General features: G+C 36.3%; 1 protein-coding gene and 1 pseudogene across 1 annotated transcript in view; one reads left to right on the plus strand and one right to left on the minus strand.

Moving 5' to 3' along the window:
• The window catches only part of MARCHF1 (membrane associated ring-CH-type finger 1), a 369,429-nt gene extending 368,377 nt beyond the window's left edge, over nucleotides 1-1,052 (minus strand). Inside the window, 1 exon segment of the mRNA XM_059697760.1 lies at nucleotides 850-1,052. The gene's annotated coding sequence lies outside the window, so the exon portion shown is untranslated.
• Nucleotides 1,053-26,301: 25,249 nt separating this feature from the next.
• On the plus strand, nucleotides 26,302-56,477 carry LOC132236121 (tubulin alpha-8 chain-like; annotated as a pseudogene).
• Nucleotides 56,478-72,089: the final 15,612 nt, after the last annotated feature.

Consider the following 72,089-nt stretch of genomic DNA (forward strand, 5'->3'; position numbering starts at 1 on the left):
AAGACAAGAGGATTACAGGCTCTGGCATTCTATCTCAAATTCCCTTTTAACACAACAACATTTTTATTTTCACCCAATATCCTTGTGTCTGCTTAATCATTTTCTTAAAATACTTTGAAGTAAGGTCCCAGCATCTGATCTTTCAGGCAATTTAACTTAGAACAGCAGCTGCTATATTTAACTGTAAAATAAAGCCTGAATAAGCTGTTAATTATTATATTTCTCTTGCCCATGTAAGTTTCCAATAGTGCTGCTTTTTCATGAAGAAAAAGATGAAACAGGTCAAACAAAACTAATACACAGACATGTGCTGGGAGTGTATATGGAGAGCAATAGATCCTGTGAGGCAGTGAAATGTCATCTTAATTCATGTTATGTATTCAGTTAAACAGCTGTCATATCTCTGGTGTTTCTGTCACTTCGTTAAGAGAGTCATTTTCAAACATTCCAGCTTAGTGGGCAGTGAGCAACATTAGCAAGTATCAACAGCCCCGCTGTCTGAAAGTGGACAATAGCAATGTCCACAGGACAGCTGGGTTGTCCCCCATGAGCCATAAAAGTGCACCAAAGTGACCCTGTACCCTGTTTAGAAAAAGAGGCAAAAGTTTTTATCCGTCAAGCAGCAAGTATCCTTATGGGTTTGAGTCCTTTCCTCATTCAGAAACTAGAGGTTACGTTTCGTAGGTCCCTGTTAGTTCCAAATGATCTCCTTCCAATCAATCCACAGTTACATACTGAGAGCAAGACCCCAGCGGCTCTTAAGCCTTAGCCACATCCTGTGGTGCAAAGAGCAGCGTTGGCTACAGTTGGCTTGGCTGTCTCATTTTATTCAATCAAACCTCCTCTTACCTCGACTTCCTTGTTCTTCTCTTTGTTTCTGCCCATGGAACTTCTCCCATTGCTGGCAGTCTCCCGTGCTGGGATTATGGAAATCTGGTGGAGGGGCATATTGGCAGGGCTGCAGGTTGCCAGTCCCTGATTGGATGCCTTATCTCTTCACTCGCCCTGAGTAGCCCACCTGCACAATTGTTCATATCCTTGCTTTGCCAAGCTCAGCTCTAAACAAAAAGGGGAAAAATAGTGTTTGAGACACTAGTGCAGCAGAAGCCAGGGTCTCTGGCTAAAACATCAAACACACTGTTAGGGACTCTACTGGTAAGGGAAATGCAAGGGCAAGTAATCCAGGGGAGGTTGTCTCTCAGAAGGATGATTTACTGCAAGTCATAACTGCACTGCTTTGTCACTGGAGCACCTCCTCTCCCCTAAGAGCATTGTGGGAGACAACTCAATTTCGATGGTACCTAATAACTGTCATGGAAACCAAGGAAACCTAGGTCTCACAGGCCCTTATTAGCAACTGCTTCCTCTAATGGCACAGGCTCCCACATTTGCAGAGGCTACCACTTCTGCTTTTGTTTCTCCAGATTCCTCGGGGGTCCACTAAGCACCCAGAGACACTGCATCCCTCTGACTAAGTAAATAAGCAGAAGGCTGAAAAGCTTAGTGTCCTATTTGGAGCCAAATCTCTTCCTTGAAAAGCATGAGAAGCTGGCTGTGTCCTTCAAGCTTCTGTGATCATTTGTTTAGGTCAAAGAGCCTGCCTTGAAGTGAAGAGCATCCAAATAAGTGCCATAAAATGAGTAGGGGTGTGCGTGTGTGTGTGTGTGTGTGTGTGTGTGTGGGAGAGAGAGAGAGAGAGAGAGAGAGAGAGAGAGAGAGAGAGAGAGAGAGAGAGAGAGAGAGAGAGAGAATGAATTGGGAGCAAGTGCAAAGGTCTTTTTGGATGATGGTGAAAAAGAGTTAACATTCCCTTCACCTCCCTTAATAAGCCACCAGGAGTCAAAAGGCATCATTCTGAGAACAGAGCACCACACTACACATTTCTGCTTTATTGCAATTCCTGTGCTCCCGGAAATATATTTATTAGAATCAGTAGTAGCCTCTCCTTGCTTTTCCAAGAAGGAAACAGACTGCTAAGGACTTGATTGTCCTCTTAATAAGTATACAATTTGAAAAAAAAAAGATTGATCCAAATGTCTGCCCTTTATATTTAAACAATCTAATCTCTCAGTACAGTGAGTTCTAAAAGTACATTTTTTTAAAAAATCACTTTTGCTCTGTGATCTTTTCTTCTTTGTTAGGGTATTTGGTATTCTGCTTTTAAAAGAACTGAATTTTCTTTCTCATTTTGTATACATGCACTTTATATTTTCTGGACATTGTAAACAGATCAGATCTCACTATCTTTTGTGTTTCTTTACTCCAAAAGAAGCAAAATTTAGAAAATCTGTTGTTTTATATACCTTCAGGCACTGGTGGTAATTCTAATTTGTCCCTAAACTTCCAAGTAGTTTCCAGCTGTACTTCGTCTTTAACCACCTTTGCATTCCACAGCAAAGAGGGTCATTTTCTATAAGACACTCCAATTTTTTTTAAAACTCAAGATAGTAATAAATGAAAAGGATAGGTACTCCCATTGGTCATTAAGACAAAAATAATCATGTAAAGGTTCAAAAAAATCCTTACGTTAAATATTTGGTGAAATAAATACTTCTATGTACTTTCAAGTTTGGTTTGCCGCCCTACCATCCATTAGGCCCACCTGCAGAGATTTTATAACACAGATAGGTACCTGCGACTCACTTTACCATAGATTCAGATTCAGTAGGCTGCAGTGGGAAGCTGAGCTGGACATTTCTTTAAAATATCATTAATTCTGATACAAACCAATTTGGGGAATCACTGCAGTATGTCAATAAAATAACCTTAGAGCAGCAATAAGCAAATTAAAGTTTGTCTAGTAACAATTTTCTTGCTTAGAAATAAAAAAACAACAACAATAAAACAGAGTTAAGTAGCCCTAAACCTGGCATTTGCTCATCATTGTTAGGTCTGGTCTGATCAAATAATTGAATTGATATCCATTCTCCTGACCTTTATAGATTATTTCTCAACCAACATTCCCTTTCGCTTAAACCACATCCATTTGCTAACTTTCTCCTCCTTACCTACCCAGGATCCTGATCTGCCCAGAGAAGTCCCTGCAGAAAAAGTCCACCTACCTCTGACTCCATGGTCACTGGGTGCTGGCACCATTTTGGGGCTCAGCCCATCTGGTTTCCAGATGACCTAATAAATTTATAATTCTTTACCACTTTCGGCCTCTTGCATACCTCCTTTGGTGACCCTAACAATCATCACCCCTAGTTTACAAAATGTGTGAAACACAGAAGCTTTAATGAAGTGACTAAAAGCCAAACTCTTCCAAAAATGTCATATCCAAAGTTAAGTTGATAATGCCTAAAAATCACTTCTGTGATGTATAATTGTGAGGTGGTCATTTCCTTACTTTAAAAATAATCCTTAATCCCTGTATCTAGAAGGACTGTCTTAATTAAGGAAAGGTTGAACATAGAAGTCTGTAAATTCAATAGTGTGTGACAACTATTAAAATGTAAATTATGAATCTGTTTAGAAAAGTACTATCCTCAGTGTTTACATCCATGAAAAGTTCCATGAATGGCTAAGGCAGCTTTCCAGATAATTTAGACTTACTACTTTTGCTTAAAATATTCATTGAAGTTACAGGAAAGGAGATTTCTAGCTTGAATTAACTAAATGGCATTCTTCTTAATCCTTGACCTCATTATACATGCAAGGTTTATCCTTTGTTTACTATGAGATTTTTCAAAAATCAGATTTAAATGTCAAATTAATTTGATTTATGTGGTTGAGTTATTTAATTAGCTTTCTTTTACCTTAAAATTTAGAAAATAAATTGAATTTTTAAAAAAGATATTTACTTCCCAGAGCAATTTACACATTAAACAAGAGAAAGTTTATTATGTCTTTTCAAATAAATACTTCAGAAATAACAAGGAACATTAATAACCAGAATGTTTAATGAACATTCACCTACTATTCTATTAGGTACTGCCACAAATTGAGCTTTTAAAACTTTCAAACTGTATCAGAGAGAGAAAGAAAAAGAAAGCGCATACTTTTAACACTTTGTGTGTCCGAATACTCTTTTTTTTTAAGTATTTTTATTGATTTCAGAGAGACAGGAAAGGAGAGGGAGAGAGAGATAGAGACATCAAAGATGAGAGAATCACTTATCAACTGTCTCCTGCAGGCCCCAAAATGGGGATCAAGCCTACAACCCGGGCATATGCTCTGACTGGGAATCAAACCATGACCTTAGGTCGATGCTTCTTAGATTGATGCTCAACCACTGAGCCATGCCAGCTGGGCAGAATACTCTCTTGCCTTGGAACACATATTAGCTAGCCTCAATGACTTGCATCTAACACCTTTTCTTAAGCAGCTCCCAACATACTCTGCCAACTTCAAGCTTGAAGGAAGACTCCCTGGGATGACTCATTTTGTTACAATCCAAAACTCAAAACAAAACTACGGTACTGTGGAATGCATTTCTCCTAGGAGAACACAGTCCACCTTGTGAGTAATTAAACCCCATGGAATAAACAGGATGCAATGCATTCAGCAACTGAGCACTTACAGGAATAGCCTTGCTACCAGAGAAAAGCCATGGATTCTGGAATCATTCAGCTAATTTGTGTCTACATACACAATTACAACACAGAGGCATGATTGAGATTTCCCAACATTGCTGTGGAAATTATTTACTATAATTAGTGTTGAAACCATCCTGGAAGATTCACTCTCCACCTGATACCAGGCCATATAGCCTGAATTGCATTTGGTTTGCTTTCTCCTTTTGGTTTCCAACCCTCTGGTTCTGGGAACAGTACTTACAGACTCTGGCTCCTAAATTTGGCAGTTGCAGTTTGTAATTTTAATGCTAGGATCTCAGCTTTTCCTAAGCAATTCTGATTTGGTGTTCTCCTTGCACTTGATGACCTAGGTTGTCTCTAGTTTAAAAGGAAAACAAAACAAGATTTGCATCTGATCCTATACTGTAAGTCCTCCTTCAACTTTGCCACTTCAAGAAAAAAGGAAGGAAGGAAGGAAGGAAGGAAGGAAGGAAGGAAGGAAGGAAGGAAGGAAGGAAGGAAGGAAGGAAAGAAGGAAGGAACTCAGGTGGTTTATTTAGATTGTAATTAAGCAAGAAAAGAAATACAGTATTAGGCAAAGGAAAGGAAGCAAGGTAACACTTACTAATACATTAACTGGACAGACTGATAATTAAGTTCAACAAATATTTCATGAACATCTGTGCTTTCTGAACAATGCTAAGAATTAAGGGGAAGGAGGTAATGTATGACATTATGTGGGATAATCTTTCTAGTCAAGGAGTTTGCTATGTCATTAGGGAGATATGACTTACATAGGTAAATTAGTTTGAAAAACATATGATGCAATATATCAATATTTGAAACATAATATAGAAGACTGACTGTAAGTAAAAACCAAAACCAAAAAGGTTTGAGCACCAAGAAATCATCCTAAGTCTAAATAGTTCATCTTGAGGAATTGGGGGTTGCTAGGCATAGGGTGATAAAGTCATTGCAAGGCATAGAGAGGAGTGTGAGATTGGCTTGTGGGGATGCAGGTTACTATTTTAAATAACAGAGAAAATTTGTTTAAGATTATCAATTGATTTAGGCCATGTATGCCCATTAGAATATGTCATTGATTGAACCTTGGGAAGGGAGAGGGGAGAAATCAGGCCAAGAGCCTGAAGAAAGGTAAAGTCTATGCCAAGCTTTGATAGAGAATATAAAGATAATAAAGTTAAGAACTTCAAGTGAATTCTGAAAATGGAAACAAGCATTCTGAGTTGGGGAAGATATTTCATAGCATATCCCTGGTGAAAGAGGAGAAACCTTGATTAAATGGATTTTGAACGTGCCATCACATATGGCCACTGTGAGAGGTTATTGGGAAGAATATAGGAGCAAGATACCACTGCACAAAAACTTTATGATGTACTGTAAATGAGAAGGAAAAGGAACCTGGATTTAAAAGCTATTTTTACTGGGGAACTGCTGAAGCATAAGCATATACTTACATAGAAGAGTTAGGAAATAACACAAACAAAACAAGATCAATGGGAATAATGAGAGGGAAAGATGAAACAGAAAAATAATTAAAATCCCTAGTTCTGTTTATAAAAAATCTGCAATATAATGAAGCATTTCTAACATGGTGTGTTTTTCCTGGATTCGGTCTGATTTTTGGAATCCAATCTGATTTTCGGGGATTATTTTGGTATGTGCAACTATCTTTTGTAATTAGAACAACATCTTTTTAACGTAGGAATTCAGTCTCTGGAGACCTTTCAGAAGCAATTGGATGATCAACCTTGAAACATGAACATGAAATAAACTCTCAAGATCTTTGATTTTATTCTCTGAAAAGTATTGGTCCTAATTTTGGACACGTCTATTTTCTGAGGTTGAAGCAGAATACAATGGAGCGAAGGACATCATTTCAGTCTTTTGTAGAATCAATAGCAATCCGCACAGACTAAGATATGTGATAATTACAGCAGGCCCAGAAATGGTCAGTTGAACCAGTTTTTATTTTTTTATATTGTGCTCAGACAAAAGAATGTCATCAGAAACAGAATCTCTTTATTAACTTCATAGGATTAATCATTGCTCCTTTCTAATTTGCAGTATTAGAGAGAAAAACATCACTTCATTCTATTCTCTAAAAATATGTTAGAAATAATTTAAAAACTAAGAAATATTGTACACATAATTTAGGATTTATGGACATAGTTTAAGATTAATCAAAATCAAATTTTATGTTTTATAGTATTTTATTTTCAAAACAAATACAATTAAAATCTTATTTAAGAAACAAAATTAGTTTGGCAGATACAGTTTAACTTTCCAAGTATATAAATGCACAAGTTAATCTTTGTTAAAGTTCTCTGTAACTTTCAAAATGTTGGTGTATCTACTATACAAGAAGCAAATGGGGGAGAGGGGTATCTCTTAGGGCAGGTATCAACTTATTCGCATATTTTCAGAAAGTGTAAAGTAGTCATCCCAAAAGGATGGGCTGGCCTATGGGGGCACGAAGTCCTGGCAGAAGTTCTTCAAATCGCTGGCTGCTTCAGAACCTTTCCACCCTTCTCTCAGAGGAATAAGGGTAAGGGGGAAGGGGGACCGGGTATTTTCACAGAGGGGAGTTTTTGTAGCTTATAAATTTTTTTAAATCCAAAAAAAATAGAATTTGATAACTAACTGGGTATAAACCCAATTGAACAATGTGTTTCAAGAGACCACTGAGTATACAAAACTATCTTGATCCTTCTGAGAACAAAATTGTTTATCCCATTTTTTGGAAAAAGTATTTATTGAACACTCACTATGTTGCAAGCAGTATGCTAACTATTGGGACAGTAATGAATAGAATAGTTTTACTCTCATGGAACTTACAGCCTAATAGGAAAGATATGACAGACAAGTAAATATGTACTTATAAATTGAAAACATACTATGAAGGAAACAAATAGGACAATGTAATAGTTTAACAAGGGGAACCATTTCCCTGTAGACTTTTAGAAATAAGACATGAAATTCCATCAGAATTTAATAATACTTCTTATTAGTAGCCATACTACTTTATGGATTAAACTACCTGTTCCCCCAAAATATATGTTGGAGTCCTAGCCCTAAGTACCTCAGAATATGATTTTATTTGGAGAAAGGGCCTTTGTAGATATAATCAATTTAAAATGAGGTCATGAGTGCAGGCCTCAATCCAGGAGAAGTGGTGCCCTCAAAAAAGGGAAAATTTTGGACACAGAGACAGAGATGTTCACATAGGGAGAACGCCACGTGGAATTCGAAGGTACACTGCCACACAACAAGGAACTACAAAAGCTAGGGCCTGGCACAGATGCTTTCTTAGTGCCTTCAGAAGGAACAGGGCACCAACAACACCTTGATCTCAGATATCTAGCCTCCAGAACTGTGAGACATGTATTGCCTCAATTTTTGGCACTCCCTTACAGTAGCCCTAGGAGAGGAATTCAATTCAATAGACGGAAGCTTGGAATTATTTTTACTATTAACTCTCCCCTAAAAGTGTATGCGTGATACATATACAGTAAGCTACTAAAAAATAACTGGATATAACCCCAATCAAACAATGTGTTTTAAGAACATTAAGAATACAAAACTATCTTTTAATCCTTTTACGAACAAGATTGCTTATTCCTATTTTTTTTAACCAGCATGTATACTTCTCACAGAATTTTTTAGAAATAAGCAAAATAAGAACTGAGATACTCATTAACTTTGAGTAGCTAATATAATGGTCCCAGAGAAAACGTTTACTAAATTCACTAAATAGTCTCTTTGTATGGATTGTTATCTTAAAAGTAATGTTATACTCTAATTAATTTTCTGACATGGATGAAAATATTATACCAACATTTTACTGTTATAAAAGGTAATATCCTAATGGAAAGTAAGGAACAACTAAAATCTTAACACCTAATTTGTTGCTTATATTTTTAATTTTTTGATTGATTAAAACAATTTTGGTTAATCATTACATATCCCGTATTCAGACAGCTAAGATAGGTCTGATCTCTTTCTAGAAAAGAGAAAAGTGATGTGCAGAAGGATAAATTTACATTTCTACATTTCAAAAACTGAGTAAGAGAATTAGTAAAAGCACTCAGGTGTTAGCTCTATACCAGTGGTTCTCAATCTTGGCTGCACATTAGAATCACCTGGAAATCTTTTTAAAATCCTGATTTCTGTGCCTCATCCTCCGGAAATTCTGTTTCTTTGTCACTAATATTGTGGCCCCACCCCATAACAAAGAAACAGAATTTCTGGAGGATGAGGCACAGAAATCAGGATTTTAAAAAGATTCCCAGGTGATTCTAATGTGCAACCAAGGTTGAGAACCACTACTCTATACAATAGTCTCTATTCCTCACTAAAGCCAGTGAAGTTTTTCTCCAGATTAGTAGCACTTCCTGGGGAGAAGCAAATAACAGGTGTATAAAAGTTAGAATGCACTTTACTGAAACCTGCACATTTTGAAATACATGGTACTTGGATAGCCAGCAAAGTGAAAATAATATTCCTATGGAGATCCAGGCTCCATAAGCAGGCAGGTATGCTCAACAGAAAAATGACCCACAGGAGAGGCATAAAACAGGAGAGCCTGTGAGGAGTGATACATAAGATGTGAGCGCTGACAAAGGACCAGGTGAAGGCAGAGGGTTCTGGGGCTAGAGGCTTCGGAGAAGAGCAGTATCGAATGGGTCCAGAGAAGCCATATTGTTTTAGGAAAAGCGAATGAGCATCGATCAGAACCAGGGCATTAGTCAGATGATAACAGTGGGCATCAAGTCCAAGGGAAAGAGCCTAGAATAGAAAGAGAAGACCAAGGACGATGTTGTGAGAGCCAAGAGCAGAGAAAAGCAGTTTCAAAAGCAGTCTGAGAATGAAGAGTACCAAGCAGTGTCTGCATTTTCTGTTTCCCTGTGTGTGGTTATAGGGGCTTGGAGGAGCCAGAAAAAGAGAAAGGGAGGGGGTGGTAAATGGTTGAATTCAAGGGGTAAGCCGGGTATATTTTGAAATAATGTCTTGAATATAGTCCAACATTTGAGTCAGTACAAGCAAGGAAATTATGACGATTAGACCTCTGTGAAAATAAAAACAGGCTACTGTGTTAGTCTACAGTTTACAAACAAACTTTAATGTTCAAATAGTGAATACATAATCACTTATTGGGACAATTAAGGAAATAATTTTAAAATATTTTTAAAGGCTGGATTCAATAGTTTCTGAAGTACCTTTTATTTGGGGGATTCTGTGACATAAGATGTTGTGTTTATCCTTTGCAAGTAAGATTATTCCTTTTATGAGTCAATATAGTTTAGTTAAAGTAGGATTTAATATAAACAGGCTGAGCCTGCTACTATTAATGACTTACCATAAAGCATAGCATAGAAAATAAAAGAGAAAAATCACAGGGGATAAAAGGTACCAGGTCTTATGGCAAAAGAAGACTTAAGCCATCAAGTTGTGACAATAAATGTAAAGAACTTAACTATCTAGTTACCGACTTTATTGTTTGTCAATTACATATTCTTTATCCACAACTTAAAGGGTCTTAAACACACACAAATACAAATTCTACACATAAAAGGTCTTCAAATATTTGAAAATGGACTTTTGAATATTTAAGAGTATCACAATACTTTCAAAGGAAAATACGTAAATAAAAAGATTTATCAGCTATAATTATGTCATTTTTATAAGATGTTCTCTATATTCATGATTAGGTCTCTAAAATCTAATAAATTAGAGTACTATATTAATTATTTAAATATTTTCTTTATTTTTATTATTAATAAACATTTATATATTTTTAAATTTTCTAAGGCAGCAAGATTCTATTTTTTTCATTTTTTATGTAAATGTATTTAATTATTTACACAGTAGTACTATGTTGACACTTAAAATAAGATAATGCATGTAAACTTCTTGGCATGTGCCTGCCATGGAGTAAGCACTAAGTGTTCACCACTCATATTTAAAGTTTAAAATGACAGAAAATGCTTTAATCATTAAACATATACATACATTTAAAGGAATAGTGAAAATTAAATATAGTTTTTAAAAAGTAATTGGCTATGTTCCTTCAGACTCTACCTAAGAAAGTATTCTAACTACATAGTAAAACCCAATCTCTTATTTATAAAGGGAATAACTTCCACTTGTCAATTAAATATAAATGCCTATACTATTTTGAATAGCACTTTTTAAAAATTAAGTGTAGTATACATTAAAATTACATGTAGTATACAAGCTGTAGTTTATACAGTGTTGCTTTTCAGAGTTGTAGTAGCATGGTATCATTATAAATTTGAGTTAATATAACGCATTATAGAAAATAATAATGATGACAATAGTAATTACTATTTGAGCCATCTACTATCTGCCAAGTAATGCATCAGACACCCTACACATATATTACCTCACTTGGCTCCCACCAGAATATTTCTAGGTAGAATTATGACCTCTATTTATCAGAGAAGGGAACTGAGGCTCTGAGGGATATATGACTTGACCAAGTTCCAAAATATATAACCAATGACTGATTTTAGATTGAATTTAACTCTGCCTGACACTAAGCACCTTTAAAACAACATGTTAATACAGGTTACTGATTGATGGACTGCAGAACAAATACAATATGGATTGTGTGAGTTGCTGATCATCATCATACCCTGATTATGCTGTCCTTGCAGATCATGCCACAAAGCCAAACAGTCAATGAATGTTCTTAGAGCTTTAGTGACAGTGATACCCAGCTCAATGCACTCTATAATACAGTAATGTCTTTGCTTCCATAGTAGTGGGCAGAAGAATATATCTGTCATAATTTCTTATAGTGTTTGGCTATTTTCCCAAGAATATGGAGTCAACAGAGTACTAACAGGTCAAAAATCTAGAAAATTAACTTTTAAATTGTAGGGAAAAATAACTGAACCATAGAAGTCCTAAACTATTTTTTATGCCATATTATGAATCATTGAACTGAAAGAATGTGTTCAACAAGACATTGTTTCCTAAAATTTTTCACAGATGGCAGTCACCATAGATGTCAAATAATCATAAGAAGCACCTAAATTTTAGAACACAAACTTAATTTACTACCATAAGAGCTCTGCAGGCACTGGCTGATAAATTAAATAAAACATTAACTAAACATAAATGTGTGAATAAAAATAAGGAGACAGGCACACACAGAGAAACTGAACTTTATTTAAAACTAGGGGCCCGGTGTACGAAATTCGTGCACTGGGTGTGGGGGGGGGGAGTGTCCCTCAGCCCAGCCTGCCCCCTCTCACATACTGGGAGCCCTCAGGCGTTGACCCCCATCACCCTCCAATCGCAGGATCGGCCCCTTGCCCAGGCCTGACGCCTCTGGCTGAGGGGTCCGGCCCGGGCAGGGGGGACCCGCAGCTGCAGCGGCCCCACGATCGTGGGCTTCGCTTAGGCCCAGGCAAGGGACCCCTAGCTCCCGGGACTGCCAGCTTCGACCGTGCCCAGCTCCCATCGCTGGCTCCACCCCTACTTCCTGCTATCACTGGCCAGGGCGGAAAAGGCACCTGATTCTCTGATCATGGCTGGGGGGCAGGGCAAAGGCGGCCCCAGGGCCGCCTTTGCCCTGCCCCCCAGCTCCTAGCTCCCCCCTGGGTTTCCAATCACTGTCAGTGGCAGGGGGCTTCTTCCTGCTTTCCCTTTCGCCTCCCTGCATTGTGCCTCCATATGCAAATTAATCGCCATCTTTTTGGCAGTTAACTGCCAATCTTAGTTGGCAGTTAATTTGCATATAGCCCTGATTAGCCAATGAAAAGGGTAGCTCGTACGCCAATTACCATTTTTCTCTTTTATTAGTGTTGATACTTAAAAAGCATAAATTTGATTTGGGGGGGGGCGGAATATTTGCTGATACAATTACTAAGTTGGATAAAATTTAATAATTACTTTTAGTCTCTGTGGAGGTTTCACTGAAAAAGAAGGAACAATTGAGTAGAATATTAAGGGGTATTTATTCCCAGACCACACAATAGACAAATATCTATAATTGGTTTGAAAATAAAGTACCATCTGAATTGATTCTATTATGAACATTATACATAATTTTAAATTTGATATCTCTTCCTTCAGAGAAGAGCAACTACCTAATAAAAAGTTTACTATTATATAGGGAATGGCACCAATATAATAAAGAAATAAAGACAGAGTTCTCTGCTTAGAATTCTAAAATTAACTGGTGATATTTCATCAGTTGTAAAAGAGGCTGCAATTACCCAAGAATAATTTTTCTAAAAATAACTATAATTAGCAAATGAATGCAACATGAAAGAAAATGGTCACCATTTAGGTCATATTGAAATAACCACATAAAATGTCCACTTAAGGACAGAGAGTTTAATGCACCTGCTATCATATTGTCTAAGATTCTACTTTTCCTTTTAAATAAGAGGCTAATATATTTGTGATACCTTAAATTACTTGTAAATAAAGACAACTATTCGCTGTTAAGAGTCTACATTAAAAGAATACTAGAAAAATATTCAATAACTTTATTTGAAGCCATCACATAAAGAGTTAGAAAGCATGTGGTTATGATATATGTAAAGCACATGCATAGATCATAACACATTCTAGGCAGTAACCATTAGGTGACCATCACCTAGGAATAGAATGGAAATCACAGAATCAGATAATGATACAAGAGGCAAGGCAGATAGTACTAGGAAGGAAGCAGCATAAGATTAAAAATCAAGGCGGGGAGATTACTTCCTCCATTTCTCTGAGGCTATCTTTCCTCTGGGCCTGCTAGCACTAGCGAAAATGAACAGGACTCCAAATAAATTTGGCTTATTGATTAAGGCGTCTTCTGATTTACAATATAACAATATAAAAGGATAGCACATTTTTCCAATTAATTTTTTTGAAATCAAAACTACCCCTATACTAAAGACATTCCAAAGGAAGAAAAATTTACAGACCAATATCCATTATAAATATAAATGCCAAAATTTTAAACATAATTTTAGAAAGATGAAGCCAGCAATATTCTAAAAGGATAACCTATCATGAAAAAATGGGCCTTATCCAAGCATCTTAGTTTAAAAATAAAAAAATTAATGAATTGCTCCATAGTAAAGACTAAAAGAAAACAAAATGATTAACTCAATAAATAGAGAAAAAGCATTTGGTAAAAAAAAAAAATAAATAAATAAATAAATAAAACCACAATAAACTATTAACAATATAATTTTAGCAAACTAGGAAAAGAAGGGAAGACACTCCCTCAATTTGAGAAAGGATACTTAATGAAAAATTTTTAGCAAACATCACACTTAGTGATAGACAAACAAACAAAAACTAAGTTCTTTCCACCCTATGATTGGGACAAGACAAAAATAATCATCCATAATTTTTAGTCAATATTGTCTTTATTTCCAGAAACCATTATTGGATAAGTAGATAAGCTTTAGGAATGTCACAAAAAGGAATTAGACCTAAATGAATTAAGACAAATTATAGAATTGAAAGTCAGTTTACAAAACAAAAACAAAAAAACACACACACACAATTTTTTATTTGTATATATTAACCACAAACAATAATAAAATGTAATTTTCAAAAACACAGTTTACAGTAGCATACAAATTCAAGACTACTTAGGGATAAATCAAAGTGTACATAAGATCTATTCACTGAAAACTATAAGATATTGAGATAAAATAGAGAAGACTTAAATAAATGGAGTAATATATATTATGTTCTTTATAGTATCAATATTATTATGTAAATTCTCCCTAAATTTATTTATAGATTCAATACAATTACAAGCAAAATCCCAGTAGGCTTTGTAATAAATTGATATTTATCAATACTTTTAATCATATTTTTAAAGTATAACCACAAATGGAAACATTTTGTAGAACAAAGGGAATGACCCACCTTTCCATTAAGAAGGCTCTTTGAAGGAAAATGAGAATGTAGCTTGTTTAAAAATTTAGAGCAGGCACTAACACACTTTTTCTATTTTATAACTTTCAATGCAGCAAAAGCATGTTTAATATCCTTCCCTAAAAACTTTACTCTTATCATAAATTGTCAGCGAAGATGAAAAGCTGATCTGCAATAACCTTGCATAATAATCTGTCATCTATCATCGCATTCTTCTTCAAGATCAAACTACCTGTTTACAGAAACATTGTTTGTGAAAGATTTTCCTTAATACAAAAGATTCACCCTAATCATAAATGACATATGGGAGTATGGGCTTCTTTTACTTACAATTAAACAACTCTGTGAGATGTTTACTGAGAGTCCAGAATAACAAAAGCCGCTATGTGGTATGCAAAAAAGCATGAGAACATAGCATAGTGGATGAGTTAAGACATAAAAAGGCTCTATTTAGCCATTAAGATAATACAGCATCACACATAAATCTGTATGGCATTGATAATAACTGCAACATCATTTTCAGCATGAATGAATAAGTATCTCATTGAGGGAAATTTTTTGCTGAGAAAGTAAGACTAGAGTCCTGGATTGACAATGTTCAGGGGAGGATGTAAATGGATGGAAAGGAAGGAGATGGGAAGAGAAGATAAGTTTGAGCATATGAGAATACTATGCTATTATTTCATTTACAAAAAAAGTGGAGGGGGGAGATACAACCCCACCATAAAAATCTGTATGAGGATCTATGGGAGGTTGAAGGGGAATAAATGATGGAGATCAAGGTGGAGGATATGAAATTCTTTTACTTTGTAGAAAAGAGACCAAAGCTAATGCCTGTCGTTTATAGAACAAGGACTAGAAGATTCTGTGTGTATTTAAAGTTACAAAGTTATCACTAGAGTAACTAACTAATCACAATAATCTCACAATATTAGAGTGGGGATGTAGAAATGATGGGGGAACTAAATAAACAAGCTAAATTTCATCTATGCTTGTGGGAGCTAAAGGATGTTGGCAAGAATTAAAAGTGTAAGTAATAAAGATTAATGGATGCAGTTGCTAAGAAAAATCACAGCAAGAATTATTTCCAATGATTGCCTCTAGGAGGGACTGAAATGGGATATTGCTGCTTTAGATTCCGTTCATATGTTATGTTAATTAAAATTATAATATAGGTATACTCCCTGAAAATGGATATGCTACATCAAAAAATTGTTCAAATTCAGAGAAATTATATTAAAAGTATCTTTCTCAACACCTTATTTGCTTTAAAAAACAACAAATATGCAGAGGAGGCACAGTGATCTCTCGGTGGCAAATATACTGAGGAGGTGGGAATATGCCATTTAATCTCACTTTACTTTTGCACTTTTCTCTATGTTTCACTGTTCATTTCTGCATCCAATTTTAACATACTAAAATGTGTCTCACTATTCATTAGCTTCATTGAAAAAATAACAAGAAAATATTCAAAATACCAAGTATAAGAAAATCTTTTTTTTTTTAATTGACTTTCAAGGCAGGATGGGAGAGAGAGAGAGACATTGATGTGAGAGAGAAACCTCAATTGGTTGCCTCCCGTATACACCCTGACCAGAACCTGAAATCTTTTGCTGTACTGGTGTACAGGATGATGCTCCAACCAACTGAGGCACACTGTCCAGGGCAACAATAGAAAAATCTTACTGAAACTAAAATATCCAGGATGATTATCTATAAATATAAAAGGCTAATATGCAAAGTGTCCCCTAGGGAGTTTGACCAGGAGACTGGGAGTTCCACTGCTTGCTATGACGTGCACTGACCACCAGGGGCAGAGTGGAACAGAAGGCCCCAATCGGCCTTGATCGCTGGCCAGGCCTAGGGACCCTACCCACGCATGCATTTTGTGCACCAGGCCTCTAGTACAATAATACAATAAGTCTGCATTTTACAAATTATTATTTTTTTTGGTTTGCAAGTTATTACTAATGTCATAAAAAGTTGTTGCCAATACAAAAAGTAAGGTCCCAAATCCAGAGACCTTAACAAAGTTAAAAAAATATTTGAAAAAAATAAATTTATAGGATTGAAAACTTTAAAGCTATTTTTGACTGTTTAAAATTTGGCTCCTAAATTTGAATGAATGTCTGTTCATAACTGATAAGATTTTTTAGATGGTGTGAATGTTAAATATCTCTGAAACAATATGGTTTTGACTTTTGCACTAAATATACACATGGCAATGTTTCTTTTCTCTTTAATATTCAAACTAGGAGTATGTTCAACACTAGCAGGTATGTTTGTGGTTACTGACTTCTCTCCTGTATTTAAAATATTGACTTCGTTTTTCAAGAGCTTCTAGTGTTGAAACTGAATTTAGAAAGTAACACTGACTATTTTCTAAGGTAAGGATTATCCTATAAAATAAAAGTGTAATATGCAAATTGACCAAATGGTAGAATGACTGTTCGCTATGATGCACATTGACCACCAGGGGGCAGACTCTCAATGCAAGAGCTGCCCCCTGGTGGTCAGTGTACTCCCACAGGAGGAGCACTGCTCAGCCAGAAGCCGGGCTCATGGCTGGCGAGCACAACGGCAGTGTCTGGAGCCTCTCCCGCCTCCACAGTAAGGAGCGAGGGGTCTCAGATTGCAAGAGCCCCAGACTGCGCCTAAAGGGATGTCTGCCTGCCGGCTTAGGCCCGATCCCCCCAAGGGGTCCCAGACTGCGAGAGGGCGCAGGCTGGGCTGAGGGACCCTCCCCCCACCTCCAGTGCACGAATCTTGTGCACTGGGCCTCTAGTAGAATATAATGGAGATTCTGAATTGTTTAATATCAATTTAATGGGCTATGCTTAAGGACTCTATGCACTAAAATTGTGTGCATATTTTATCAAATGTATGTTCCTTACTGCATTTCCTGAAAGTATGCCATTTTATTAGCTCTCAGATACTAAATTCAATTTGAAACCTCATAGGTAATTATAATGACTATGTTAATAGGATCATAATGTAACTATTACCACATAAGTTATGAAGTCAGCCAAGCAATCAGCTCCAGCTCTCAGTATGAGGCAAATATATCTAGATATTTATCACATAAGTGGACACAGAATTGCATGGCAGCATCTAAATGTGCATATACTTTATGTGGCAAGAAGATAATTTAGCCAAGGGTAGAGCTGTGAAGCCTCCCCTAGTCACCAGAACCTCCCCACTCCTGTCAGAAAGCTCTCTTTCCTTCACCTGTAGCTACATTTCTGTGGCGTGGCCCAATGCCTGGGAAACCATGTCTTCTACATGCCTTATCTCTTCTTTAAGCCTAGAAGCCCTCTGTGGATGGGACTCATGCTTACCACATCCATTTTTCTACTAAAACTACTCGCAGAGTGATTCTTGGTTGATGTTCCTTTAGCAATTATTTGTTGAAGGAATGAAGACATTAATTACAGAGCCAAATTAGTATATCTTACTAGTATAACAAAGAGTACTGTATTTTGGATTGAAATATTTAAATGTGTTTTCCTTTCCATCCTACCAATAGCCTCGAGCTGTGGTCCAGCAGTGTACCCAAGAGTTTATTATACATGCTAATTCTGATTCTGATATATTGAATTAGAAACTCCAGCAATCTATGTTTTGCATGCCTTTCTAGTGATTCCAATGTAGGATAAGGTTTAAGAACCATTGGTCTAAAGACTCATGGCAGGCTTATAATCTTTCATTTGCTTTTCTTTGTACCTCCACCAGAACACTAAGTAAACTTATTTCTTAGAATTAAGATGGCTATTGTGTAAAAAAAACACACACAAAAAAAACAGGTTCCAATAACCTAATTTAAGAGATCAACCTGAACTTGGATCAATTCCTCTCTACCTCCGTAATTTATCATCGATTGTCCCTATTCTCTGGTGCTACTAATACTGCTCCAAAATGACACAACCAACAGTTCTCAATTTATTGCTCTTAATTAAAATTATTTTCTAAAAGAGTAAAAAGTGTTCATCATCGTCTTTAATCTTTTGTCCTCAGAAGCTGCTCATTCTGGGCCAGGGTCCAAGAAAGAGACTCCTCAGACCCTCCAGCTTGAGTCCCTCTGAGCTAAATAAGTAAGAATTTATGTCCTAATTGAAATAAATCATTCTATGAGAGGAGAAGTTGGACTCTGAGGGAACAGATGGCAGGTGACTGGAATTGGGCCTAGGAACCTCTCGAATAGCTTTCTTCCTCCCTCCTACTCAAGTCACCCTACAGCAACCTTCCTTTTTTCTTTAACATGGTATTTCCCTTCCTTAATCCGAACTCCCACAGGTTGTTTGAAAGTAGGTAGGGATGGAACTGAGGTTCTAATGCTCAACAAACTTAAGAAAAGACAACCTTTCCAATAACTCAGAAAAAAAAAATGAAATAAGGACCCCGTAAGAGTTTGGGGGATATGGAAGTGATTGGCTTTGGTTACTTGTATTTAAATCATAGAAGTATACAACAACAATAACAAAAAGAGTCAATATTATTATATAAAAACTAAAAACAAAAATCAAAGCATTGCACCTGGCCACTGTGGCTAAGTGGTTGAGCATCAACCCAGTAACCAAGAGGTCACTGAATTGATTCCTGGTCAGGGCACATGCCTGGTTTTGGGCAGGAGGCAGACTATATATATATATATATATATATATATATATATATATATATATATATATATATATATATATATATGGCTAACATGCAAAGTGTCCTCTCAGGAGTTCAACCAGGAGACCAGGAGTTCCATCGCTCGCTGTGATAAGTGCTGACCACCAGGGGGCGGCGCAGAACAAAGAAAGGCCCTGGCTGGCAGCCAAAAGGCCCAGATTAGCCCTGATCACCGGCCAGTCCTAAGGACCCTACCGTGCATAAATTCCGTGCACCAGGCCTCTAGTCAATAATGTTTCTTTCTCATCAAGGTTTCTATTTCTCTCTCTCTCTCTTCATTCCTCTCTCTTTAAAAGTCAATAAAAACATATTTTTAAGAAATCAAAGTACTCCAAAAATTCTCAAAATGAAGCCAATCAAATAAACAAATAAAACAAAACAACAAAAACAAGGACCCTCTAAGGTTATTAAATTTTCCAAATAGTCCAAATTTGATCAATTTAAAATTAATATTCTCTAAGCAAATATCAAGGATGATGTGATTCAAGTTTAACTTATTTTAATGCATAAATAATATAATTACACTGGCTGCTGAGTTTTAAAAAATACTTTAGACTACTAGGGAAAACATACTGGTCCTGTAATACACTTCCTCCTCCTGATTTTCTTCTGTTATTCTTGTCTTAAATAAAAGTAGTCCAAGATTGTTAGCTACACAAGGGCAAGGAGAGAGTTTATTTTACCTTTTAGACATGCAGCAAAGTACCTGAAACACAATGTCAAAAACTAGGGAGGGTCTGGAGTCTAACCCTATTCAGGAGCTAGCAAGCTGGCTTGGCTCAGTTCATGGGTGCTGGCAGAAAACACAGGACTCCCAAGTCACAGACAAAAGACAGTTCATTACACATTCCATAACAATAGCCACAGTATGGTCATTTTCTTGCACCGTTCTCCATACGCCAATGATCACAAGTTGACACAACCAGAGAGAGGTGCCACCTTGCACATACAGGGGTTGCATTATAGGAGAGGAACCTCGGGCTGGATCCCGGGTTTGACAACAGGCCTTTTTCCCAGAGGGATGCATCCTCTTGATCATACTGACCACCGTCAAATTCTCCTTCTTTCCCAGAAGAGACCCTATTTCTATGTTCCAAGGCTGTTTGCTCTACAAATGTTCTTAAAAGGATATCCAGATCAAAAGCTGTCAGTGCCTCTTCACAAGATGTGCAGAAGCACAAACTATCCATGGAGATTGTCTCCCAACACATAACAGGTGCTCATTTCTATTTTTGATTAATTGATTAAAACAGTGAAAATGATTCCAATTATGAGCACTATTTCATAGTATTATCGGACATTAATGATCAGCATATTCTTAAATGACTAATATGAATATAATAATTTTCATATTTCCTATTAAATATAATTCATTAGATGCTTCATATGTGTGCTTTATACTAGAAATTATAGCTTATTAGCAGAAATCTTATCCTTGTCCTGTAATAAATGTACAATTCAAGATAAGAAATATTAACAAAAACACAAATATAATGGACCTACAATACATGAGTAAACATGAAGAATATTATTTGCAAGACACTATAGCATCCTATGAATGAGAATAAAAGTGAATTACATAATTAGTGTGCGTGAGGATGAGTGAAAATAACTATAGAAATATGATCTTCTAAGACAGAGTGAGGGAAAGCAGCCAGTTATTTTGATGAGAACTAACAGAAAACATTTCATGAGAGAAGAAATACTTGTAGTTCTGTTTAGGGGAATGGAACACCTTGGCGAACAGGGAAATACATAATGACTACAAATTCATATTTTTTATAAAAAAGTTTTTAAAAGTATGTTACATTAGAGTTTAAACTTCAGGATAAAATTACTGCCGCAAACTTAATTACATTAAATAAAATAATATTCCTCAAAGTAATATGTTTCATAATTGTTGTTAAATATAAATATATTTTGAAATAAAAAAAAATTGCTTAAAGGCATATCCCAAAAATATTTTTCTAAAACATCGGTTTGATCATTCTGCTTCTAACCTCTAAAACATCCATATAAATAAAGCTCTGGCCAGAGAGCACCTATGAAATCTGAGGACTTTTTCAGCTGACAGGCAGCAACAAAACAGAAACCTCAGTCCTACAACTACCTAGAAATAAGAATTCTGCCATACAGTGAGCCTAGAGGCAAACCATTTTCCAGAACCCCTACATATGAGGCCACGCCTTCCCGTTTCTGGATTTGAGGACTGGGAAACCTGTAGCAGAAAACCAAGCTGAGTCCACATGGACTTCCGACCTACCAAACTATGAGATAATAAATGAGAGTTGTGCCAAGCCACTAAATTTGGAATAATTTGTTATGGCAGCAATAGAAAAACAATAGTGGCCGTCTATAAACATATCCCAACTCAATTTTGTAGATTTTTACCATTGTTCCTCCTCCGTATTTGACCACATAGATATTCTAATTCTAATTGGCCCTCCACTTTTTTGTTTTCTAAACATGCAAGTGTTCTCTCACCACTATTACTTTGTTTCTAACTTTTTCAGAAAGACCTCTGTGGGCCATTCCTGTTGAATAAGATCATATCCATCCCTCAAGGCTTAGCTTGAATCCCAAGTAAAATGGTTTCATCCTTGAGCATCTGCGCCTAAAAATGTTCTAATCTGATAAATTGTACTAAATATTTGTGGGCAAATAATTAGTGCCTTGTATTTACAGTTCCATTTGCTCATTTCTTTGTTTTTTATTTACCTACTATCCCAATTCAGATCTGTGGCTCCTAGAGAGGAATGATACAATTTTACCTTCTAGAAATCATCTTCCTTTTCAAGGCAGTGTCTATCACATCCATAATTCTCTCAAAAGATTATGGTGTTTAATATATTTTGGTCCTTTCTACTGAGAAAAGCAAAGGCCAAAACAAACAAAAAATCTCAGTAGATATGGAGTATAACATCATGCTCATAAAAATTAAATTGTAAGGAAAATGGTCCCTGACCTCTGTCAGATACCATATTCCCTAACCATGTGAAAATATATATCATTATTCATTTCTGATTTTACAACTAGAAATGAAAAGAAATCAGCTTAAACACATCTACACTTTTATTTCTGATTTACACTTCAAATCGAAACACTTTCTTTGAATTCAGCTTACAATCTCAAAATTTTTGGTGGTGCAATTGTTAATCACTCTAACCCACAATGCACATCATTGCACAGTGGAGATTAAAACTCTAGAATCTAATATATAAAATAGTTTATTCTATATCGAGAAAAAGTTAAAACTAATACAATGAGCCCAAATAAGTGATGGCTAATCATTTAAGAGGGGATTTAAATTCAACAACAATAACTTATTAAAACCATCTAAAACATAATTTTTAAAATTAACTTTCAACTACTTTTTCAAGCACTTCAACAAAAATATGCAGAGCTAAAAGGAAGCTGAAGGTCAAATGACCATCCTTCTGCTGCCTGTCTCCACTTGCTGTGCCCTGGACAGACGGTGTGTCTTTAGCACATGTTCACTTCGCAATGCTCTTTCAGAAAACAACATAGTAAACAATTAATTTGGACCTAAAAATCATACACATATATATGTATATATGTGTTGTGTGTGTGTGTGTATATACATTTATATATGCACATTTATATATACACATATATAGGGTGCCCCCCAAAATGTATACACACACACTTTGAATAATTATAAAGGCAGTGTTTATTAAAATGCATTTCATTTCAAAATAGAGCTTTCAGCTGTTAAAGTGTGTAGACTTTTTTGGGATACTATATATATATATATATATATATATATATATATATATATATATATATATATAATTATATTTACAAACCAAAATTTCATTTTTAATTACTTCAGTTTTTATTTCATTCCTACCCAATCATAACGTTGAAAATGTTTTCCTTAAAGGTTTTGCCTTTGACTTCTTATTATGTTAATCCTCACGCAAAGATATTTTCCCATTGATTTTTAGAGAGAATGGAAGGGGGGGGGAGAGAGAGAGAGAGAGAGAGAGACATCAATGTGAGAGAGACACATTGATTTGGTTGCCTCCTGAACACACTCTGACCGGAGCTGGGGATACAACCTGCAACCCAGGTAAGTGCCCTTTACCAGGAATTGAACCTAGTACCCTTTGGTGTGCAGGCAGATGCTCTACCAGTGGTTCTCAACCTTCCTAATGCCGCGACCCTTTAATACAGTTCCTCATGTTGTGGTGACCCCCAACCATAAAATTATTTTCGTTGCTACTTCATAACTGTAATTTTGCTACTGTTATGAATCATATGTAAATATCTGATATGCAGGATGTATTTTCAGGGGTCGCGACCCACAGGTTGAGAACCGCTGTAACCACTGAGAAACACTGGCCAGGGTGCCTTAGACTTTTTTTAAAATTTGAAAATCTCAATTTATGTAGCTTGGCAGCTTGCCTTTTATGCTACAAAATCCTTTTTTTTTAAGTATTTTTATTGATTTCAGAGAGGAAGAGAAAGGAAGAGAGACAGAAACATCAATGATGAGAGAGAATCATTGATCAACTGCCTCCTGCACGCTCCACAATGGGGATTGAGCCCGCAACCTGGGCATGTGCCCTGACTGAGAATCGAACTGTGACCCCCATGTTCATAGGTCGACACTCCACCACTGAGCCATGCTGGCCAGGCGCTACAAAACCCCTTTAAAAACTTCTTATTTCCTTGGAATGTTTGTCTAAATTATTTTTCTTCTGCATTTTTCCAATCAATATCAAAAAAGCTATAGAAGACTTCTTTCCAGAATTAATTTTCAAGGTAGATTTTTTTCATCTTCTTTTCTTTAAATATGTTAATTCTTATCATCTTTTATTTGGCTTCATAAAAGATTTTACACACTATTACTTATTATCTAATATATCCCTACCTACAAGGGAAGAAACACAAAAAATTAACTATGTAATTCTCTTACATAATAATTTCTAATATAGTGAACAAATATGCTAATTATTAAAAGCCAATATGTATTAAACATACAGTTAATCCATGGCATAACCTAATGTATTAAGTATTAATTATTAGTTTAAGAGCACTTTCTGGTTTAATCCTCCTAATAATCTTAGAAAACATGTATTTTTGTTTTGTTTTTGTTTCCATTAGCTTGTTTTTTCACAGATTTTAATAATGGGAATTAGAGAGGTTAATTAACTTTGTTAGATTTACTCAGGTATTAAAGTATTAGAGCAGTTACTAAACCCAGGATGTTGGACACAAAACATAGTATATAACCTCTGTGGTAAACCACACTCAATTCCCTATGACACACTGAAAAAATATCCTTGGTCATCCCCCTTTCTAAATAAAAATGACAGAAAATATCACTAAAAATTATCTCACTTATTTTTTGAATAAACGGATGAAGTGAAACAGCAGCTTAGCTCTGAGAAAGGAAGTTTTACCATCAATTCTTGCCCTATACACCCCACATGTGTACACATACACACCAACCTGAGAAGCCTAATGAAATTATGACATTTTTATTGACACGCTTTCTTTTAAGATGGGCACATATTTCTAGAAAGCTAAATTCTCTAATGTATCTATCTGTCTTTGACCTCTTATCTCAATTCTGCTTTACCTTTCCAAATTCTACTTAACATCGCCATTAGGATGCCTACTGGGTAACTCAAGTTTGATACGGCAAAAAATAAAACTCTAATTGACAGCCCACCTCCTCATCTCTTCTCCCATTATGTTTCCTATCTGCATTAACAGCACCTCCATTCCTCCAGTGGCTCAGATCAAAGACATCATTCAGTCTTCTCTCAGTTTTGTGAGCCTTACCTTCAAAATACATTGAATACATACACTTCCATCGCTATGTCTGATCTAAGCCACCATGATCTCTCTCTCTCATTTACCAAAACTGTCCTCTAATTGTTGCCACTCAGAACATGGTCCACAGACCAGCAGGCAGCATCACCTGGAGATTGTTGGACATGCAGGGTCACGGCCCATTACAAACTACTGAAGTAGGACCTGCATTTTAATGATCTGCCTGTGACCACAGGCACATTAAAGTTTAATAAATACTCTTCTAACTCACATGCCTACCTCTTCCCTTGCCCTCCTATGCCTACACAGTGACTGGAATAATCCGTTTAAAATGAGAAATTAGAATACTTTTTGCTCAATACTGGAAATCAATTTGGCACCATGTGTCAAAAGATTTTAATATGTTCAGTCTTTTAACCTTCCAGTTCCACTTCTCAGATTACCTTATATACAATGATGTTCATATCACAGATAGATATTAGAATGCATATAAATTTGTGTGGAAACAGACTAAATTTAATTATAATATGTTTATATCATGTAATAATATGTTTGAATTATAATATGCTAGTTGAATTATATGTTTATATTATGTAATAATGTATATCCACTGATAAGCATGTCTTCTATAGAATATCTAGTACCTGACATACTTGTAAGAAGGAATGGTAGTTTAGAATACAGTAGATATGATATGTGCCATCTGTGTGCTTGTGTGTTTTTACACACTCATGTAGCAGAGAAATCAGAAAGTGAACAGTACTTTTCTGTGTTTTATTTTTAAAAAGGTACTCTTTATTTATGCTTTTCTATATGTCCTAAATTTGTATTTTTATATTAGATAACAATTTACGTGTTAACAATGTACCAGACACTCTAGTAGCTTGGGAAATTTGATGAGATAGGTTATATTATTCTCTCTTATTGGAAGAGGTATACGAGGTACCCATGACTCACAGAAGGTAGGTAATTTTCCCCAAACATGAAAATAATAAGTAAAGCCAGCATTTGTCTCAGATCTATCAGACTCTATAGTGCAAACACTTAGTTGTCATGTTGTTTTCTCATGTTCAGGAGAAAAACAAAAAAGACAGTGCATTCGGACTGCAGAAGTCCTTATAGAAACTACAGGATTTATAGAGCATTACCCTGATTCCTTCAAATAATGAACTTTTAGGATACTTTTGTTTTAGAGGACACTTCAGCTTTAGTCTAGCCGTGCCCTGGCTCTGCGTGCTTCCTCCCTTACAGCCAGCACCTCCCTCTCTTTGTTGAAGGGCTCTCTTCAGGCTGCCTGAGTCAACATCCCTGAGTGCTCGGGAATTTACGTGCTGGGGCTGGGGGACTCCCTTAACCGATGACTGGCACGTGCGAAGGTATGAATTATAAATTCTCTGGCTCTCCTGCTGGCCTGACAAATCAGGACAAATCAGAGGTGTGACCAACACTGGCTCAAGAGAATTCCAGAGCATTTGAGACAAAGTTCCCATGAGAACTTTTGGAATTTCATTCGGGTTCCTTCAATTACAGCCCAATTTGCCCATTTTCCTCCCATGCTTCTCTGGGACATTCACACCAGGGTGTGCCTCTGGAAAACACAGCCTAAAAATGTTGGTAGTGGGATGTATTATCAACCTGCTCATTGAGAGTAGTAGATTGGGACCTACTTTAAGAAAATGTTAAATAACAAATAAAAACACCATGACATTTCAAGAGAGAGACTGCAGAAGAAATCAAAAGGCTTTTTCCCCTGCTTTTTGAACAAGGAACTCTGCGTTTTCATATTGCAGTGGATGCCACAAAATATGTAGTTGGCCCTGCTTATACTTTTTCCTTGTAATAATTGTAATAAAGACTGCAGTACTTTGAATGAAAAATATTAAATAACCTCATTCACACAAAAATATCCACCCATTAAACTAGGAAGAAATGCATCCAACAAATTGTTTAACCCAACTTCCATTTCCTCCTCTCATCCTTAGTAACAGATACCTAACTATTTTCCTAGAGACATTATTTCATACAATTCAGACTAGATTTTCCAGTCCCCTTTAAGCTTGGCTATGGTCATGTGACTAAGTTCTGCTCACTGACATACACGTTGTGTGGGACTTCTAGGAAAGTTACCTAAAATATAGCTGAAGGAAATCGTTTTGCCAATTTGTCTCTCATCTTTCACAGAAGCTGAATCTCAGACTTGACTCAACCATCTTGACTCCTGAGGGAGTTGTGAGGATAGAACAATGGGCTAATGTAGTAAAGCAGAAAGTCAGAATCATAGATCCTTAATGCAAATGCCATGCCTCTCTAGACTGTGTACATCTGAACTCTCTTATGTAAGAGGGAGGTATAAACTTCTATGTTTAAATCATTTTGTTTTCTGTTGTTTGACCTTCTGTGTAAGCAAACTTAACCTTAGCTTACCCCAAAAAGGCAGTTATTTTCCCTTAAAGAAATGTTTAACATCTAATCAATCTTTGAGATATCCACTAAAAGCCAAAGTTCATTCATGTAGTAAAAAAGGACTTCCTATTTTATTCTATTTTTTATTTAGATATATACTCCTTGAATAGTTGCCTATTCAAACCTGTCTCTGATGAAATTGACAACGGGAAATGCGAAAAAAATGTCCCCAAAGTTTTTGATGCAAATACTCACAGATATGGAAACCAGTGAGTCTCAAGGAAGCCTGTGGAATGTCTTTGTTCCCTAAACTTGCCCGTTCAGATATGCTGCCCAAAACTGCAGGTGCTCCCTCTAGGCAGAGTAACAAGATTTTCCTTTCAGTTGAAGTCTGACTTGGCATAGAAATTTTTCACCATTTGAAGATACTGAGTTTGTAAGAGGGCTCATAGCATTCTTTTGTGATATTTGATACTTGCACAGCAGAGCTGGTTTACTGAAGGTACGACAGCAACTGCTGGCATGTGGAAGGGAAATAACAGCGGCCAATTCCTCCATGACCCGCTTTAAAACAGTTAAAGAGTATCAGCGAGTCTGGAGTAAGTGAGTCCCGTTACAGAGGCATTGGTTCGGTCTGCTTCCGCAGGAGCCACCCTGACAATCCCAGGCAAGTGGCTTCCCAAAGAGCTTTCCGATGTGCGTGAGTTCTCTCTCTTAGCGATGTCACAAGAAACTGAAGCATGCATCCGAGGCAGGCTTTTGTGTTGAGACAAATGTAAGTTTTGATACAGTTCAAATCGATGCTCTCATTTTAAAAAGTCACATAATTGATACATTTTCAGGATGAATAAATAAAACGCGTTTCTTCAGCTTTCTTGCCCCTTCGTGAATTCATTGGCAAAACGTCCTGGCTGTTTTAAGAGGCGTTGCAGCTTTTGTGCACCATCAAGCTCAGCAAGAAAATAAAATTCAGCAGCATGTAAGCTTCATTGTGCTATTTTTATGTTTTCCAATTAAGATTGGCTTGACGTAAATAAATACAGATGTCCAGAATCATGACAGTGAGTACGTTTTTGTTAATTCCTATTAAAGGAATCTATTTTGAATGTCATACTATGTGAAATTCACAAATTTGCACATTAACCTTATTACAAATGATAGTGATTTAGAATAAATATATATTAAAAATGTACTGTACTATTTAATTGAAAGTGATCTCATTGAAGAACAACTTTCTGCTATGTTTTTAAGAGAACATTATTTTAATCACATAATATTTTGTATTTTATTTGCAGTCCTGGAATGAGATGTGATGAACTGTATAAAAATATTTTGCAACTAATGGGTAATAAGTAATTTTGCATAAAAATACACAAATATGCAATTTAATAAATAATTGAAAATTGATCATTTTTATCAGGACAAAGTGAGAATAATCATGAGAATTTTCAAATGATTGAACATTTAGAAAAGAAAGGTCCAATATCCTTTTTACTTTTAATCTTCACCCAAGGATATATTTCCTATTGATTTTTTTTTTTTGAGAGAGAGAGAGAGAGTGAAAGAGAGGGAGGGAGGGGAGAGAGAGAGAGAGAGAGAGAGAGAGAGAGAGAGAGAGAGAGAGAAACTTCAATATGAGAGAGGCAGATCATTCGGTGCCCTGATGTGGGTGGGGTAGGGGGAATTGAACCTGTAACCCAGGTATGTGCCCTAGACTGGGAATCAAACCTAAGACCCTTTGGTGTGTGGGCCAGTGCTCTAACCCCCAAGCAACACTGGCCAGGGCAGGTCCAACATTCTTAATATCGCTCAAGAAAGAAAACCAAGAAAAATAAGTTACAAAAAGATAAATTTTCATGCAATGTAAATAAGAACTTTCTAATAGTTGTAATTTTCTAAGAATAAAATGGGTTTTTATATATAAGAACCACTGGAGATGTTCCTCTCTAAATTTCTCCTAAATCATACATTTTATCATTTTATTTTTCATGCAAAATATTCTGATTTGATAAATGTGTAAATTGTCATCTTATTTTGGTACTCTGCTCCTGAATTCCAATTTTTCCAACTTTAATCATCTTAGTCTTTCATCATGTTTGATGAATTCTTTGATCCTGTTTTCCTGAATATGAATAACCGATTCATTTCTTAAACTTATTTCAGTGCCTGAGGATGGAACTTTCCCCCTAGAACGCGAACTCCTTTTTGCATATTTTTATTGAAGTATTCTCAATGGGAAAAAATGTGACTAAATTTGTACTCGAGTAGCTCAATTTTGTCCTCTGCGACCATGATGCCATCTAGCCCAATGTGCTGAGCTTAGCTCCTTTTTATTTCTCTCGGTTTCAACAAACGTGAAAGAGCCTGTTTTCATTGGATTTAATTTTTCTAATCTCTATTTTGAACTTTTATAATCCAGATATTATTCTTAAAATTTCAAACTCCACTTTTGCATTCTCTATAGCAGTGCAGCCAGAGAAACTGAGTAGTAGCAAACATTGCTTCAAAACATGTAGAAACGCTGTTTGCCAAGAACTGAGTGTCATCACATTTAATATTAAATATGATGCTAAGTGACAAGTAGAGGCCTTCAATAAAGCCAGTATCAATGTGCCCTATGGAAGGTGTGCAAGGCATCCTCACCCTCCATCACCTCCTCCCCCCGCGAGGTTTGAGATGATACTCTTGAATTTAGAAAGGTCCTATCTAGAATTTTACTAGAATGTACATATGTCTATTAAACAGAGAAGGGATTCATTTAAAAACTGATTGGTTGGGGATGTGGGGAAGAGTTCAATGAGTATTCTTTGAGGGTGAACTCATATTCCAACTGTGTCCGCTTTTGGACCTAGAGTGGTCCACATTTATTCCAGATGGCTCACCATCCTATCTGTTAGTGCTCCACTCACTCCCCAAAGTGTCCTGGTTTATAAGACAAATTACATGTTATGCTAATTCTATAGCATGGGATTTTTCACCTGGAAGGATTTTTCAGATGTGCAGAGTAAATTTTTCATACCTTCAATGCAGTCAGAATTACAAAACCCTATTTATGCTAAACTAAAGGTCCTAATCCATTCTGTTAAGATATTCAATTATGTCATATAAAACAGTTTTGTTAAAATAATGTTTAATAATGACTACCTCTGAACAAAGGGGTTGTGGACAATTTTTTAAAAGTTTGTATATCTCTGTATTGTTCCAAGTCGCTATCATAGACACGTATTACTTATGAAGATTTTTTAAAAAGTAAAAGATATTTTATAAGTAAAAAAAGCCTTTGGCCAGTGTGTGGTTAGAGTGCCAGCCCAAGGATTGAAGGGTCTCGGGTTCGGTTCCCGATCAAGGGCATATACCTGGGTTTCAGGTTTGCTCCAGCCCCCAGTGGAGTGTGTACAGGAGGCAGTTGATGTGTCTCTCTCACATTGATGTTTCTTTCTCTCCTCCTTCCTTCCACTCTCTCTGAAAAGCAATGAAAAAAATATCTCCAGAAGACGATTAACAACAAAATAATAAAATAAAAGTTTAAAAAAGTTTACTTTGACCTTGATGTTTGAGCTACTAATTAAACATCATTTTTCAAATTTAAAAAAGTAATAATAAGCCCTAACTGGTTTGGCTCAGTGGATAGAGCGTCAGCCTGCAGAGTGAAGGGTCCCAGGTTTGATTCTGGTCAAGGGCATATACCTGGGTTGCAGGCCCATCCCCAGTAGGGAGTGTGCAGGAGGCAGCTGATCAATGTTTCTGTCTCATTGATGTTTCTAACTTTCTATCCCTCTTCTTTCCTCTCTGTAAAAAATCAATAAAAATATTTTTTAAAAATAAATAAAAAAGTAATAAGTGAGAACCATTTCATCTCCTTTTCAGAGGGAAACATCTTAGTCTTTTGTATCTGGTAATATTAGTCTATAAAACTAATAAATATCAAAAGTGTCCTAGAAAGTATTGAACAGTGTTTTTAAAATTTAAAAGAAATAGGGAGGAAAAGCATTATTCTTTTTAGCATTTGAATCTTTTGGTATAAATGATATGTTTTTCAGAAATAACAACTGTAAGTGAAACTTATATGCATATATGTATAACCCAAGGACACAGACAATAGTGTAGTGAAGGTCTGGGGTGGGGGGAGGAGGCAGGCTCAAAGGGGTCTATGAGGAAAAAGGGACATCTGTATAACTTTCAACAATAAAGATAAACTTTAAAAAAAACTGTGAAAACCATGATTTCTCAATACTTCATTTCAAAACAGAAATTAATAGTGATTAAAAACATAATAGTTTAAATGTTAAGAAAATATTTTAAAAGTACAAAGTATTTTTGTCCATCAAGGAATAAAACTATTATTAATTGCACTTGCATTTAACGATAGGTTGTATTTCATTTAACATGCTTTTAGAAATTAATATTAGTAAAGCAAACACAGACAATGCTGTTTCTCTGAATTAATCTAACATGTAATAATGAACATTTAAAGTTATGTTTTGTTCCTTTGGGATGCGTTGCTTCTCTTATTTCTTTCTGTAAGACATTGCCTTGGGTTGTTACTGACAACACAGACAGCACATAGCTTCCTAGTGACAAACTTTGCTTTCAAAATTTCTTACCCTGCTGCGTGTTTCTGGCTCCTACTGTAAGTGTACACTATGTGAAATAAAACTTTACACTTTCTTCTTCCCAACTACCCACCTCTGTTCTGAAAGAGAAATGTTTCACTGCATATTTTATGAATTTTTTAGTGCAGCACAAAAGTGAAATTCATATCATGTAGGCAATTCCAATGCCAACAATGTGACAATACATCTGTAGATTTTTTCAAAAGTTGCAGAAAGTAGAGAGAGAAGTAATATAAGCAGTTTTGCTCTCACTTTGAGCTCATCAAAATCTGGAAAAGAAAGTCATTTCTATCAGGCAAAAGCCATGACTTGTTCCCTATTTGATACATCATAGGAAATGCGCAATGAGAATAACACTGCTGATATTAGTTCAATTTTTTTTGCTATAAAAATGTGAAAGCTTTATCATTTCCCAATATTTATTCATGTTTTTCACCAACAATATTATTCACTATCTAATACTTTCTCCAGAAACAGATAATTTTTAAATATTCTCATTCTCATCTCTCTGAAAGGAAATTTGAAGCATTATTCTTTTATAAAAATAGAAGCACTACAACCCTGAAATTAAGTAATTTTCTCTAGTAAAACAAAAACAAACACTTTATTAGTACTTGCCTCTGCATATAATTGAAGTGGTCAAAGAAGATAAACAGAAAAAAATTGGCAGATGTATCAGTTAGTAGTAGTGATATCAAGTACAATTAAAAAATCAGTTAAGTGTCTAATGGCAACGGATCTTAACATAGAAATGCAGTGAGTTTTGAAGTGTAGAATTCACATATAAAAGAAGGAAGAATTCTAGGAAAAGATCAAATCATCTAAACAGAGTCAGAAATAAAGTTTCTCTGAAGTATAGTGAATTGTGCAGATATAATGAGTAAGTCATGATTTATGAGTTGAGTTTGCAAATAGGCAGAAGAGTCTTGGAAGTACACATTAGGGACAGAAAATATAAGTTTCAGTATCAGTTAAAGATTTTCACATCATCATTGCTATAGTGAGTGCGGCAGACTTCTCAAACTCTTATGTTTCAAACCTAAGCCCCAAGGTGTTCAGCGGTGGAGCCTATGGAGGTGATTTAGGTCATTCGGCGGGAACCCTTGTGAATAGGCTTAGAGTCCTCATAGCAGAGAATCCAAAGAGCTCCCTAGCTCCTTCCATCATGTGGAGACATAAAGAGAGAGTGGCTGCCAACCACAAGGCTCTCACCAGACACTGTGCCAGGTGAGGCCTTGCCCTTGGACGTCCTAGTCTCCCGAACTCTGAGACATAAATTTCTGTTCTTTAGAAGCCACCAGTCTGAGGTATTCTCCTATAGAAGCCTGAACTAAGATGACCGTGTAGGCAAGTGAAGGCCATTGAATCTTTATAAGAATTAATATGCTGACTTCACTATTTCAGAAAGTTAAAGTGTAATGCATAAGCAGTAGTAGCTGGTGTTTGCTATGAATAAAGTATATTGCTAAGAACTTTACAAAAAATTCAATTTTAAAAGTAAGTTTTTTGAAATAAATAAAACCAGAATGCAAATTAGTCATTTAGTTCCTAGATAGTTCTTTCAGTATTGAAAGACCAGATATACAACTGAGCAATAGCAAGACTGTATATGGCAACAGAACCCTAATCAACATATGGAGTCCAGGGACCCAAACCACAACCAGACCAAAACGCCAAACCTCTGTAGCAACTGGCCCAGAATACTCAAGACTTGAACAAGTTTGGGTTTTATTCTTTTTGCTTCCACTCAGGACCAACCAGAGATACCAAATATGCTCCTAAGCCAGTCACATAAGATGCCCTGCTTCTAGTTACCCTCCCTCCAGTTTCCCATGCCAATGACCTCCCTTAGAGCATATCTGAAACCTTCCCTTTCACTGTAAAACTTTCCCACTCACCTGACTGCCTCTAAGTCTCTGCCAACTACAAGTGCTAGGGACTGACTCCCTGATACAGGAAGTTCTGAATAAATATACTTTTTCTATTCTCATAGGAGTGTTCTTCGGTCATTTCTAGAGTGTGCAATAGTATGTAACTTATCTAGAGGCAAATATAAAAATACGTATAACATCCTTGAAAATGGGTATAAACTTCAATCAATTTAATCTAATTCAGGAATTTATCCTAGAAATTAGTACAAAGAACATAAAATTCTATATGAATATTCCTTGCTGCATTATTTATAATGTTAAAATAAGGTAGAGGCAACCAGTCTAAAAATAGGTATTTGGCTGAATAAATTGTGATAGATAATAGAAGAAAAAACAACTTACCTTTATAAATTATTTAGTAGAAATGTATTTGTAGACATGAAAAAGTTTCCTCAGTATATTTTGAAGGGAAATGAAAACAGCTTATAAAAAACACAAATGGCAGTATCTCATTATTTTTCAAAAACCTATCTGCAGTGGTTTCTTCTAGATGTTTTAGTAAAGGGTCGCTCATATTTTTTTCATTTTATTAGATTATTATTATAAGAAAAAAAATAATCTATTAAATAATTATAACAATAGAACAAATGCTACCATTTTACATCACTGTTGGTTCAAATCAATTCATCCACTTGTAACTGTGACATTGTATGTGCTTTATATATATATATATACACATTTGCCTCATATGTTAAAACAGATTAGGAATTATAGAAATTTTTAAAGATAAGTCCATTAAAACAGCCTCTGTTCTCTTAGGCTATTGTATATGAACCATCTATAGCAAAGAAAACAGCAAAAATATTAGGTAAATATAAAAACAATAACCTCCTTACTGGCATTACAGAACTGACATGATAGTAATAAACTACTGAGTTGTATTAAATTAAAAAAAAAAAACAACCAAATCTTCAACCCAAAGTGTGTCCACAGCCTTTCTCGTGTTGATACCAACCACTTTGCCTCTGGTCCTGCCATGTGGCTTGGTTTGGACAAATGGGATATTGGTAAGCATATTGCAAGCAAGAGCTTGAAAGGTGCTTATGTGTTTTAATTTTCTCACTCATATTCTCTGTGATAGTCAGGAGAGGGTTATACCCAGGCTAGTGCTATTTAATCCCAGGGAGAGAATGAGAACCATGAAAAGCGGTATCAAACCATGCCAGTCTTGCCAACAGATACCACCTTCTGCATGGCTAAACAAGCCCCACCAAGATCCTCAGAGCTGCCTAGCTGACCACCCAGAAACATGAGCAATATGTGCTTATTTCTGTATGTGACTGAAGTACTGTGATTGTTACATAGCATTAATATACAACTAGGTAATGGACATCTGAAAGAGTTTAAATGATAGTTGGAACCCAGAAGATTAATTGGACTCTGAAACTTCATTATTTCCTAGGAGCATTTGCCAAATTGAATATATATATATATATATATATATATATATATATATATATATATATATATATATTTACCAAATATGGTTAATTAATGCATCCATCATCTCATACAGTTACAATTATTTTTGTGAATGGGGAAAACTTTTAAAACCCCTCATAGCAACTTTTAAATATATAATACAGTATTATTAACTATAATCACCAGACCATATATGCTTTTGTTTTGATATATTGAAAGGAAATGAAAGAGAGCATTAAATTCCAGGTTGTGTCCTCAAGGTGGGGTGAATGCTAAGAGGCCATAGTAAGTGACTCTGGTGCTTGATAGAGGAAGATCAAATACCTCTTTGAAAAAAAGACAACTTTCATCTTAGGACTCATAGACTTCCAACAAATAATTTTCTTTAAAAACAAATGAGTAGCTCAAAAGAAAAAAATAGGGTTGAGTACATTAGAAATATGGAATAATGAACAACCACTATAGAAAACAAAAAGTAGAAAAGTACTTGGAAATATATTCAATATTAGAATTCAAAGAAACAGATTTAAAAAATAACTGCACTTACTGTGTCCAAAAAAAATAAAAGACAACATTTAGAATAACATGAGTTAACAGAAACTAAGAGAAATAACCTAGCATTTTTAAAAAAGAACTACATAGAAATTCTAGAAATGAATACAATAGCTGAAGTTGAAAATGCCAGGACAGGCTAAAGGGCACATTCGTCATGACTATATGAACTTCTTTATTAAGATATACTTCTGGGTATAAAATTCTGTGTTAACATTTAGAAATCACATTAACAATGACATCACCCAATATGTGGGCCTGTTTTCTGAAAACCCTCGCTAATTTGATGGATGGGAAATTGTATCCTATGATTACTATAACTTGCATTTCTGTAATTTTTAAGGAGGTAGAGCATATTTTTATCCACTTAGCGCCTTTTTTGCTTCTTCCTCTGTAAATTATTTATTGATATTTTCATGTATGTTCTTACTGTGTTATGTATTTGCTTTTTACTCTGTTGTGAAATATATTTTACTAGAAGCCTGGTGCATGAATTTCGTGCATGGGTAGGGTCCCTTCTGGCTGCTGGCTGGGGCCTTCCTTTCCCTGGCTGCCGGCCAGGGCCTTCTTTCATTTTGTGCCGCCCCCTGGTGGTCAGCACACATCATAGCGAGTGGTTGAACTCCTGGTTGGTCGAACTGCCAAGGGGACAATTTGCATATTAGCCTTTTATTATATAGGATACTATTATATTAACACTGTACGGCAAATATTTTCCTCCTGTGTATTCTTTGTCAAAAACATATGGTTCTACAATTTCTGAAAGGCCAATATTTTAAGAAAGACAGGGGAAAGTTACTGGACAAATGAGAAGTTTGTATTTTCAGCCAAATTGAAAATGGAAATGATGACAATGATTATACTTCTTTATCATAAAGCAATCAACAACTGTAGTGATTACCAAAGCCAGGACTTTTATAAAAACTTTATTCTTTTTTAATTGAATTTATTGGGGTGCTATCCTATATAATAAAAGGCTAATATGCAAATAGACCAAATGCGGAACAACCGGAACAACCGAATAACTGGTCGCTATGATGTGCGCTGACCACCAGGGGACGTGTATGGAACATGGGGGGCATTGGCTGTGGCTAGATGGTTGAGCAGATGAGCAGGGATGCTGGACCAAGGTGGGGCACCAGTCACTGTCATCGGGGCAAGCCTCTGGTGGTTACTGAAAATCCTTTGTTCCTGCGTGCCGCAGTCCCACTCGGAGCTTGCACCTGCTGCCAACACTGGTCCTGCTCGCACCCACTGCCAGCGCCGGAGCCGCTGCTCACACCCACTGTCAGTGCCCAGCATTGGCCTTGATCGCCCGGCGCTGTCAGCGGGTGCGAGTGGCAGCTGCCAGCCCCAATTGCCCCTCAGGCCTTCTCCACCTCCCCCTGCTCCTGAGGGGAATCGGGGCCGGCAGCCACCACTCACATCCATAGCCAGCACCAGAGCCACTGCTCACACCTGCTGCCAGTGCCCGCCGCCGTTCCCAATCACTCGGTGCCATCAGTGTGTGCGAGTGGCAGCTGCCGGCCCTGATCACCCCTGAGAGCTTCTCCACCTCCCCCTGCTCCTGAGGGGCGATGGGGACAGCAGCTGCTACTTGCACCCTCTGAGAGCACTGGCCCTGCCTACACCCGCTGCTGGTACGGCCCCAATCACTTTGGTGCCTTCAGCAAGTGTGAGGGGGACCAGCGCCATCAGTGCATGCAAGTGGCACCAATGGTGGCGGGGGCAGTGGTGGGAGCAGAGCTGCTGGCATTCAGGGGACCAAGGACCACAGCGGAAGGGGCTGGATGGGGCGTGGAGGATGGGCCTATACCTACCACAGCCTTGTGGCCCACAGTTCCTTTCAAGGTGCATGAATTCATGCACTGGGTCCCTAGTTGGTTAATAAAATTATATAGGTTTCAGGGTAAAATTTTATGATATATCCTCTGTATACTGTATTGTGTATTCACCACCCCACGTCAAGTTTCCTTCCATTACCATTTATCACTCCTTTATTCTCAACCTCCACCATAAAAACTCTATTCTTTACAATGTTAAGAAATATGTGCAAGTTCTTTACTGTAGTGTATTTATCTAGACAGTGTATCTTCTTATTTTTAGTAGAGTTCATTATTAAACAGACTAGAGGCCCGGTGCACAAAAATTTGTGCACTCGGGGGGGAAGGGGGGGTCCCTCAGCCCAGCCTGTGCCCTCTCGCAGTCTGGGATCCCTTGGGAGATAACGACCTGCTGGCTTAGGCCTGCTCCCGGGTGGCAGAGGGCAGGCCCAATCCCTAGGTGCAGCCCCTGGTCGGGCTCAGAGCAGGGCCAATTGGGGAGTTGGGGCACCGTCCCCTGTCATGCACAGAGCAGGGCGGATTGGGAGGTTGCGATGCCACCCTCAGTCACGCTCAGGGTAGGGCCGATTGAGGGGTTGGGGCACCGCCCCCTGTCAAACTCAAGGCAGTGTCAATGGGGAGGTTGCGGCGCCACCCCCTGTCACGCACAGAGGAGGGCCAATCAGGGGGTTGGGGAGCTCCCCCCTGTCACACACAGAGCAGGGCCGATCAGGGGGTTGAGGAGCTCTCCCCCTGTCACTCACAGAGTAGGGCCGATAGAGGAGTTGGGTCACCGCCCCCTGTCACACACAGAGCAGGGTGGATCAGGGGGTTGGGGCACCACACCCTATCACACTCAGGGCAGGGCCGATGGGAAGCTTATGGCTCTACCCCGTCACACAAAGAGCAGAGCTCTTGGGGGGGTGGGGTTGGGGCGCCACCCTCTATCACCCACAGAGAAGGGCCGATCAGGGGGTTGTGGCGCCGCCACTCTCACATTCAGGGCAGGGCCCATGGGGAGGTTATGGCTCTACCCCATCACACACAGAGCAGGGCCCTTGGGGGGGGGGTGTTGGGGCACCACACCCTGTCACACACAGAACAGGGCCGATCAGGGTGTTGGGATGCTACACCCTGTCACACACAGAGCTGCAGGGCAATCAGGGGGTTGGGGAGCTCCCCCCTATCAGGCACAGAGCAGGGCTGATCAGGGGGTTCGGGTGCCTTCCCCTGTCACAGAGCAGGGAGGATAGGGAGGTTGTGGCCCTGCCCCCTGTCACACACAGAGCCGCAAGGCGATCAGGGGGTTTGGGCGCTGCCCCCTGTCACGCTGATCCCAGTGCTGGGAGGCATATTACCCTTTTATTATATAGGATAGAGGCCTGGTGCATGGGTGGGGCTGGCTGGTTTGCCCTGAAGGGTGTCCTGGATCAGGGTGGGGGTCCCCACTGGGGTGCCTGGCCAGCCTGGGTGAGGGGATGATGGCTGTTTGCAGCTGGTCACACACCCTTCAGGGTTGGGATCCCCACTGGGGTGCCTGGCCAGCCTGGGTGAGGGGATGATGGCTGTTTGCAGCTGGTCACACACCCTTCAGGGTGGGGGTAACCACAGTGGTGGCTGGCCAGTCTGGGTGAGGGGCTGAGGGCTGAAGCTCCCAACTGCTCCTTTTTTTCTTTTTCTTTTTTATTCTGGGCCAGCTTTAGGTCTGGCTCTAGCTCTGAGGCTTCTGCTGTTGAAAGCAGGTATCTGGTTTGTTTGTGTTCTATAATCTAAACAATGTATAACTCCAGCTCTGAGATCCCGGCTCACTGAAAGCAGGTTTCTGGGATTTTGTTTAGCTTCTATATTTGTTACAATGTCTCAAACTGCAAGCTCAGAGGCTGGCAAGGCCGGCGGGGAGCGTTGGTTTCCTCCGTCACTGAAGCAAGCAAGCCTCATGTTAGTTTCAAGCTGCCTGGCTGCCGGCTGCCATCTTGGCTGGCAGTTAATTTGCATATCTCCCTGATTAGCCAATGGGAAGGGTAGCAGTCGTACGCCAATTACCATGTTTCTCTTTTATTAGATAGGATACCTAATAAAGTATTATTAGAATAGAGAATACATTTAAAAACCTCATATAACTTCTAATTTAAGAAAACAATAAGAAATTCCAACACAGCAATTCAACGAATCTTCTAGTCTAGAAACTTTCCTAATTATTCACACTCCTTTGTTAAAAAAAATAGTGTATTTTTTTCTTTTTGGTCAATTTTATATGCTTTTCTGTTTTTATATATCTACTTTTCAGTAGTCATAATAGGAGCATTATTAAAATAAAATTGAATTTCATAACACACCTAAAAAGTATTTAGTAGCACTTTAAGTAGCATATTTTCCCATAATGTTACAAATTTATAATGGAAAGAGTGAATAGTGTTATAAACATAATATATTATTATCAGTGTGGCAGTCTATTACATTGGTAGCTCACAATAAGCTATAGCTTAGTGTTCATACCCTAGTATAATCCAATCATTTTGCTTTGGGGCTGTGCCTGTGGCTCACTTTAATAAACTGCAGTTAAATTGACAAAAAATATATAAAAATTACTGGACAAAGGTCAACCAGTTTTCATTGGTAAACTTTACAAATCATGATTTAAGAATGCCACACTAGATAAATATCCTGAAGTTGAGATGTATGATTTACATATTAAAAGATCAAAACTAGGTATGTTTCTGATTCTAAATAGCATACAAATATAATTGTACTAGCAGATTTTGTTGACTGACTTTATTTAAATTTGTTATGGGAAATAATACTGTTTTAATATGTAATGACTGTTTGATATAACTTAGCAAACAAAGATTTTTGTAAAATATTTTTCTGAAAGGCTCTTAAATAGAAAAAAAAGAGAAAAACATAAAAAAACAAAAACTTACTGCTCTTCCTTGCTCTAAGATACAAACTGAGCCCACCAAGGAAGATAAACTTTTCAGAATCCTGGGAGCTCCAGGGAATGCAGGGATTTAAAGATATTCTGTGAGTGCTTCTCTACTCATCACTTAGCATAGCACAGGGCCTCCACTTAATTTAGTGGCAAAAGGGAAAAATGCTTTTCATATGGCAAGGTTTCCTAGCATGGTTTGGAAGTCACGAAAACACACACACACACACACACACACACATACACCCACACACACATGCAACAATCTGATCTTGGTTTCCGCTCTCTCTCCTCAGGAGCTACTAGGAAATTAGGTCACTAGACCTTTACCTATGTATATGTTTAGTCTTTGTTTTTTTCTCAATACAGGTGCATTTTATCGATGGCACCACTAGAGCAATACTAGACTAATAGTCATCTTGACTAAGAAAACTAATGAAAACATCATCTAGGAACACTGTGCTGATAAACTGTCTCACACCATCTGGCTGGCAAATGTGCACAGGTCTGCTCAGCATGCCCTGTGCATGTCATCCTGTCTACCTGGCCAACGGAGCGAGGTGACTTACTCATGTATTAGTGTTTTCCCAATTATGAAAGCAGCCCCAAGAGGCTACTTTCCCCAAAGCCTCTTCTTCTTCATTGCATATGCGGAGTCCCTGTAAATGTCAAATTCTCCAAAGAACACACGTTTGTTTTTCTCCAGGGAAGCCTGTCTTCTCATTTCACCTTCAGCAATTAAGGGTTCCTCTCTTTTGCACGAGGCATGAAATTATGTATTAGCGAAGTAAATTATTCTCAAGAATGCTAGGGACAGATGCTCATATTGCCATCAGCTTAAATATATTAATTTACAGACCCCATGATATCATTTGCCAAAAAATCTGCATAATAAGAAATGAAGCAACAGATGAAAGACCTTTACAGTACTTCTAATCTGCCCCCATCCCTGAAACTTGGTCTTCTACATGTCTTTGAGCTAGTTTATAATCTAGAAGATGCCAATTTAAAAAAAAATTGTTAAAAAGCAAAAAGGGATAGTAAAATTTTCACTTCATTACAAGGATTCATGCATTTCCTGGAAAGGATACATGCAAATGTTATTGTGCTTCAATGTAGAAAATAATTTTAATCTGCAAAAGCATCAAGTAACTGGACATCATAATATCACTTTCATTTGTTTGCAATAATGGCAAAGAAAGAGGCATATGTTAAAAATAGAGCAATTCATGAATTGTATCTCATTTTCAAACCCATGAAGCAAGCAATGTGATCATTCCTGAAATTAGCCAAATTTAACGCCTTCATCCTGACTTGCAATCCATTTTAAGCTGAGGAGAAACAGGATTGTAATGAAGCACATCCTTACATATCACTGCTACAAATCAGCGCCAGCCATGTGGAGTACTTCAATTAGAATCGACATAAAATCTCATGTTGCCCTTATTCTGCCCCGAATCTCACATCTCAAAGCTCTTCTCACATATTGAAGTGGGTTTTTGGTGTGTTTTTGTTTGTGTGTTGTTGCTTTTCCTTTTGAGAGCAAGTGAGACATAGGGAGAAAGAAACATCGATTTGTTGTTCCACTGATGTATGCATTCACTGGTTGCTTCTTGTATGTGCCTTGACTGGGGATCTAACTTGCAACCACAACTCATTTTTTTGGTTGATTTTTCTTTGTTAAATGGCATTTAAATATATAAAATAAATATCAAAAATATAAGTCTTTGTTTTACTATGGTTGCAAATATCATAAAATTTCTACATGTGACATGGCACCAGGGTTAAGTTAGGGTTTTTCAAAATGCTGACACGCCGAGCTGAAAAGGTTCGCCATCACTGCTGTACGAGGACAAAATAGGTCACCATTGTGATGCTTACACTGACACTTCTCAGAAAAGTAAAAGAGGAGCTCAGGTTGGTAAAGAGATGAAAAGTCGTAACTATGACCTCTATGGAGTGGGAAACAGAATCAGATGAGGTTGGATGTAGAAGAAATTTAAAAGTTGCTGAAAGTTTTGTTTTTGTTTTATAATCAACTGGATTTCTCTTGGACCACTGTTATACAAAATTATTATTTTTTAATTTTTTACAGAGAGGAAGGGAGAGGGATAGAGAGTTAGAAACATCGATGAGAGAGAAACATCAATCAGCTGCCTCTTGTACACCCCCTACTGGGGCTGTGCTCGCAACCAAGGTACATGCCCTTGACCGGAATCAAACCTGGGACCCTTCAGTCCTCAGGCCAATGCTCTATCCACTGAGCCAAACTGGTCAGGGCCAAAATTAAATTTTTATAGTAATGATTCATCTTGTCACATGTTTTCTAAAGGGGTGCTTTAGGGGTATGTGCTGGAGTGATGGCTCTATTCCTGACTCATAAAGGGGCAACATAGAATTGGTACCAAGGGGATGAGGGAAGGGACAACAGCTGGACAAAGGTAATACCTTCTTCTTCTGTAGAAAACAGTACAGATTTAATAGGCAAAAAGATTACTCCAAAAGTGTATACTGTTGTTGTTTTAAGTGAAATAAAATAGTACATTTCACAGCATCTGCCCCAAATGTACGACACATCCAATAGTCTGGTATAGATAGGTTCTTGGTTAGATCTTTGAGGAATATTTTGGTGGCCTAAATGTTAAATTCTAGCACCACCCAATTCTGTTTCAATCACATTTTAAAAAATCTGATTCCACACTTTCACAGAACAATAGACCTAAAAGGACCCCAAAACATAATTTTCAACACCTCAATAAAAACCCTAAAGGCACAAAAATAGAGGCAAATGTAGAAATCATTGCAGTACATTTACTTTCTATTTCCACTAGCCATACTTCTTTTAGATTATTTTAACCTAGGGATATGATTTGGGGTTTTTATTAAAAACCTATTTCAGTTTCTGAGATATATTCTTTAGCCTCACACAGTGAAAGATCTCTAACTTTAGGGGCCTCTAAAAAATCATTGAGCATTTATCAATTACAAAGGACTATTTTAGATACTTTGGTATGTTTATCTCATTGCATCATCATTATTTCTTTAAGGAATTGTGATTTATGACATTTCATAGGTGAAAAAACTAAGGGTCATAAAAATGAGAAAATTATTCTAGTCATACAGTTAATAAGTAAAGTTGTAATTATGTTTTATCCCCTACTAAATTTTCTAGAATAAAGGCTTTCTGTCTTAGATATGTTAACCTTGATTTAGTAACTGTAATTTATTACAATTTATGTACAATATGAGATCATGGATTATTATATATTATTTCACCCAATTGTACTAATTCATTTCTTGGACTTAAATGTAGGAAATAACTATTTAGTGAATTAAACTGAATGGGATTTACACTGCAGATAGGGTTTTTAAATAAGGAAAGGATAAGAATTTTCATACTTTAGATAAAAATACTTCTTAATTTAGAAAATAATTTAATTATATAAATGTAATTGCTCTCGCATAAGCTTAGTAAAATAAGCAATTGTTATTTGCTATTCTAAGATAGTATTTTACATAAATTCTGAATTTGCCAATCTCAAAAATTAAGTGCTTATAATTTCCTATTCTAGTGTTTTATAGGAATTATAGACTTGCAAACTTCCAAAATTCAGGTAAGAAGTATTGCAAAGTAAACAACATTTTACTAGTGTTTTCACTGGGAGACATATGTTTGCATTTTGTGGCTTTTTAAGATTCAGCTTCCTCAGCCATATTGTTTGAACCATAATTAATGTCAAAGAAACAAACCTCACTATTTTATCAAAACATATAAACTGAAACAATGCTTCTGTGTGAGTTGAAACGTTGATGAGGATTTTTTTTTTTAAGTTTGTTATTGATTTCAGAGAGGAAGGGAGAGGGAGAGAGAGAGAGATAGAAACATCAGTGATGAAAGAGAATCATTGATCGGATGCTTCCTGCACACCCCACACTGGGGATCAAGCCCATAACCTGGCATGTGCCCTGACAGGGAATCAAACCGTAACCTCCTGGTTCGTAGGTTGACACTCAACCACTGAGCCATGCCGGCGGGGCAAGGATTTTTTTAACTAATAAAATGATCGTCATTTACTCATATTTTCCTGAAGGAATTCACTTATTAAATCCACAAAGCCCAAAGAAATCTCTCTTATGCTGACACTTGCTACCTTCTATTGCTTAATTGCAAATCTTAACCTATGAACCAATTAATAAGTTTTCTCTCTGTTTCTCCATTTATTTTATTCTTTCACCTACACAGTCTAATTTGACAAATCCAAAAATACAGAATTGTTTTTCCAGCAATAGAAATGCTTTCCAGAGAACTCATGGGCATGGCAACACTGTGGTAATTGTGGGGAGGGAGGGGTGGGTGGAGGTGGAAGAGGGCTTAGAGGGGATGAAAGGTGATGGGAAAAAACAAATTAAAATACTTTTTAAAAAAGGTTTTCCATGTAGTGGACCTATTATTTGAATTATAGCAAAATTTATATTTTACAATTCTATTTATATAGATCTTCATATAAATTTAAGATACACTTTTCTAATTTATTTAAAATCCCTAGAATAACCAAAGATATTAGTTTTATGAGATTTTTAGAGGCAATAAATTGGAAAGGTCTAGACCAAGTTAAATTTTCTTTTACATAAAAAGTGATTTTCAGCCCTTTCAAAACCATGTGTGCCATAATTAAGCTAATGGTAGGAAAATATGATATTCTTGACAATAGAACTTTCCCTTTTTTATATACATACCTTCTTGTCATTTGCTCAATTCCCAATGACATTAAAGCACAGGCTTAAGAAAGGATATTGTAATTTAAGAGTTTTTGTGCATGAGAAGTAGTGTATAGTTGTCAAGAATAAAACTCTTTGGACACCTGAAGGAAAGTATAGCTATTATAGATTTCTCAAAGGCAAATGCCAGTTGAGTTTTTTTTTCACATACCTGCAACAATTCGGTAGTGTAATTCTGAAGTCAGTCTTGGTGCATGGAAATCACATTTATCATGAAAGATAATTATGATTGTGTATTTCTCACAACTTCTCTAGATAGGAAGGAGATAAAAATACAATTAAACCAAGATAAAGATTAAATTATGAAAAAATTAAATCTTGCCATCCTGGTTTATGAGTTCTATAAAATATTTGTATGGGGACAAGTTATTTAATTATCATAAGGAATTGATGACTTAGGTTAATAAAAAAACTAAAAAGAAAAAGGCAATGAAAAATAAATGATATGACTTCTAGAAATACAATTTCCAAAATAATATTTTGCTGGATCATTTTAAATCTTGAAATTTATGATATTATTAAAGGCTAACATCATTATTTTTTAGTCATTAGTCCTAAAGGATAAAAATAACTTTTGGTTCAGTTGGAAATACCAGGGCATAATGTTATCTCTTGTATCTGAGATCACTTTATCAATGTTTCAAATACTGGTTAAAAGTAATACAATTGCTGCCCTGGCCGGTGGCTCAGTGGTTAGAGTGTCAGCTCTCACACCAAAGGGTCAAGGGTTTGATTCCTGGTCAAGGGCATGGAACTGGGTTACAGGTTCGATCCCAGCATGTGGGAGGCAACCAATCAATGTATCTCTCTCACATCAATGGAAAAAATATCCTTGGGTAAGGATTATAAATAATAACAATACATTCACCATAGAGGTGTATCATGAATCTTATAAAATAATTATCATTAGAAAAACACACTGTACCATGATTTTTTCTGAACTAAACTTTTGTTTCCAAATATTAGGCCATATCCTTAATGCATATATAAATGGCCAACAGTAACCTTTGATCTTCTATTAATATAATATATTTCTACTATTAGTCATGAAAAGTTCAACATGTTTTACTATTGTAACCACCAGTTATGAAGAGTAATAGTCGTTCAATCTTAATTATGTATTACAGATTACACAGACTCTTTCATCTACCCTTGTAACAACTTTAAAAAATCAAATGTTCAGCTTAGCAACCATACAAACAAAAAGTGAGAGTTGATATTCAAACCTAGATAAATTCATACTCTGTATTTTTAATCAGTAAACCACACTGACCTTAAATTTAAGGAATTAGTAGATGCTAAATGAAAATACTAATTAGGAATATCAATCATCATCCAATAATTTCTGTTGATGATTTGCTATTATAAATGTGGAATAAAATCACCTATAATAATAAAAGCTAATAGTAATATACTAATTAGACCCGACATCCTTCCAGACGACCTTCCGGACGAAGCTGGGCTGCAGCCGCAGGATTGAGGAAGCCACTGCAGCTGTGAAAGCCTACTCGTGCACGAATTTTGTGCATCGGGTCTCTAGTTTTATATAATTTTGGGAAGATAGATGGTGGCTTGAGAGGAGGAAATAATATTTGGGAAGTGAATAAAAGAAAATATTTAACAATAATTACAAAATAAAATGCAAGTCTGGAAACAAAGATTCAACTGATAATCCAAAAAAAACACATAAGTATATGTGATTACAGAATGTTGCCTAAAGATTTCATCAAACATATGGAAATTTTAGCATACTTTTTATGAACAACAGACAGTTAAAAATATAGTTTAAAAAGTACTAATTTAGAAAAATGAGCTGGCCAATACACATCTCATTTTTCTAAATAACTAAAAGTATGGATTACTTACTCTTGCCAGGATTATGTGAATACTAGGAGTCTCTTAGGTATTCAAACACCAGAACCTGACATTTAAAAAAATTCTTTAAAGTTGCATTTAATTAAAAATATAATATGACTCTTTGTTCTTCCCTAATAACCCTACTAGAGTTCTTTAAAATCCTACTGCTGCTAACTTTATTTCAGAAAGAGGAAAATCCACTAACATGTTGATCAGTTATGTAAAACTAGAGGCCCGGTGCACGAAATCCATGCATGGAGGGGGGGCATCCATCAGCATGGCCTGCACCCTCTCCAATCTGGGACCCCTTGAGGGATGTCCGACTGCCAGTTTAAACGCGCAGTCGGACATCCCCCTTGCAATCTGGGACTGCTGGCTCCTAACCTCTTTCCTTCCTGCCTGCTTGATCATCCCTAACCACTCTGCCTGCTGGCCTGCTCACCCCTAACTGCCCTCCCCTGCTGGCCTGCTCACCCCTAACCACCTTTGCCTCAGCCCCCGCCACCATGGCTTTTTCTGGAAGGATGACCAGAAGATGTCTGGTCTAATTAGCGTATTACCCTTTTATTAGTATAGATGTTAGCTCATTCTTTTTTCTTAAGTGGGTTTGTTTGCAGGTTAAAATCTTAATGAAAGATAATATCCTGTTAAATGTCCTTCTCCACAGTGATCATCTGTAATTATAAGCTTGAGAAAGACCTCTACTAGCAAATTTCCCTTAAATTTCAGAGGACAAGTTATCTGGGATAGCTGATTGTCAAGTGCAATGCTTTGATTCACTGTCTCTTCAAAATATAACAGCAAGTTTAAAGCCAGTAGTCTTGGCAGCATAAATAAAAGTCTGACTTTCATACTCTAGCCAACCAAATCCAATCAATACAATTAATCAAGTCTGCCCATCCATAAGATACTGTTTTACATTTTTGTAAATGTATATATATTTGTCAAAACATCTTCCATGTTGATAACAACCTCACTGAAACAAAATTAGTTTGAGATAAGTGTTATTTCTTGAAAAGGTGTCTCTCATTTTCTCAGGTAAGTATTGTATAAACTACTGTAATAGGACCAATTACCTGAGGCATATTAAGAAGCAATGATGCATAAAACCTTTCCCAGTATCAAGTTCAGAGCAGGACAAAAGGTGAATCCATTAATGTGAATGTTAAGACAAATGAAACAGAAAGTCACAGCTGTTAATTATGCAGGAAAAACAAATTAGAGTTTGTTACACTTTTAAAATTTTTCTTAAATAAATTACTCAAATATAAATTTTGTCAATGTTGTTTCTGAAGTTAAATCAAGAATGTGTTATATATATGTAAAAACAATAAAAATGGAGAACCTAATGCTTGTAATTTGTTATATTTTGGATTATGGATGTCCATCGATGTAATTGATAGTCATTATGAACAAAGAAGAAGGAATGGCTATCTCTCTGCTAAATCATCAAGGAACACTGCTGCAGCTCACAAGAAGAAATAATAGATACATTTTTATTCTTCTGGAAACTGGTACTCACTATATTGATCTCTATTCTATAAAAGAATCTCTAACTAAAAGGAAACTGAGTTTTCCTTTTAGAGAGTTATAATTTTTACACTTAAACATTTGTACTTATGTTATACATCAACTTATTTTTTCATTTACAGGTGTTAAGAACTTTACTCCAAATAACAAACTTCCATAACTCCCTATTATAGAACATAAATTTAAAAGAAAAATGCACACACGTTTTCCATCACTACTTAGGAAACCTTGTTTACTTAGCAGACTGATCACAATTGAATTTCAATCAATTAAACTCATTAAGAGTGAAACAGTTTCACTGTGTTGATAATATACAGACTATCTTCAAGATCTTTGGTCAAAATCTTTAAGACAAAGACACAAAACTTTTAGATATCCTTTTAGCAGTTTTTTAAGCATTTAGAGTTCCTTCCTAAGGAGCTCATCCAAGGCAGATGCTGCCAATAACTATGCCCACAGGCACTACATCATTGTCAAGGAGATCATTGACCTCATCTTGGACCAAATTCGGAAACTGGCTGACAGGTGCACAGGTCTTCAGATCTTCTTGTTTTCCCACAGTTTTGGTGGGGGAACTGGCTCTATATTCACCTCCCTGCTGATGATATATATCTGTCGATTTATGGCAAGAATTCCAAGCTGAAGTTCTTCATTTACCCATCCACCCAGGTTTCCAGAGCTGTAGTTGAGCCCTACAACTTCATTCTTACCACCCACACCACCATGGAACACTCATATTAGCCCTATTGTGTCCTCCATCACTGCTTCCCTCAGGTTTGATGGAGCCCTGAATGTTGATCTGACTGAATTCCAAACCAACCATGTGCCTATCTCTGTATCCACTTCCCTCTGGCCACATATGCCCCTGTCATCTCTACCGAGAAAGCCTACAATGAACAGCTTTCTGCAGCAGAGGTAACCAATGCTTTCAGCCAGCCAGTAAGATGGTGCAATGTGACCCTCGCCATGGTAATTACATGGCTTGCTGCCTGTTGTACCTTGGTGACATGGTTCCCAAAGATGTCAGTGCTTCCACTGCCACCATCAAAACCAAGGCCAGCATCCAGTTTATAGAATGGTGCCCCACTGGCTTCAAAATTGATATTAATTACCAGCCTCCCACTGTGGTCCCTGTTGGAGACCTGGCCAAAGTACAGTGAGCTGTGTGCATGCTGAGCGACATCACAGCTACTGCTGAGGCCTGGGCTTGCCTGGACCACAAGTTTGACATAATGTTTGCTAAGTGTGCCTTTGTCCCCTGTTATGTGGGTGAGGGCACGAAGGAAGGAGAGTGTTATCAGGCCCGTGAGGACATGGCCACCCTTGAGAGGGATTATAAGGAGGTTGGCGTGGATTCCGTTGAAGGAGAAATTATCATTTCTTTCAGTCCTGCAAGCATGTCATATTCAGAACGTCAGGTTCAACAGCTGACAGGTGTTAAAGCTTTCTGGTTAGACTGTCTTCACTTTTATCTGTGATCATGTCTGTCATTTTCATGTGTACCTATAAAAATATTTCCTCACATCTCAAAATAAAAGCACTGAGAAATAAATAAATAGTCAGAAAGCTGCCTAATTTGTTTCCTTGTATAATTGCATTTAAGTTTTGTTCAAGGTGTCTACCAAAGGCTGATACAAAAAACAACCATGGAAGACAAACAAAATATGGAAGGTTCTTTTTCCAATACCTATAAAGCTGGAATGTATTATCACATCAAGCCTGACTTTGTCCTATCTATGATATCAGTCCTTTAGTATCCATCTAAGTTTTACCTATATTTAATTTCTTAATTGTAATTTACACTGATTATCTGAATAACTATAGCATTTCATTCATTCCTTGTGTGCCACCCCCCCCCACATCTCTTTGACTATATATATATACATAGTATACAAAGAATAGACTAACATGGATGTGGGAGGTCAGAGAATTATAATATAGTTGGCATTTTTATTGTCATTAATCCTATATTTAATTTTATATAAATAATCTTCCACAATGAGATTATAGCATTTAGAAACAGTGATATTTTATAATTTTCTTTTATTCCCCACAACTCTTATCACAATTATTCATTTGATTAAATTCCTTAAATTTAAAAAAAGGAAAAAATCTGGAAAAATATAAAGCTGATTTCATCTCTACTGAGTTCATGGGAGAAGAAAGACTATTAAAAAAAACTAGTGTTATAAGCCAGAAGATAACATGATTTCTAGGCTGAAATCATCCATTGTCAAAATACCAGAAAAATAACCTCATTGAAAGGTGTGTGAAGTATAATCCCTTCTTAAGGGAGTATCAATAATGGACAGCAAAAATATAGCTGTGATTTTTTTTTAATGTGCTCATTAAAACACTTACTTAGATGAATTCCAGCCAGATGACATAGTGTAGCTCCCAGGGGTATTCTCATTCCAAAGACAGAGGGCCTACTTTGATCATGGCTTTACACCAGTAGAGAAAATGGTACTAATTCTCCATTAGGCACTGGACAGTTATGCAACTGGGACCATAGCTGAGCAAATGTTTGCTAAACCAGTTAACTTCCTCCTCTGTATGGTCTCAGGAAAGCAAAGCCAATGTTGATTGAAGCTAATGACCTAAGACAGAATGTAAAATAGTGACTGGATTTGAAAGATTTCATGTTGGTAAATGAGCACTTCTATCCCTCAGGTAGTCCCTGCAAGATAGGATCAGTTTTGTTTTCAAAAAATCTTTCAAAATAGGGATTTTCAAAGTTCTATCTGTAGTCATTCTAGTGCATATAAATTCTCACAGCATAAAAGTCTTTACTGATAACAGTGCAGGTTTATTATACTTCAGGTTTTTTTCAGTCACTACAAAATTATTAGTCACTTTTACTTGTGAAGAATGATATTCAGTTATTTCCCTGTTTTCTTCTTCATATGGACTTTTTCTACTTCCTTTAAATTTTTATCAGGGACACTATTACCAAGAAATTTTAATCACAAATTGTATTTCTCTCCTGCACCTCCTCCTTGTATTCCAGATTCCAAATCAGCTGAATGGACCATAAGTGTTCAGCATACTCAACAAGAGTGTGACCAAAGTCAAGAACACTTTTGTTCCTGGCTCTTGCATTTTAGTAACCTAAATCCTAATAATACCTCTATGATTCCCAACTTGGATTGCTTAGACCTGAGGAACTGATATAGTAATGGAGAAAAAGCATACTGTGAAATACTGATAAAAAAATGTATATTCACCACTGACAAAATTGCACAGCAAATTTCTTTTTTGATTTTTCATCCATAAGGTTTAGTACACTGTAAATGTTCAATAATATTTTCTGTTAATATAAAATTGTAGAAAGTCAATTTAATGCTGGTGTTATTCAATGATCAAAAATTGGAATTTACGTAGAGAAATCCTTATTTAATAAAAAAGAATAGAAAACTGATAACTTTTATTAAATGAAATATTTTAGATGTAAAACTCCATAGTTTCCATGAAGATAAATAATAATATAAATGGATAATTTGGGAAAATGGAATTGTTGCAACATAGTTTAAATTTAAGATGGTTTTGTTAATCTCCTACATAATCTTTGTTTCTCCTTCATGAGATATGTTAATATTTGTCTTTATAAAATTTCCTCATTCTTTGTAAAAGATTTTTCCACCAATTTCAAGATTTTTTATATCTGATTTATGCCCTCCAAATTACTATACAGATTTCTAAGATCTGCTGTAATCTTTAAGTATGCTCTTCATGTTATTATACTCAGCACTAATTAAACTGTTAAAAAAAAATACTATACTAACAAAACACTTCTGGTAAAGAGCACTTAGAATGGCTACCGTGCCACTAATTATGGATCTATAGGTATATTTTTTTTCATCTAGTTAATCCTCCACCCACTTATTATGGGGGGGGGGGGTATAGCAGAATTTTTTTTCTCTTGCTTAGTGGAAGTAGTCTGCCTGAAAGAAAAGTAAAAGGAGAGAGAGAGAGAGAGAGAGAGAGAGAGAGAGAGAGAGAGAGAGAGAGCAATAAAATATTTTTTAAAGTTGCAAATGTCAAAATAAGTGACATGTATTCCATTCTCTCAATCTACTGGGTCTGGCATAGAAGTCTAATTAGAGTCAAAGAGACTATTTTATCTCCATACCAGAAGGCATCTTGTAAAAGAGGAGGAAATCTATTTGCTTTACACTATGCTTTAAAAACTGAAATAGCAAAATTTCTCAACTTTGAGATAATCAAAGGGGTTATAAATTTGAAGGTTCAGGAAACATTCAATTTAATGTCATTCACAACTCTAGACAGCAGCCTTTGTTTTTTGCTCTGTGTCATGTGAAATAAATGAGTATGAGATTCTAGTACATCAAAGTCAATCTCATCAAAATTAATCTTATAAATTCATGAATGTAAAATCCAAGTATTAGTTATAAGATAAAATCAATATATTTCCTAAAGATAGTCAGTAGTCAGTAACCTTCATGAGACCACATATGGTAGTTACTATAGATAAAACTGAATATATTTGTTCACTGAAATGGAGTATAATTACCAATATATTTATCCAAGCAAAATCAGTATTACTGACAGCACTGCCCCTTTAACTAGCTCATCAACTGATAAAGTTCTTATCTCAAGTCATTAAAACATTGGCTAATAGATAGAAGGAAACAGAGTTCATTAAAAAAAGAACTGCTTTTCACTATTTATTGAAATTAAATAAATATTAGGTAAAGGAAGCTTGAAAAAAAATAAAATCATTTAAGTCTTCCATTAAAGCAAAAGTTTACTTTAATTCCAAAAGGGGAAAAAAAAGTGGTTCTCTGCAGCAGAAAGTCTTCTCTATTTAGATAAAAATAGGTGAACTTACAAAATACAGCCGTGTCTTGTTTAATCACAGCAGGAAAACTGAGTATATTCTCTCAGAAATCTTCTTAAGTACATTTCCTGAAAAAAAAATTAAAATAAGTAAACTTAAAGGCTGAACATTAAAAAACTAACTATAAGGTAATATAACTATAAGGAAACTAAGTTTGTGTAATGGAAAGATCACACAAATACTGTATAAATTGTGTACCTTTCTAAAAATTCTTTAAACTATAATTTAATTGGGAGTACTCCTAATGTCATTTATGCCAATATTCAGATCATATGAAAGAATTTAAATCAATTTCTATACAGTTTGAAAATATCCAAACATTTCAGTATATTATAGGTGATTTAACTGAAGTTTTATCCTATATAATAAAAGAGAAACATGCAAATTAACTGTCCCTCTGCTACGCTCAAGCCACACCCACAAGCCACGCCCACCAGCCAATCAGGAGCGAGTATGCAAATTAATCCAACTAAGATGGCGGCAGCCACGGAACTGGAGCAAGAGGGAGGATTGGATTGCACCCGGTTATGGAGGAAGCCAAGCTTCCCGCCTGCCCTGGCTGGACTTGGCTTCGCTCAAGGCTACAAAGTTTCAATTATAGAAGATAAATAAATCCCAGAAAAAAGAAAATCAGAAAAAAAGGAGAGGCTGGGAGCTTGGGTTGCCGGGGGGCATGGCCAACCTGAAAATGGCCCTCAGACCCTCATGCAGGCTGGCCAGGCACCCCAGCAGGATGCCTACCCTGATCCAGGACACTCTTCAGGGCAAACCAGCCGGCCCCCATCCATGCACCAGGCCTCTATCCTATATAATAAAAGGGTGATATGCAAATTGACACTAACAGCACACCAACTGGGAATGACTGGTCACTATGACACAAATTGACCACCAGGGGGCAGACACTTAATGCAGGAGATGACCCTGGTGGTCAGTGTGCTCCCCCAGGTGGAGCTCTGCTCAGTCACAAGACAGGCTGATGGCTGCCAGTACAGCAGTGGTGGTGGGAGCCTCTCCTGCCTCCTCAGCAGCGCTAAGGATGTCCGACTACAGCTTAGGCCTGCTCCCCGCTGGTAAGTGGACATCCCCTGAGGGTTCCCCAGCTGCCAGAGGGATGTCTGACTGCCAGCTTAGGCCCGATCCCCTGGGGATCAGGCCTCAGGCAGCAGGTGGACATCCCCCGAGGGGTCCCAGACTGCGAGAGGGTACAGGCCGGGCTGAGGGACACCCCCCCCCCGACTGCACAAATTTCTGTGCACTGGGCCTCTAGTTCTCTAATAAAAAAGTTTAGAATGATCTCTTCTGGTACAAGACAGAAAAGGTTGTTTATGCCCTTTATGTCCCACTGAACAGCTAAGATGCTCAGCAATAGCTCCAAAGACAGAGAGCAAACTAAAAATGAAATTAGAATACCTGGCCCCAATTTAATTCAGTGAATTCATGGTGATACAATATGAAATTGACAGAATATTTTAAACGTAGTGAGGATAAATAAAAAGATGACACACTTGAAGGGTAAACAAAGCACTTTGTGTAAAGATTAACAAGGGCTTCACTTTGGGATTCCTATACATTCCAAGTAACATGTCAAGAGGAAATATTCACAAACACGTGCTTCACTGCCTCTTATATCCCCGTGTATAAAACAGCACCAACTATTCCACTCCTTCTTTGTTTCAGCATCCACTCCAATGAAAGGCAAATATGACTATAATATTGAATTGCCTATGTTTGGTTGAAAGGGCCAAGAATGCCCATGTCCATACTGTGAGCTGACATTAATCTTTTAGAATATCTCCATGTTCTCTTTTCCAAGAAGAAAGATCACAGATGGTATTTTAACAAACTATACTGATAGACAATATTATTAACTATTTTCATAGAATGTATAGAATAACATTATAGTTGTAGATAAAATATGACACTTTCTTATAAGAGTTGGATCCATTTGTAGAATCAGTGTGCAGGGTGCTAAAGCAGAGGTTGTATAATGGTTTAAGTATGTTTGCCTATAGAATTAATAAGTTGATTTAAAAAGTCAACTTCAGCCACTGGGACTAGATTGCAATCATATAGGGAAGAAAAAGTAAATACAAACTATATTCAACAATTTGAAAGTCAGATAAATTTGTTAAAGAAATAACAATGACAACAAAAATGTTTCCACAAGAAAAAATGTCATGAAAAATTTCCATTTATTTTTAAATTGTTATCAATGCAATTTTAAAAATAGGTCATTGTTATTTCTACTTTTAGTAAATATTTTTTATAATTTGTGCATATTCAAATACTCAAAATAAATATTGTATTAGCAATCAAATGTACATCAATAATTGCAAATGACTTATTTTGCCAGTTAAAGAATACTATCCTTCTTTGGTTCAGAATAGTCCAACTACGTCGTCACCCAGCTTTGAGTATGGCTACCTTCAACTTTGCTTAAATTAAAATGAGTAACTTGAAAATTTTTCACTTTTTGAAGCATCTCATTTCCACAGGTGATATAATTTAAATGCAAGTTAGGTATTAAAATTAAGTTCCAATTACAAAGTATTGTGAAATATCAATGAATTTATTAGCATAATGAAAATAAATAAACAGAAACCCTAACACATTGTGCAGAAGTTATTTAATTAGTATTCTACTGCTTCAATGTTTTAGCTTCTCCAGCTGGTCTTTTGAAAGCTTAATAAACCAAATGTTTTCCCTCTTCATATGTACCTGCCCAACATTTACTTTCTTTTGTGTAATATGACATGAGAGACAAAAAAGGTAAGAAGGGATGTAGAGAAGGGAGGAGGGAGAGAAGGAGAAAGAAGAAAGGACAAAGCTTACATAAAGAATATGTATCTGGGGAAATGAGGGAAGTTGAGACTAAACTGGAGTCACCACTGGTGTTCTTATACATTTGAGAATTTGGTGAGGTGGGTGTCAACATTATCTTTGTAAGTGACTGAGGAGAATCCCGAGAGAGAACTAAGTGAATAGAGAATTGTTTAGATAAGTATATCCCAGAAATAAATTATTCAGGCAGAAGTGGGGGATGTCAAGGCTTAGTCAATGGATGGTATAGAATGATTAGACATGAGATATTTAAGAAATCACTCCCCATGACTATTGCAGATTCTTTAGGAAAGAGGGAAAATGTAAGTTATAGGTAAAATTATTATTTCACTAAGCATGCTGGGAAGGTTTGACTATTCAGACTGGGTATAGCACATCTAAGGTTGCCCCGCTCATTTCAAACATATTTTTATTAATAATTGTTTAATCCAGAAATAGATAATTTATGTTTTAATTATGACAGACTTTCAGTAAGTGGGATAAATTATTATATGAGGATAGGATTGATATGTGTTATTCTACTTGGATTTTCAGAGGATGAACAATTTTGAGAAAGATCTGATAATAAAAAAGTCACTTGATAACATTTGTGATAATCTGTGCTTTTAAACAAATAGTTGGGTTGCAAACTGATATAGCTATCAATCTTTCAATCTTCCTATTTCTAGTTTACCTATGCATTTATCTAATCTACTTACAATTATATGTATATACATATATGTATGCAATATATACTCACAAAATAAAAATCCCTCCTGGGTGTTAATGCACTGGCTATTTTTAATACATTGTTATGATAGTTCACATTATCTTTTTTTGTTTACTACAACATAAATGCATTGTTGAGTTCCCTACTCCAGTCTACACAGGGTCTTTGATTATTATACAAATCATTATGTGTTATTAATTAATTATTAATAAGCAATTGTAAATATTAACATAGGTTTAAATTACAGATTACTATATTATGACCCATCCCTTATATAACAAGGATTGCTATTTTCAGTTGGAAAATTTGGTCAATACAGAAATTAAATGCTATGTTAAAATTTTTTATTTCTTTCCTATAGAGGCTATATATTATATCATATCATATTATGTTTTATTATATAGAGGCTATATAGAATATCATATGTTTCATTATTTTACAAAAATTGACCATAGAGGCTATATGTCATATCATATTATGTTATGATACATTATTTTACAAAAATTGACCACAGCAGAGGGAAAAAGCTTAAATATATCCATTTCAATAGAAGTTATAAAACAAATAGTAGGTTCAGATATTTTCATTAATGTAATCAATTATATTTCCAAAGACCTAACTATGCCAATACTATTTAAATTGTTCCTGGGAATACACAAAGAAACATTTCTAAATTATTTCATGAAATGAACATAATAGGTACTAGAGCTTGCTTAAAATTACATAAGAAAACTACAGATCAATCTATATATGTCTATTCATGAAAAATCATAAATAAAATATTAGCAAATAAAATCCAACTGTACATTTAAAAGCTTAACACATCATTACAAAGTGAGGTTTACTCCAGAAAAACAAGAATAGTTCAATAATAGGGAAGTCATTTTAAAAATTCAGCATATAAATAGATTTATAAAAAAAATATTAGTTATCATCTTAAGTGCTGAAAATGTTTTTGTCATGCAATATTCACTCAAATATATACTTATCATATATATATATAAAGATATAATATGCAAATGAGGTCATGACCAGCTCAGGAGGAGAGGCTGGGCGTGGCCCCAAGCCTGAGAGGTCAACACAGAGGGGCACCTGCTCTGAGCCTCTGTGGCATGGCTAGGGGCAGGCCCCCAGCAGACATACATACACACACACACACACACACACACACAGCACCTGCTCCAAGCCTCCATGTCCAGACTGCAGCTTAGTCCCGCTCTCCACAGGGACATCCCCTGAGGGCTCCTGGACTGTGAGATGGGGCAGGCTGGGCTGAGGGACCCCCCCAGCCCCCCCACCCCAGTGCACGAATTTTGTGCACCAGTCCTCTAGTGTAAAATATAAACAACTCATTCAAGTTATTATAATTCCCACTCTCAATTGTAGACTCAGAATGACAATTAAGCTCATAAGACACAAGAGGCTTTAATCAAGACCAACTTAAGTTAATAAAAGATATGGGTTGGTAAAAGGTTACAACTTTACAGTTCTATGATGAGTAAGATCTAAAGTATAACATGGTGACTATAGTTCATAACACTGTATTGTATATCTGAAAATTGTTAAAAGAGTAGAACTTAAATGTTCTCACCAAAAAAATAAAAAGAAAGAAAGAAAGAGGTAAATATGTGAGTGATAGATGTATTAATTAACTCAGGTAAAGGGGGATGTGGGGGGCGTTCCTTTCACAATGTATATGTACTAGTATATCAAAACATCATGTTTTATACTTTAAATACCTTATGATTTTATTTGTCAGTTAGACCTCAACAAAGCTGGGCATAAAAGGCAAAAAACAACATAAAATAGGCAACATAGCATGGAACTGAAGAGTCTTGTAAATCTCAGGGACAGCTTCTGAAATCCATAATCACATGTTTCTGAGAAATGATGCAAGGTAGGTATGATGGGAATAAAGAGGTATGGACCATCTCAGCCCAGGGAAGCCAATATCTTTGGTGGCCTTTCAGTTTTTATACTGTGCTCTCATTCTTCTGTGCTGCTGCATATTATGAATTACTATTCACAAAAACACAATTTCAACTACCTGGCACAGAGTGATCAACTCAGTTAATAATAACCTTATTAGAAATGCACATTTACATTGGACCTAGGGTACTCCTATACATTCCCTAAGTTAACATTATAAGGAGTTTGAATAAGATCTCATCTCATTCAGTACTGTCAAAGGATTAAGTTTGATTCTGTTGTTAACCCTTCATTCAAGCAGCATCTTAATGGGTAATTTGTAAGCTTTCTCACTAAAGTGAAGAACAAGGCAATGGTGCTCATTACATTACAATTGTATTCAGTAGCCAAAGTATTATTGAGATAAGAGAAAAAATAATCAAAGACATAAGCAATGAAAAGAAAGACTTTATCTGTTTGCAGATAACACAATGTTTTGCATCAAAAATCCAAGAGCTGAATTGTAAATTATAAATACACTTGATAAAAGTTCACTAATATACAATTTTTATTATATACAAAATATTGACACAGTATGGTTTCTTCTATATCAATGAGTACAATCAAATATTGAAAGTTATTTAATGAAATATTGTTCCAAATACATTTTTAGTTTTAAAGTCTTTCTAAAATAATCACCTTTATTTTAGAAAGTAAATCCTATGTGAATGAATTCTGATCAAGTGTATTTGTAATTTACAATTCAATTTTGTAAAAGCATATGCAATTTGAATGTTTTGAATAAGATTAATCCGAATGCAAAAGTCACACACTGCTTTTATAAACATTATCAATGTTACCAACAATAGCATCCAGAAGGAGAAATGAAATAAGATGTTTTAATAATTAATATCTTCTTAAGCACTTATTTAAATGTTAATTTCTTCATAGTGGTTTAACACCATACAGTGCTAAAGCATTTGTAAATATAATTATGGTTTGAAAACAGTTATTAAAAAGACATGTATATTCAAAGATAAAAAAGCAATTTTAAATTCAAATACTGAATGTTATAGAGTACTTTGGTTTCATGAGGACAGTCGATGCAGAAAGCAGTTTACTATTCCATTCTCACTCAAGATTTCAAATACCAACAATGATTTCATTTAAATTTCACTTCATTTCATTGTTCCTAATAAATGTGCTTAAAGCTACAATATAATTATGAGTTAACTGTATATAGAAAACACCCACAATAATAAAATGTTAAGCTAGAGAATGTAATAATAAAGCCTGCATAGCACTTTGTCTTTAACAAAGTGTCTTTATAATAATCTCATGTCACCTTCTTAATACCCCATGAAGTTTCACCCACATTCTAAACTGGAAACTTGAGGCTTAGAGATATTTAAGGATGTCTAAACAGTGTGGCTGTAAGTGGCCCCCCTGGGAACAGATCCCAGGTTGGCTAATTTGGGCTCACTGTTTTTTGTGTTGTGTGTTTTGTTTTTTTTTTCAGTATGCCACAATTCTCTCGGCATAAATTAGCAAGTTAATTCATATAGTTATGTATTATAAGCATGAAGTAAATGAACGTGAGTTTTTATCTTCCCACTAAAATTCTACATTTATAAGCTTGTATTTCAAGTAACTTCTAGGACAAAAGACTTCATTCACATTGATAAAAATGATTACCTGTGATTTCTTTGTCTACAGACAGGAGAGTAGTGGTTTTGTGAAATAATGTGACTCCTTCTCATCGTTAGGATTTAAACACAATTCACAATCAAATATCTTCTTGTAAGTATAAAGAAATGTATATGCAATATCTGTACTCTATAGTGGAAATTGTGGAAGACATTCTCACACACACACACACACACACACACACACACACACACACACACAAAAAGCCCCTCCCAAATTAACAAAAAATTCTGTCCTTGGAGTGCTAAGGTGGTTTCCCTGGGAGCGATGAGCTCAGATGGGAGACAGGGAGCTAAATGCCATTGGGGGTTGCCATGGGATACAGTTTTATAAAAGCACTTGCAGAGCAGATGGAAGGAGGCTAAATAAAGTATATGCAGGTATGAAAAGAGAAGTTTTCTATTTAATTTGCCATTAAACAATGGAAGAAACTGAACATTTATCTTTGGGGAAAAATTCCTCCTGTCACAGCAAATTACATTTGGCATTTAGAAATACAATCTCATAGCTGTAAACCCAATTTATTTTAAAACTTGAGAGAGCAGTTTTTATAATGGCATCATAATGCTCATAAAAAATGATATTTTCTAAGAACTGATTGAGAAAAAAATAGTATATTTTACTAAAATGAATTTATGCTTTCTTCTTTTGTATGATTATAGGTAAACAGAAATAGGAAACTATTGCCAACTGCCCTTCTAAGACCTGAAACTGGAAATTATAAGGCTTAATTATCAAAGGGAAGAGCAAGCCTTTAAAAATTCTACAGATGATGGCCTTGTTTGCAAAGCAGTTTCCTGTGCATGCTACTCTGAATAGCTTCTGGATATACCAGAAGCTCTATAAAACTGCACCATTTTAATTAGCATAGCTCTTGAGTTGCCTCCAGTGAATTAACTAGCTTCACATTAAAATGTAATTTCTTACATGAAGTTTGTGTACTGAATACATGTGATATAGGTCATATACATTTCTAGTTTTAAAAAAGCAAATGCTTTTGGGGGAAATGTGCTGACTGACTAATCCTCACCAGAAAAATGGCAAGAGAATATTTACTTAAAAATCCTATATATTAGCACTAATTTTTGAATTACTACTTGAAATATACTAACTTCTAATAGCAAAACATCCTACAAAAACAGCCAATGGAACAAAATAAAACAAAAACCTGTAGTTGCCTAGGTACTAGTAGCATAAATGATTCATATTTGAAGAAAGACAAATTGTTGTGGAACAGAAATAGAGTGATAAAAAATAACCCTTTCTTCCTTTTGTCTTGCCCTCCCTCCCTTCTTCCTTCCCCCTCTCTCTCCCTCCCTCCTCTCTCCCTCCCACTCCTTCTTCACCCCTCCCTCCCTGTCTCCCTTCTTTCCTTCTTTTTCCTTTTGCTAGAATTTAGAATGGGGTGTAGAGGCTTTATGAGATTCAGCTAAACATTGTTAGCAAGAATACATTCTAAGTAATTTTCTTCATATTGCAGCATATCAGAAGGTAAAAAATTATCACACTGCCTTACTATTAATGATAATCAACTATAAATGTGGTCATTTGGCTGATAATGACTGATGACTGCCAGTTCTGACCATTTTGCAATCTGTGCTGGATTATTTTGCCAATATTTGAATATCCTGTTCTCCAGTGATCATTGACATAATGGCTTTTGCCCTAGTTGATGATCCTTACCTGAATCTGTTGTAAATGTAGAATTTCCAATTCTACCATTCCTTATACTTTTATATCTAGCACATCTTTTACAAAAAATATTGTTCTCCCCCCCCCTTCTAATTTATGTACGTACATACATACGTATCTATGTATGCATGCACAATTGTACTTATTATCATTAGGGTTCATGAATTTTATACCATATATTATTATCAATTGCAGACATGATCATTTTTGGATCCTCAAACTGGGGTTATCTTTCCTCTTAACATGATCCCATTATCCTTCAAACTTCCTTGTTTTCTGATAGAAAACAATATCCCAGGCTCTACTTGTACTATGGTTACCACAGATCTGAAATCAACTTCCTAGGGAAGAAGAGGAATAAATGATCTGATTGGTACATTTGGTAGGAAAATGTAGTTAAATTACTCAGGATTTCCTTTTTAAGTCTCAGCAGGACATATCCATCCAGAGGACTCTCATCCACTACATTAAAGGGTCTGTCCCTGTGGGGGAAGCCTGTGGTTGCCCTACTGAGCCAGTGAATGGGTAGAAAAATCTACCTAGTTTAAGGTCGGAGGACAGCCATCAAAGCTGTGGATTTAAGCCATGCATTGCAATCTAACTTTTATCAAGAATGAAACTGATATTTTTACCTCTAGTCATCATGGTTCCTCTTTATGTCCATTTGTTGTGAATTTAGACAATGCAGATGAGTATCATTTTATTGATTTCAAAACCATTATGGCAATTATTTAAATAGAAATCTCAACACATTAAAATATAGCTCAAATATCATCACAAATACACATGTACATACATGCAACAGAGTGAAATTTTACCTAAAGATGATATATTTTGTCACCTACATGAATTCTAATGCCCAAAAACTAATCACTTATTAATAACTCTACCAAGAATAAATCACCTAGGCAGTTGGTAGGACTAGTAGAAATAAAGTCCAAAGGAGAACTAGTATTCTTGAAATTTTATATGTACTAAAAAAGCAGGAGACATTACCATCTACCCACTGGTGTAACCGATCCTCTTATTAACCTGGATGAGCTGTTATGCTCTGCAAAAATGAGTAGCTTAGGCCTGAAGAGAATCTGATTCAGAGTTCACTTAGTATGATCTCACTTTCTAAACAGATGCTGTATTAGAAGAAGGTTTTTTTTTTTTTACATATGTCATTTCCTAACTATATTGATAATTCCTTAAGGTCACTGTATAGTTCTAGCATAGTATCTTATAAATAGTAGATATTCAATTAAAGTTTGGTTTTCAAAGTCATTCCAATTCAATAATTAGTTGTAAACTTTTCCCTTTTGTGGGCCATTATATAATGCGTGTTATTTTCTGAAACCTTTTTAGTTAGATATTACCATGAAATTTCATGAATGAGTCAAGGGAAGTAATTTCTCCTTTTTACTTCCAAATTGCTTTCCACATACATTGCTATAATAGAGTGCACATTGATTTTACTCTGTCAGAACACTTGATTGGTTACCAGTGTTTCTACAATCTCAGGGGGTATTTTAGAACTCAGATAATTTTCATTATGCTAAAGTGCAATCTCATTTAGATTTCTGTTGTTTGCTGAAAGCAGAACCTACTTAAAATTCCAATTTTTTTTTGTTCCCGGAGACATTACAAGCTTACTTGAAGAATATATTATATTTCCTCTGGTATCTAAGACACACTCCATTGGTAAAAGGCTGCTCGGTGACTTTAACTCAAACCATTAAGTCACTCTTTAGTGCATGTCTTCTGCTTGTTTAGAATCAAGAGAATTTCCTGACCTGCATTTATTTATATTCTCCTCTTCTCCCCATTTAACACACACCACAATATTCAATAAACACTGGAAATATACATCAGAAATTAGTAATAACAGATGCCCCTAAAGACAATTAGAGGACAGGGGCAAGAGAGATAATTACTTTTGCCTCTATTTTTTTGGAACTCTTTTCATTTCTTTTAGCAGATGCATGTATTACCAATTGAAAATAAAATAAAAGATTAAAAGATTCAATGCACAAATTTAAGCACTGTGGAGTCTGTCGGAGTATCAGTCTTAGAGAAAAACTAATTTCCCATGTTTAATTGAGCAGTTATTTCCCCCAAGCAACTAAGGTATGAAGTCAATTGACTTGAGTCTGCATAACATCTGTGAGATTTAGGTACCCTTGATATCTCCTTTCATTTCCAATGTGCCCTTTGAAGGAGATCCATGGAGAATTTACTTTGATCACTGTCTTTGAGGTCCTCTTATTCCAATGAAAGGACAGGGTCCTCCCAGTTGGTTATTGATGCCTCATTTGTCTTTTTTTCATGCACAGTCTCCACAATATCATGTAAACTGGAAATACTGAAGAAGAACTATGCTAGAATTAAAACATAGAATTCCACTTGGAAGTACAACTGACAGCAATGAAGTTCATAATATGGAAATATAGAAAACTGTAATTTTTAAATTATGGCATTTTCTTAGAATGAGAGTCAGTCAGCAATTCAATGAAGGGTCTGCTGAAGTTTATTAAAGTCATCAACAAAAATAAGTTATTTAAAGCATAATTGCATTCGATACTGAGCTAGGTAATTCTCATCTAGAGTAAAATACTAAAAAATTTAATCCAAGAATTATCTGTATCAGAATAACTAGCATTTCTTGTTTAAAGTGCAGATGGTTGAGTCTTTTCTCAGTGCCAATAACTCAGAATGTGAGGGGTGTACTCTAGGCACCTAGATTCTATAAACACCCATAGCTAGAGTCATTTTTATACATAAGCCCTAGGATAATAACTAGAATCTTTAAGAGAAGGAAGCCTACATCTCTTTGAAATTATATAAAGAGAAGATACCACTGACATACAATATAAGGTTATAATGCATTTTTATATGGTGCCAAAATTACTTCAAAGGAAATATAGGGGAAAAAATGTTCTCTGTTGCTGAAATGTATTAATTATTAGTATATATACACATATATATGAATGTACACATATGACTACATATTATATACATAAATATATAAAAAGGAGAAAAAATGTTCTCTTGTTGAAATGTATTATTAGTACATAAACATATATATACATGAATGTATACATATGACTACATATTATATACATAAATATATAAATGTTAATATAATGTAAATATATAAATTTTAATAAAGATTATTGTACTGATATGTCCATATATAATGTGACAGATATATCAAATTATACAGAGTAATATAGTCCCAAGTAAGTAAAGATTGATATAATTAATGATTTCCTTCATCTTTAAAAGTAGTAGGGGTGGAAAGATGCTTTAAATATTGATCTGGCATAATATTAAAATAAAACAAGTATAATTTCAAAGAGCTACTTGGTTTTGTGTGGCTATGCTGTAAATTTGGCACAGATGGTCTTTGGGATGGGATTGTAATTGGCTTTGTTTCTTTCACTCAGATTGATCCTGGAGCATAATTTTTAAGGCAAAGTCTACCAAAGAGAAGTAAAGTGTTCTCCCTAGAAAAGTTACAAGAATTGATGATTCCTCTATCAAATTAGGTGTCCTGTCAAAGGACACCTCATAAAAGTTAAAGCATTTTTTTTCTCCTGGATACTCACATTTAACAACACATTTTAGTTTTCACTATTTCTTTTCCTTAGGTTATAATTCACTGCATCGCCTCTGAGCATCAAGCCATCAGCATCCTAGAATGGTTGTAGGAGTTATTTGTGAAATGAAAAAGAGGAGTAGTGCTCAATCTGGGATGACATGGTGATTCAAAAACCACAGTAGCCAATGGAAGTTCAGAATACAGGACAGAGATCCAATTAGCCAAGGAGATATAAGCTGCAATAGAGTGTCTTCACGCAAAAATCCAAAACATCTGTTCTCACTTTCAGAAGTCACTTGTATGCTCTGTGCTGGTGCTTACCCACTCCATATAACTACCTCACAACAAGAATTTATTTGTGATTATTAGCTACTTTATTTCCCTTGGCACCAGCATTATCACAGAAGGTAATCTGTGTGACATGGAAGAGAAGGGTATGAAGAATGCAGTATTGTGATATGGGCTAGCTATATCTAAAAAATGTCATTCTACAACTGAGGGACTATGAACACTGACTTTTGACACGTTATCACATCATTGTTCCAGTTACTCAGATATCTCTAAGAAAGAGAATTTAGTGTGTGTGTGTGTGTGTGTGTGTGTGTGTGTGTGTGTATTTGAGAGAGGGAGAGAGAGGGAGGGGGAGAAGGAGAGAGGGAGAGAGAAACATTGACTTGTTGTTCCACTGATTTATGTATTCATTAGTTGATTCTTGTATTTGACCTGATCAAAGATTGAACCCACAACCTTGGCATATCAGACCTTGATTTTAAAAAAACTGAGCTGCCTGGCCAGGGCAGTAAGACTTTAAAATAAAGTTTTATTGGGCCTGAAAGGACTGAAAGGAACTAATTGTGTAGGCAACTTGTTCATATCTAAAGGAAACTAAATATTTTATTGAGATTTAAATAATATGACAAATTTTATTTTAGTCAAATACTGCTGTTTTAGTGGTTTTGCCATTCAATTCAAATCTCATAGTTCTCATTACTTGACTAAGTATTATTATAATTTTTACAGTGGCATTGACTTTCTATTAATTCTGATACATTTTCTAATTTTAAAGTTGTCAGAACTTCCCTTAATATTTTCTTCATCTTAGTAGACAACCTTGTTACTTACTAGATTGAAATTCAATAATATGTTAAAAGGAGAACTAGTTTGAATAAAATAATTATGTTAATATATTTCTATGATATTATGATAATAGAATATGACAGATAAAACTTGATGATAAAGTACATGGCAATATATTTCATGCAACATCAACAGAGTGATTATTTTCTAATGATAGCAAGGAAAATTCAGCTATCAACCTGCTTTCACCATATTAATGGTTTGTAAGTTTCAAATTTCTCAGCCAACTGCTATGCATTAGGTTCAATGGGCAATATCTAATAACAACAGCTCCTTTTTCTTTTGCAAAACATATCGAAATATGTATTCCTAGTCAAACATGTCACAACAAAAAAGGAAACAAGTTTAATATCTTAATTGTGAGAACTGAATTTAACAAAGTACACCATTAGTAATGAAAAGGTAAATTCCATTCTTGTTATCTAATCATTTGTACTATTTCCAGATCTCTGGGAAATATTTTTCCTTATTATGACCAAACTAAAATCTTTAGACTACATTTTTTTAAAATACCAATGACAACAACTTAGAAGAAAATATTGTAGTTGGTTTATTACAGAGTGGTTTTGAGGAAATTGTCATGAAGTGAACACACAGTAAACCTGAAAGCACACTTGTCCCTGGTGGTGATTTCTGAAATTTATAGCCATTGCATGACTCCTTGCTCACTAGGTTCCTCCAGGTGTTCCTGGCTGTAGTAATGACAAAGCCAACATAGACTGCTTGGGGCCAAATCACTACAGAGACAGCAAGCAGCTAGTGAACTGTGGGAAGGAGTGGGGGTGTTTTCATGCTTATTACAGGACTTATTGAACCAACTAAGAAACTTTCTTATATACATATATTAAGTTCTTTTCCATCTAGATTATTTTTTACCAATCGCTGACATGATCTAGTTTTTATTTCCTTTATTTTCTGTATTTCTAACTTTTATTATTTTTTCATCCTGGAAAACAGAACCCCCAAATACAAGCTGAGCCTGTGTTGATGGGCTATTTAAATTTTGTGGCATACACACCACCACACTATAAAAGATCTGAATTTCATTTATTAAACAAAATGACAAGTTGATGACAGAGAAGCCTGAGCTAAATATTATACATTTGCAGTATACGTAATCCTCCCCCTTTGGCTTGACTTAAAAGAGATATTGTACCTTCAGATTGCCAAGGCAACGTTAATAGCTAACCTTTTCTGAGTATGTTCTAAACGCTTTCCATGAAATCATTTCAAATAATCCTTACAACACACTATTAGGAAGGTACCATTTGCATCCTTTTTACATGGATGAAAAAAAAACAGTGGTGCAGCGAATGAAGTGATCTGACTCTAATCTCTGTCACAGCAAACTTGTCTCAGTGCCTCAGTGATCATGAGCACTAACTGTGCTATTCCAATAGCTTTGAGTCTATTGCTATTTGTTTTAAAGCAGCCATACAAATTAAGTTAGAGCCCATAATGTAAGACTTCTGTTAAGAAACCATTACACACACATACATATATTTACCAAAAATGGTGGTACACCTACCAAATGTAGGATATTGTGGTGTGGGGAGAGACACAGAGATTAAAAAATGACTTTGTCCTCAAGTGTTTACAATGTAGTATAACAATGGCAGTACCCAACTTATTCAAACGCTAATGTAGTGCTGTGGTTGTCCTATGAAAGACACAATACAAGGACAAATTCTTATAGAGGAGAAAAGCAGTTTCAAGTGTCAGCGACCCACAGAAGAGTTGGATGCTGTAACCAGAAGTAGGAGTGAGGAAGCAGGGCCTGACCCTGAAGCTTAGGTCACGCCTAAGAAGTGGAGCCTGGAATTTGAGGTGTAGGTATTCCTGGAGGACTAGCAGTAGTAGCGGATTTGGGGTACTTGCCATTCAGGGTAGGCCAAGATTGAGACGTATGACATATGCTTAAAACAGACCCTGCAGGTAGAACACCTGTGTTTCCTGCAGGAACCAACTCTATACAGTTACATGTAACCACTGCACCATACTTCTTTTTCTAGGTATCCGTAATCTTTTCATTAAATACTAGAGGCTTGGTGCACAAATTCGTGCACCAGTGGAGTCCTTTGGCCTGGCCTGTGCAATTGGGCTAAAACCAGCTCTCTGATATCCCCCGAGGGGTCCCGGAGTGCGAGAGGGCGCAGGCCAGGCCGAGGGACCCCCACCAGTGCATGATCAGAGTTGGGGAGGGATGCGTGAGGTTGGCCAGCCCAGGAGGGACCGCGGGAGGGCTCCAGGGCATGTCTGGCCTGTCTCGCTCAGTCCTGATCTGCAGGACCCCAGCAGCAAGCTAACCTACGGGTCAGAGCGTCTGCGCCCTGGTGGTCAGTGCACGTCATTGCGACTGGTCAACTGTCTGCCCCCTGGTGGTCAGTTCATGTCATAGCGAGTGTTGAGCAGCCTGAGCATATTATGCTTTGATTGAACAGACACTTAGCATATTAGGCTTTTATTATATAGGATATCTTTATTGATTTCAGAGAGAAAGGGAGAGTGAGAAATAGAAACATCAGTGATGAGAGAGAAGCATTGATTGGCTGCCTCCTGCATGCCCCCTACTGGGGATTGAGCCTGCCACCTGGGTACGTGCCCTTGACCAGAATTGAACCTGGGGCCCTTCAGTCCGCAGGCCAATGCTCTATCCACTGAGCCAAACCAGGTAGGGCTGTATCCCTAATCTTTTTTAATAGACTTACCAAATATTTGTAGTTGTATCTTCCTTGTACTTAGGTCAATTAAGAAATGGACACGTCTATTCAGAAGAAGGGACATGAGCAGAGCAGTGCAGAGTGTTGGTGACAGTGACGTGTGGGAGCAAGAGACAGTCAGTCACTCTCCACCTCCTTGACCTCATCAGGGTAGGGACCGAAAGGCACTAATGTCATGACTTCATTTGGGGGCTCTTCCTGAGCACCTGAGTGATAGCTCCCTTCTTGAGAGGCTCTCAGGAGTAAGGCCATTTCAGGAGGACTACATTCTTGCATAGGCAAGTAGAGACCTAAAGGCAACCATTGCTGGGCAATCTGATTTTTTTTTAAATGAATGTATTCTGAAATCCTAGGTTGGCAAGGCATGGACTTAGCTATCACACAAATTATAAGGGAAGTAAGTCAGAGTTTTTTTCTGTTATTTCACTGAAACACCTCACTTAGCTTCTCTAAAACTAAATTTCTCACCTGTGAAATGGGTATTAAAGCAATGATTTCTTTTCTGATCTAGTGAATGACAATATATCTAAGAATTCTGGGGAAGTATGAAGTTCTTCTGTAAGATGAACATAATATTCTACAAAATCAATCAACTTAGCTAATTGGTATGACATATAAAGTCTCAGAGAATCTAGTGATAAGCAATAATAAATGATTGTCATGTGCCAACCTTAACATTTTAAGATATTTTGCAGAGAACTGGTAAAGTGACCTCAGAAAAGGACATTACCCAATCTTTCTGTGCTGGAGCTTAAGTAGAAAGCCTTGATCTTTAATTTCCCCCTCAAACCTCATATTCATTAGCTCAGTCCTTTTCATGTAAGAAATATTGACATTCTGACAAGTAGTGGCTTCCCCTACATAAAACTTCAAACACTGGTTGGCTGCAGCTGAGCTACCAAAAGGCAAAAAAAGGTGAGAAGAGACATGTAACTTGATGTCTACTCTCTCCAAGGGTCTGGGAAAGAAAAGTGGAAGTGTTGGAGTGACAGAAACAACCTGCAGTATCTATATAAGAGACAAACAGATCTGAAAGAAGAAGCTGTTCATCTTTGCTGTGAGTGTTGCCTATTTAGAGCAGTAGTGAATCTTTGAAAATTCAAAGATGCTTTTAGCAGAATGAAAAGCAAAGTGCTTTCATGGTAGCATCAGGGAACAACTTCCTGTTCCTTCCTTTGGCAAATATACCCCATCACCAGGGTATGTTTATTGACTTTAGAGAGAGAGGAAAGAGAGAGAGAAACACCGACATGAGAGAAAAATATTAATTGGTTGCCTTCCGCATGCACCCTGAATGGGGATCAAACCGCTACATATGTTCCCAGACTGGGAATTGAACCCACCACTTTATGGTGTATGGGACGACACTCCAACTAAGCGAGCCACCCGGCCAGGGCCCTTTAGGTAATGCACTTTACAGCAAGATCAGCTCTTCTAATTAAAGGGAGAAAAAAAAAGTAAAATGTTCTCTTACTAGTTGCAACTCAGAGTTCATCATTCCAACTGGCAATGTGCAAGCTGTAGGTAAGAGGAAAAGTTGGTCAAAGTACAAATTCTTCACAGATCCTCCCAAAAGGTACAAAACTAACTGTTTAAAGTGGAATAACCCTGGTTGTCCCATGTAATTAGATCCAATTGGTGCAAACTAATTTTTTTTAAAAATCATTCTGGAATTTAGCAAAATATAGAAAAGAATAACATAGGATATGAAAGCATGATAAAATATAAGACAAAATTAACATAATCATATGTAGTTTTGTAATAATCAAATTCAATTGAGATAGTAGAGGACAGTCATATTCTGGGTTGGGTGGGGGTGAAAGAGTGCATTGAGGGGGTAAAGGTTAATGGAAAAAATAAAATAAAATTGTTAAAAAGAAGACTATAGTCCTATTCTAAGAATTAGTACTGAGTTCTTTTCATTTCTTATGATCAAAAGTACCTTATGATGATAGTGACCCCGTTGTGACCCTCCGGGACCAAGGTAAAGAAAACATATGCATTTGACCAGGGCAGTCTATTTAACAAAGGACTAAAAGATGCTGAACTAAAACTACCAGGAGATGTTGACAAGAAGTCAGTTCACGGGATTTTGCTCAGTTCTTGAATATAATTCCAAAATGCTTCAATATGAAACTAAAGACTACT

The sequence above is a fragment of the Myotis daubentonii genome, chromosome 5 (assembly GCF_963259705.1).
Source record: "Myotis daubentonii chromosome 5, mMyoDau2.1, whole genome shotgun sequence".
Lineage (NCBI taxonomy): Eukaryota > Metazoa > Chordata > Mammalia > Chiroptera > Vespertilionidae > Myotis > Myotis daubentonii.